At 38.9% G+C, this 72,089-nt stretch overlaps 1 protein-coding gene across 1 annotated transcript; it reads left to right on the top strand.

The window, feature by feature from the left end:
• The first annotated feature begins 6,260 nt into the window (after window positions 1-6,260).
• DPY19L1 (dpy-19 like C-mannosyltransferase 1) lies at window positions 6,261-55,362 on the top strand. Its single transcript, XM_059818824.1, has 23 exons — window positions 6,261-6,555; window positions 7,526-7,594; window positions 13,324-13,348; window positions 14,649-14,736; window positions 15,379-15,516; window positions 20,476-20,596; window positions 22,194-22,287; window positions 26,230-26,287; window positions 29,946-30,037; window positions 32,077-32,176; window positions 33,438-33,515; window positions 35,208-35,294; window positions 36,819-36,878; window positions 39,406-39,486; window positions 40,247-40,348; window positions 41,102-41,173; window positions 42,614-42,663; window positions 43,775-43,799; window positions 44,925-45,044; window positions 51,530-51,704; window positions 52,517-52,616; window positions 54,015-54,140; window positions 55,197-55,362. The coding sequence occupies exons 1-23, from the start codon at window positions 6,261-6,263 to the stop codon at window positions 55,351-55,353; spliced, it is 2,313 nt and encodes a 770-aa protein (XP_059674807.1). The 3' UTR covers window positions 55,354-55,362.
• Window positions 55,363-72,089: the final 16,727 nt, after the last annotated feature.

Consider the following 72,089-nt stretch of genomic DNA (forward strand, 5'->3'; position numbering starts at 1 on the left):
GCTTAGTTTGCCAAAGGTACTTTCTGTCACTGTCTGTGGGTAATTAATCTGCCTCTTCCCTGCCTTCATTAACCAGGGCAGTAAAGGATATACTGAAATCCCCACTGACATGAATATAAGGATAAGCAAAGGGTGAAACATAAATGAACTTGCTCACATCTGAATAGGCAAACTTAGACCCTGCTGCTGTTTCTGATACAGCTGTCTGTAAGTATTTCACAGTGGTCCACAAGCTTCTTTCACTCTCTTGTCAAAGTAGATTTGCCAGTAAATCTCCAGCAGTGTAGGTTTGCTGACTTCGATATGGCAACATATTTCAAGAGCCCTACTGCTTCTTACATCTGGCTGCTCTGCCAGTTGTTAATTGAAAAGCTCCTCTGTGAGCACTTCCAGATCATTGCTTTTCCCACGTTTCTGTTCTAAGTCCATTGCTGGCCTTCCAGTATTTCCACCATAAATGGTGTCCATATTCTCAATCTCGCATAGAGGGCACCCGCCATGAAATATAGTAATAGCTCAGCCCAGGTTCATATGACCCTGCTCTGCTGTTGTCACTTAGCTCCTGCTTGTCATGCAAGCTGTTTCCTCCGTCTTCTCTGATGCATCTTTTGGCAGCAGCTACTTAGAGACACATCAGATAAACACTGACTCCCCAAAGAATTAAGCAAAACCATGGTGGCTAGTAAATCAGGTTAGGGTGAGCTGGATCCATCACTTCTGCTTGTAATAGTGAGTTCTGTAGTCCTCAAATAACTTGCTCTAGAATTTGCTCCTCCAAATAGAAGCGTAACGAGATGCAGTTGCTGTGGCTGTGAATCATGGTATCTATGCCAAATTAGCATCACTACTCACTGTGGCCAAATGGCACGCAGTGAGAACGTGGAGCGTACAGCGAGACCTTCATTTTGAAAGCTGTAAGGAGATTATATCATGCAGAGGAGTTAAAAGTCCTCAGAACGGTGAAGAATTACAGAAACATTCCAGGCCCCAGTTGGGAGGAGATGATCACGCTCCATGTGATAAGAAGGGGCATTGGCAATTCTCCCACACTGGCTGCTCAACAGGGCAAGTGGACGGCTGCACTGCTTTGATTGTCTGTCTGCAGCAAGGAAGGAAGGGTAACTGGAGATATGTTAGACTTACGAGGTTCCCAGTGTAGATTAAACTTTTTTCCTGATATTCATAGTATTTCTTGTTCCTTATTCTTTAACTATTCTTTTTTTCAGAGCTGCAGGGAAGCATTTAAGGTAGCATGAAAATGGTACTGGAAACTGAGAGCCAAGAAATCAGAAAAAGTCTGGTGGAGAGTAATTGGGCTTTCTGAGTCACTAATGTTTGTCAGTGTTATTCTGGCAGCAGGCAGTCTGAGACTTACAATCATCTTTATAGAAATGAAGGAGGTAATTTCTGTGTCAAAGAAAGAAGGGTCTTCAGGACCTCTCATTCTAAAAATGTGATTTTTTTGTTGCCAAGGTAGGCAAGCTGGGTAAATTGTTCTCATTTGTTTCTAGTAGAAACACACTTTTGCTTGTATGAGAATTTGGCCATACAGCCACAGATGTTCCAGTTCTATAGTTTTATATATATGTAGTTAAAATGCAACTGCAATTTTAAAAGTGAGAGAAGATAGATGTGAACAGAGGTGTGCAAGTAGAGATCAGATTGCTGTATTATTAACTTACCAGGAGCATATTTTTCCCTCTTCAAGATACAGGCAATGCATGTTTAAAGGGGTTAACTCAAGGGCGGGTATTCATATCCTGCCGAAAGAGAACTGGCCCCACAAAACTGTTAAATAGGACAAGGTACACACTATAACTTGTTTGCCACTACATTATGTTGTTTTTTCCTGGCAGATTCCACCACGTACAAACTCCAAGGGCAATCCTGCTTCTTTACTTCTGCCTTAAGAGACTCCTTAGCCTTCTGCACCTCTATTCAGCCTGGTCTTCACAAGAAGAGGTCCCAACTATTTCTGCTCTGATAAAGTTCTTTCCTTAGGTAAGAATTTGCTCTGTGACTGAACCTCAAGCAGGATTAATAATGAGTTAAGTCAGATATGGCCATATGGTATGGAGCTCAAAATGCTCTAACTGCCTGGCTAGTTAACCGGAGGCTCTGAGCTCCACATTGCTGCAGCTATGTTGCTGTTAGCACTCAAAATGGCTAGTTTAATGCTAGGTTGAGTACATCTAATCAGGCAGCAGCCACACAATTGTTTGCTGAAGAGACATATTTTCCAGGTTATGCCTTCATTACGTGCTAACCTTGGATTAAATAAACCAGGGAAAGGGAGCCTGAAGTTCCCTAACTTGCTACAATGCTATTATTAAGTCTGCTGCTGAATGTGTGAAAATGTGGGGGATCAACACAAACTTCACAGAAGCAAAGCCCTGTGGTAGGTGGCAACAGCAGCCTTGCCACAAAATCTGCAAAATATGCTCTCAGGCAGTGCCACTGGAACAAAGCAGAGCAGTACAAGAAACATTACTACAGATATAAAAAGGGAATTCTCTACAGGCACTCTTATTCAGACCACGTTGGGAGAGAAAAGGGGTTGGTATTGGTAATAAACTGCAAAGGTCTCACTTGAGGCAAGAGGAAGAGTGAGAGAACTGGTGGTAAGGAACAGTACAGAAGATGAGAATGAGTGGAGGAAAAGAAGGCAAGCTCTGGACTATTTGGTGACAAGGTGTGCCAGTCCAGCGTCCTGAGGAATTAATACTGCTAGAGAATATACAGGAACTGCCAAGGTAATGTTTTACTTTGCAAGGCCCGATACCTGAGGACTGTGAGTTGTCTCCATTGACAGTGTGTCACAACCACCATCCAACTCAGCATCCTGAGGTTGCTGGTATCTGGCAGAGTAATTTGGAAATATGAAGAGACAGCCCAGTGATCACGGAAAATGTGTGGTCAGAGAGATAGGGAAAACCTAGCAGAAACAGGAATGTTGTCTTCCAGGATGCGTTTTGTCCTGGGACAGCAGAAAACTGTGGAGGAACATCTGATGGATTTTGCTGTCCCTGGACAAAAGAAGTTAGGATAAGCTGATTAAGATGATGTCTCTCCTGTGGCCTAGCATATATCCTTCAGCACCCTCAAGAGCTGAGAGAAATCAAAGTTACTTTCAGAGTTATCACATTTCCTCCCCCCCTGCTTTTTGTTATAAACAGTGAGGTATGTGCTGGCTTACTGGGATCACTCCTTTCGCTGTGATGTGCAGGATTAGTAATGAGCTACTCTGTATGACACATGATGTTGGAAATAAACATAGCACTTCTGGAAAAATATGCAACTCCTGTGATGATATAAACCCAAGGTTTATTTCTTACTACTTGTGTCTCTTACAGATTGAAGCAAGCGTCACTTTATTTTTAGAGGTGTACTGCTCTACTGCAGCTCTCTTGAAGTAGTGTTGTCAGTTTTCTTTAGCAATTTATAGTTGCTGAATATAAGCACCTTTACATTTAAGAATGTGATATTCTGTCTTTGCATTCTTATAATAACTTTTAAAATCTTTAGAGTTGTTTAGTTTAGTAGTACGTGCCTTTGTAATCAGGTTCTGTGGGTGGTGCCTTTTGAAATAAATTGCCTGAAGAGTTCTAATAATAGAAAACAGCCTGAAGTTAATTGATTTGCTGCAGGCTGGAGCAGGCCCAGTTAATCTCAGTGGTCGAGCCATCCCACAGCAATCATTTGAACCTTAATAATCTCAACCCTTCGAGTTCATAAGTGTTCCATGACTCTATTGATTTTGGCAAAAATTGAAAATAGGTTTCATGAGTTAAACAATCAGCAGAACATATCATATTACTCTTTTTCTATGCCAGTTACATGCAGAACTCCTTAACTATCTGGAGCCTGCACATTTCAATCACTTAGCCAGCAACAATAGACTCTTTTGGTTACTAAATTTATGACAAGGCTGCATGATTAAAATCAAATATGAGCAGATTGTGGAACTTTTTCTCTTGGAAAGCAGGTGGAAGAATAGTATGGAGTCTTCAAACATTCAAATAGTGTTCCTTTCATGCTTTCATTTATGTTTAGTATATAATAAGCACAGATAAATGTTTCTTGAAATATTAAACTGCTGCAGGTAATTCATGTTGGAAGAAGGGCCTATGTGCTCAGGAGACTGGCTGTTTTATATAACTATATAAGCTGGTCAAAGGAAAACCCCTATTTTTTGAGATCAGTGTAACACATACATACCCTTTGCAATTATCTCCCCAAAGCAGCTGGGGGTAGGACAATTTTCCCTCAACAAGCAAAGAAATGTGGAGCCAAGAGTACTTGGGAACACACAGGCCCTCTGTCAGTCCCACAGACTTGTTGGTTTTATCCAACTGTACCAGCTTGTACCCTTATACCCTTATTGTGATAACAACCTTCCTACTGCCACAAAGACAGCCAAGGCCGTCCTCTTCTCATACGTTCATTACCTCAGTAGCTGAATCTGGACCAAAATTACCTTCCTGTGCTAATGATATGCTGACTAGGTATTTATTAAACATACTTTTGAAGTACTATTTTAGTATGGTATTTTCTGCATAAGGCTCAAAACATGTGTTTCGCAGGACAGGATTCATAAAAATAATTAGGAAAAGAGGTGAAAATAAAGAACGGAAGTTGTAAACATTTTAGAAAGAGCCGCACGTCTGTTATGCCAGAGGAAAGGGGTGGAAAGGCCAGGAAAAATAAGCAGAGTTGAGTGGAAAGACGATGCCAGGAAAACTCAAACACGTAGAACGCTTGGGAGCAGAAATATGTATAGAGAAACGAAGAGAGAGCAGGGTCAAAGAAAAGCCTCAACACAGCAACGATGAGCACCTGGGAGGCAAGGAATATGAACGGTCAAGGAAGAACTTCCGGGGTAAAAAATTACAAGGGATCAGAAAGGAAAGAGTGAAATGGATCAGTTCGGGGAGGCTGCAGTTAAGGAAGAGGTTATACTCTGCTGTATCTAACTGACATTATAAAAAAGCGGTAATTACACTAATATTTCACTGTTGGAGGAGTCACTGTCTGACCACTGTTGTGCTGAGCAGAAAAGCACAAGTAGGAGGAGGAAAGGGTTTTGCTGTAGCTGGGACTTGTCGGACAGTTGTGCTGTATATTCACCGCTCTCAAAAGAATTCCAGCAGTTCCAGTCGTTGGTGTAGGAGCTACAGCGATCGCTGCTGTGAGGCACTGAAGACAACTGCTCTAGAAAGTCCTGAAGCCACATTTGGGGTCTCGAGGGTCCGTGTTACACGGGACCTTGTGTAGCAGGACCTCTTAACCTCTGAGCCCAGAGAAACGTTTGGGCTGAGCCGGACACGGCCTGGCTGCACCGGGCACGGCCTGGCTGCACCGGGCACGGCCTGGCTGCACCGGGACCCCGGGGCTGCAGGCAGCCGGGCCCGGCTCTCCTGCCTGTGGCAGAGACCACAGGGGTGTTGCTGGCACACGGTAAGGCGAAGGGAAGCCACGTTTAAACTCCCAAACAAGGAGGAGGAAGAGGAGAAGGGGGGGTTTTCTGCGGCCGGGAGGGCGCTGGGACACCTTCCGGCAGTATCTGGGGAATTTGAGGGTGGGAGCACTCCAGAGAGATCTCCTGTCTTTCTGGGGTGGGCTTGATTTCACTGAGGCGACGCTTACAAAGCTAAACGGCTTAGGAACAGGCAAGGGAAAGGCAACGGCGAGAAACACCAGAGGGGGGGACACAGGAGGGGGAGGCGGTGGCGATGGCAGCCCCGCCCGCACGGCGGGGAGAAGCGCGGCCATCCCTGAGGGGGAGGTGAGCGGGAAGAGCCCGGCTCCGGCTCCCGCGCCCGCCGCCTCTGAGAGCGGGCCCTGCGGCAGGCCGCGGGGCCGGCGGGAGCCCCGCGCGCGGGGCAGGCAGCACGTGCGGCGCAGGGAGGGAGGGAGGGAGGAACGGCTGCCGGCCGCCGCTGGGCCCCGGGGCGGCGCGTGCGTGAGCGGCGGGGCGGAGCGGGGCGCTGGGAGCCGTTACCCGCCCCGCCGGGGAGCGCCGCCCCCGCCCCCACGTGGCCAACCGGGCGGAGCAGGCGGCGGCGGCGGCAGTGGCGGCGCAGCCCAGCGGAGTAGTCACCGGCCGCCCCCTCGCCCCGTTACTACCAGCCCGCCGGCTTCGTCTCCGCCCCGTGGCCTCCGGGCCCTGCCCGGGGGTGGGGGAGCCTCCTCGCTGAGGACCGCCCCCCTCGCCTCCCCTCCGGCGCGGCACCCCCGGCCCCGGCGGGGACTATGCGGAGATGGTCGTCCCGACCCGAGGCAGGAACAAAGAGTCGCCGCCGCTCAAGCCCGGGCAACAGCAGCACCAGTCGCCGGGCGCCAGCCCCAGGAGCGGCCGCGGGCGCCCTCCGCACTCTCCCGGCAGGCAGGTCCCCGGCGGGCCCCGCGCCATGCGGAAGGGAGGCGGCGGCCGGCGGGGAGCCAGGAGCGACCCCCAGAGACCCTGCAGGGAGGGGCCCGCGGCTGAGGGGGAGCGGGACGCGCTGGGCCGCGGCCCCCTGAGGCTCCTGCGCGTCTGCAGAGACCGGCTGCGAGGTGAGGTGGGGGTGAGGGGAGGGAGCCGCCCCCCTCCCCCAAACCCTGCCCCCCTCCCGCTCCCTCTGCCCCGCTGGGCTGGGGGCCGGCCCTTCCGCCCGGGGGAAGCGGGATGGGGCTCGCTCTCGCCTCCCTCCCCTCTTTCCGGGTGCCGGCAGACTGGCCCGGCACGGCAAGCACCCCTGGCACGGGGTGGCTTTTCACTCCCGCCCGGGAAGGGAAGGGGAGCGCCGGGACGGCCTTCCTCGGGAGGGCGGTCCGGGGGCGGGGGAGCCTTGGCCGGGAAGCGGGCACCCCTCTGCCCCCACGGCGGCTGCCCGCGGGAGGGTTGCGTGTGGCACTGCCCGGGGCAGCGGCTGGCTGCCGGTTGCTCTCCCGCTCTCCCCCTGCCCGTCTTACAGCCTGTCGCAACGGGGGGAGGTTAAAAAAAGAAAGCTGACAAGACCCACGCTGCTGTCGGGGAGAATCGGGGGCGAGGGGGAGGGAGAGGGCTCTTTACTACTTCAGCACCCTTTGGGGGAGAAATGGGAAAACGTGCTGTTTGTGTCACTAACTCTCGTTAAAGCAGTCCCTCTAATCGTGTTGACTAGCTCTGCTTACAGCGTCGGTATGACCAGCTCATTTCTTGCTTTGTTGAAAGGATGGAGGGTTGCTTATTCTTTTAAAGTCTGACTTTCTGTTTGAGCCAATTTGTCGACAGCATGTCTATGAACAGATCCTCTTTTGACAAGTTATTTCGTAAAAGTTATTTCAGGAATTAAAAACCTGATGATTTGTGTAGTCACCTTATTAGTCTATCTGTGATGTTTAATGCTTTTATGTGTAGTTACCAACTTGCTGCATGAAATTTCTTTCAGCAGTTTTGAAGTCAAGATTTTTGCAGAAAACTAATGCTGCGGAGTTCAAACAGACTTCCTTTTACAGCGGCTGTTCTTAACTGATGCTTAAAATACTTGTTTTCTCTTGACAGTGTTTGTTGATGACAGAAAGGCCTTCATCGTAAAAGCTGATAGCAAGATATGGCTTACTTTCCTTCTGGGTAAGTAGAAGGAATACATTGGGGAAAAATACTGTTCTTTTTACCTTTCTTCCTCTGGAATTGTAAACTGTATCAAAATATATTTGGAAATATTACTTGGAAAAACAAACAAGCATAGCTTATGTTGAAAAGGAACAGCAAATAACTTCCTACCTTGTAACTTTTGTAAAGCTGTTATTGTAGCAGTTGATGTAGTATCAGAACATTTGTAGGAAAATAATTGCTCAGGTATTTAGGGATCTCTCCTATCCAGTCATTAATTTTTAGGGGGGGGGGGGAAGCGCAACTTTTATTAAGTAATGTAATCAAAAGAGCTTGTTTTGGAAGAATTTTGGGTGGAAGAACATACAACTGTAGGGGGATGTAAATTCAGACGTTATTATCTTTGGGAATATTTTGGGGTAAATAATAAAATGTTAATGGCCAAGGTCTTGGAAAAAGCATGTAAAGCATTTGCAAAATTAAATAAGAAGTGTATTCCCAAAGTTAAAAAACGTTAAATAATAGCATATTTGTCAGATGCGCAATTAGATGTACTCTTAAAGGTTTTATATTAAAAGACTGTCAGGGTATTCCAAAGATGCTGGTACTATTAATCACACCACCAGTAGTCCTTGTTGCCAAAGGGACTTTCTTCAGTTTGATGAATTATGTTGCAAAGTAGCAGCAGGGAAACGACCCTTAGCTTACAAACTAATTGATAAATAAACTGTTACTGAATTGCTTTGCTTACCTCTGTTTATTCAGCATTTCCTGGACTAGTAGTTACTTAAATGATATAGAAACGTTAAACTGATGGTCAAAACTGAAAAATGCTTTCGTTTGTTTGAAATTTGAGAGCAGATTAGGGAGAAAGCTTTATAATTTCTGGAGTTTGAATTTGGCTGTGAAACCCAGATAACCAATTAAATGCTTCAGGGAGCTATTTATATTTTTTAATAGGAGTAAACCCTGAATAGCAAAGTGTGTAATGGCATACAATATTTGTAGCAGCAAAGAATGTACATACACTAAATAGGAAATAGTGGGTTTTGGTTAGTTTTAGTGGTATTTGAGTTTTTGTTACTGTTTTGCTTAAGCTTTAAGGTCCAGATTTTAAAAGCAGAGGCTCCCACAGTTGGAGCTAGTTTTGTTATAGGATGTGGATTTTTTCTCTTAAGAATTATCTCCAATTTACGTGCAACAATAAAGTTGTCAGATTTTCAAGGACATTCTTATACAACACTTTGCCCTATTGTGTTGGGTTTTTAAAAAATTACTGTTGAATTGAGGCCTTATTCTTGAAGACATCCTTTCTAGATTGCACAGAATATCACAATGAGCCATCTTGACTAAGCTGCAGAAGTAGTCAATGCATGCACATTCCTCATTGTTCCCAGTTCTGCTGTATTCCTACCTGGTCACTTTGGGGATACTTGGAAAGTGTTAGTCAGTGTCTAGTACGTTTCACATCCTGTTGCATTACAGTATCTCAGTGTTTGTTGTAATCTTGGTGAATGAGTTCTGTATATTATGGCTTTATTCTTCAGTATTTAATTTCCAGAATTAGAATGCTTTTTATATGCCATTCACATTGCTTTTCTTAGAACAGAACACAGGCAAAAATAGGAAATCTGAAGAATAAACGATCAGATTTTACGTAATGGCCCTAGTCTGCAAAAATCTGATCACATGCTTTGCTTTTTAGGGATTCTTAGGTTGGGTGAGAAAATGGCATCTGCAAGTTCAAGTACATAGAAGCTGTGCAAGTCTTAGTAGCGTTAGGACTTTAGTATTCCTCTCCTGTCCTCTCCTTCATTCCCTCCCCAGTAAGGACATTAATGGGATCAAAGGATGGTAATTTAGGAGAGCTGATCTGCATGTTTTCCATCAGAAACTAGCTTAATGTAAGTCTGGATGCAGTCTGTTGAAAAATGTCGATTTGGACTCATAGTGTAAGTCTATGAATTAAGTGCATTGTCTCTTTAAATGTGGGTAATTACATGAATTGCTGTGTGATTATGAAAGGTCTTCATTTTATACTTATAATAGAGTGATATTGTGAGGTTTTGTAAAAATGTACATGAAATTCTCCAAAATAACTGTGAATGTATTTATACTTAATGTATTGACTTTAAATAAAACATTTACTGAAGGAAAGAATCAGATTGAAATATATTGTTTTCTCTATGAAATAAGTGGTGTGTTTGAATCTGAAATGTAATTTCCGTATTAATAGATAGTTTATTTGCAACAATGAAATACGGCATATTTGGCTTATTTGGAACCACATGAATTTGAGATCATGAACAGTACTGGTAGCTAATGTGCATTTATTTTGACTTTATTGTGTATTCTTACCCAACATATAACCTGTCTTAAAATTGACATTTTTTTTTTATAGTTGGGGTGCGTGATATGTAAATGTATTTCAGCATCTAATCTTAATGGGAATCTTAAAAATGTTGCTGAGAAATGAAAAAATGCCTTATGCAAATGTGAGACTCAATAAGTAATAACTAAGAAAGGTATGGACTGCTCTGTTTCTTTCCATACAATTACTGCAAAATGTGTTTGTTTATGGAATAAACAAACTGTATTGCTGATATAGCTAATGTACTTACCTGGAATTCCATATCATAGCCGTATCTGCCTTTCTGAAAAAGGAATTTGCAGCTCTCCATGAGAACTACGGTAAATGTCCTCAGTATAAAAAAACCCTGTAGTTCCTGAAACTTTCCTAAGACATTAAATTCCACTTAATGTGAACTACACTGAGCAATCCTTCGCTGAATTTTTTTTCTAGGAAGTTGTCATGGTTTAACCTCAGCCAGCAATTAAGCACCACACAGCCGCTCGCTCACTCCCCCCTGGTGGGATGGAGGAGAGGATCAGAAGAGTAAAAGTGAGAAAACCTGTGGGTTGACATAAAGACAGTTTAATAGGTAAAGCAAAAGCTGTGTGCACAAGCAAAGCAAAACAAGGAATTCATTCACTACTTCCCATCGACAGGCAGGTGTTCAGCCATCTCCAGGAAAGCAGGTGCTCCATCATGCCTAACAGTTACTTGGGAAGACAAACGCCATAACTCCGAATGTCTCCCCCTTCCTTCTTCCCCCAGCTTTATATGCTGAGCATGACATCATACAGTATGGAATATCCCTTTGGTCAGTTGGGGTCAGCTGTCCCGGCTGTGTCTCCTCCAAACATATTTTTGCATCCCCAGCCCACTTGCTGGCGAAGGGGTTTGAGGAGCAGAAAAGGCCTTGACTCTGTGTAAGCACTGCTCAGCAGCAACTGAAACATCCCTGTATTATCAACACTGTTTTCGGCATAAATCCAAAACACAGCCCCATACTAGCTACTATGAAGAAAATTAACTCTATCCCAGCCAAAACCAGCACAAAAGTATATGTAAAAATGTAAAGTTTTAGATGAAAGCTTGTGGTATTCCTTGTCTAACTGAAATCCAGGCTTCTCTTTGAGAAAACTACTTCAGTGACTGAAGTGGAGTTGAAAAACTCTTAAGGAAGTTTCAGTGTGGTATTGTACAACCTCAACTACTATGTGAAGCCTGTAACTTGAGGTAAATGTTAAATTGCACAGGCAGGTGGTTTAGATTTTTTTTTTTTTCGCCCTTAGGTAATTTTTTTCTTTTTTTTCTGTCTACCTAGTTTCACCTCACATATCTTTGTATACAAAACTTTAATATTAAAATCAGGGTTCATAAATGTAGTTTGTTGTGTTATGAGCTGTGGTGACAATGACAGCAAGTACTGCCAGCAGCAGTGTTGTGGTGACACTGATAACAAGTACTGCTAGCAGCAGCATTTCCAGACTCTGTGTTGGAGGAACATGTGGTTTGGGAATATATACTAGGGCATGAAGTGTACATTCAGTCTGCTCAGCTTCCATATAAATTTAGTGGTTTTGCAAAGGTGTTTTTCTTTCTCTTGTCCCTGCTTGTTTTCCAGAAACAGACCACCATATGCATGTAACATGCAGTCTGAACACGTGCGCATTCACTAACTCTCCAACAATATTCTACATCCGCGTGCAGGCATTTGATGTATGTTTCACCTCTGTGGGAGCAGCTTGCCCCACTCCCTGTGGTCACAGGGGCGAGGGCCGTGCCCGGGTGCCTGTGGGCTGCAGGAGGTGTGTGCAGATCAGCACCCTGGAGAGGGACACGGTGCTCAGCACCTGTCTGGCTCCAGCCGGCTGTAAGCAGGGAGGGTGGTTGACCTCTCCTCTTTCTCTCTGCTCCGTATAGCCTATGTGGATAAGATGTCTCTTCATTAACCATAAAGAATTTCTTGGATTGAAGGCAACCAGTCTACCTGACCTTTCTGTGGCAGAGAGCCACTGTATGCCTAGAGGGCAACCAAGACACCTTCAGTCTAGAAGGTCTCTCAAAATGCCCCACCCTTTATCCCTCACTCATGCTGGCTTTGCTTCCATGGTGAGCTCTGGATATGTTGTGAATGCTGCCCGAGCAAAATGCAGTGGCTTCTGCTCTCTGTGGATCTTGTCATGCTCAAGAAATTAGAGACCTAGACTGTTTACCCACCATTTTATCATCATTTGTCTTTTCCTTTTGTCCCTCAGATTGCCTCCCTTGTTCTGTACCTACGTGACAAGAGTGCAGATAGTCCCTGAATGGACAAATGGAATGTTATTGCATGCAGGGTCTACCTTTTTTAGCAGTTGTAGTCTCAATTAGATTTGTTGTTGGTTGTCACGGTCCATTTGGATCTCTCAAATTTGCAGGACGATGTACTCTGTAAATTAAACTTTACTTTATGAGCTCATTAGGAAAGAAGACAAATAAATATGACAAACAAGGACTCAGTCCACTTTGTACAGACTAGTCTAACATGGGAATTCACTAATTCATCACTTAAAAGTATGAGGTTTCTAACTCACAAGGTCTGTAATTCACAACTTGTAAATTGTAACTCCTAACTTGTGCACCTATGAGCAAAATAGTTACCTAGCCAACGGTGGGAGTGCTCATCCTTCCCCTTCCATAATGGCGCAGGTGTCCCCTGTATCACACCAGGAAGCACAAAAGCCTCAGCAGTCCAGCTGCTGCTGGATCTGCTTCAAAAACTTTTTGGGTAAGCTGATGTATTTGTACCTTCCAGCTTAGAAGTTTGGTCTGTACCATTTCCATGAGTTAGCAGATTCTGAGGAAACTGCCAGACAATCAATACGTAAGGATTATGGCTGCAGGAGACAACAAGCTGCAGGTGATAATGGCTGCCTAATGACCTCTAGCCCTTTCTGGCCACCAGATCCTGCTTATGTGTTGCCCTTGCTTTGACCGAAGAGCACTGCTCCTAGCATACATCAAGCCTTAGCATGAGCTGTGTGTTAGCAGTTGAGTGAACAGTCACAGCAGGTATCCTAGAACGTTAGAAATATTTATGCTTATTTAAAAAAGTGCTTCTAATTCAGTTTTGTTATTGACAGCTGAAATGGGTGCAGTAGATTCTGATGGATCAACTTGAGTGATGTAGGATATAGGTGGGAACATTGCCTATTGCTGAATGCCATCAGCATAATTTCAGATTTTCAAAGAGTTGGCCATAAAAGTTAATTCAGATGTTCCTTTCCTTGTGTTCCTCTGGAGGCTGAGTACCTTCTGTGTACCTCTGAAGTAGTACTGTAATTACTTTAAAGAACATTATTTCATGTTCAGTGATATAAATATTTGAGTAACTTGACACCTTTTGTTTCCTTTACAGCCGCTTTTGCAGGAGTCCTACACTGGTAAGGTTAAATTTATTGCTTGAGAGTAATACGATATTTTAAAGTGGTAAAAATATAATTTTGACATATTTAGACAAGCTATTTGGATAATTTATTCTTAGATCTTTCCTCTCAAAACCAAATTGTTGTCTCTAAGATGAATAATTCCGTTCTTGTGAAGCTGATGTGACAGGTTTCTTAAGCCTGTTCAGCGAAGAGCAAAGCCTCCTTTCCAGATGGAAAATTGTTGCTTAGCTATACAAATTCAGGTGCATTTCCACTAACAGACCTTTTTACCCTCAGTGGGTTTTGAAAGTCTAGGTAAATCCTTTCAACTTTCTCCTATGTTCTGCTTATTTAGATTCTGCTTTAATTTCTTAGTTTTACATCACATATTCTCTAACCTCTTCAGACAAGTCTGGTCAGTGTTTTCTTTGTGTACAGAAGAATGGCCTTTCGATTACTCTTTGTCAATATAATCCTTGTGTTTCAGGTTCCATCCTAATCCTCAACCTTCCTTTTTGTAGTAAAGACTTGAAATAGAATGGCTTCTGTAGTGATTTTCACCAGCTGCTTTTGCAGAGATAAAAAGTAACAGCTTCTGCCAGTCTGTTTTTGTTTTCTAGCTCAAAAAGAACTATTGATTTTTAGTAGTTTGTTTCTTGCAAATTCCTATTCAAAAACAGAGTCATGTCTACTGCTCCGATTCTTTCTTTTTCCATCCTTTCTGGAGATGAAGCTCCTCTTGGAAATGGCAAGTTTTGCCTCCGATATTGTTTGCATTTTTCCTGGCTTGTTTTTTCCCCCCTGTCGTTGCACCTTTATTTAAATACGCTTTTGATGGTAAGCGCATCTATATATAATGGCAGATAGTTGCATTAAAATACAAGTCAGGGAAGATTTTTCTGGAAAAAACATACACTACTTGTATATGCACCATTATTTTTACCAGTTTTTAATCTGCAATTCTTTTCATTTGTCAGATACTTGAATTTTCTTTCCCAATATGTAGACTTGATAGTTTTAATAGCATTAAACTTTTGATCCTTAAGTGTCTGCACTTAAGTTAAAATGCATTAGAGTATTGTAACTAACTCCATAATACAATTTAATAAATGCTCCATGGGTTCATATTTTTTCCATTTGAAATAGTCTGAATAGAGGAGAATGTTGGTGTACTATATGAGTAAATTAAAATAACAGTTTGTAAGTAAACTCTCTGTCTTCGCTGAGTGTTTTGCTAGTTATTCCTTGGTATATATGACTTAGTACTGGTTCTAAAACTCTTTATTCAGTTTTAATTATTATTATTTTTTAACAGGTATCACATAACAACTCTTTTTGAAAATGACCGTCATTTTTCTCACCTGTCAACGCTAGAAAGAGAAATGGCTTTTCGCACGGAAATGGTTAGATTATATTTCAATAAAATTTCAGTGATTGGAAAATGTCTGTCTGTAATCTTGTGATTGTGGGCTTTCCAAAATTTCTTAATACCTTCTGGATAAGTAAATTTATTGATATCTTGCAGCTAACATGCATTACACTTTACATGCAGAGCATTTGTGTGTCTTGCAGCTGATCACTATGAATGTATCTCTTCACAGTTCACTTAAAATATAATTTAAAAATGTGATTCTAGAGGACCTAAAATACAAAACTACAAGAACCTCGTAGCATACTTTCAATTATAGTCTTGTTGTGCAGCTTTTTTTTTTTTAAAGAATTTTTTAAAATTAATAAATGTTTGCATATGTATACACCTTTTGGCTGCTTTTATTTTGAGAGTTGTGAAATACTATGCTAGTGAGTAATTACCAGCCCAAATGAGAGATTTCCAGATGTCCTATGAAACAAGGTGGAAGGAAACCCACATTGCTTGTTTCAGTGGCACTAAAAGAAGAGATTTGAAAAACTGGATAGTAATATTGAATAATTTTGTCCTATTTGTTATATTACAAAATTTTGTTTAAAAACAAAGCTTGTATATGGCGGTTCATGAAGCAGAAGTGACCTCTTCAATCATAAATAATGATTCTGCTCTCCTGTAGGGTCTTTATTATTCCTACTTCAAGATCATTATTGAGGCACCGTCGTTTTGGAATGGAGTATGGGCAATTATGAATGACAGACTAACTGAATATCCTGTAGTGATTAACACCTTACAAAGGTTCAATCTTTACCCAGAGGTGAGCTATGTTTTAAAAATAATACCTTCTGATAAATCTTTGGTTTCTTTAGATTTGACTGCAAATTTGTAAGAAATGTTACTCTGGAAAATGTGGTTGTAAAGATATAGTGACTAATGAAGTGTTGCTTAAATACCTTATTTTAGTTCCGGATTTAGAATGAGAAAGTTACTTCATACATTGTGATCAATTCTCAGACTTCAAGTATGTTCGATTGAATGTGAATACTCTATAGATCTTAGTATTTCATCCCCTGAAATTGCAATCCAATTCTATACTTCTTGTCATCTTTTTTTCCTTTCACTGAAAGCAAGTAAGTCACTGACGTTGTGTACTTCAGGAAATACGACATACGAGGTATCAATAGTATGTGACAATAATGTCTACAGTGATACAGCTACTGAGAGGTTATTCTGGCTTGCATTTTGTGTAGGACAATGTACTAACGACTCATCACAGGTCACCGTGGCCCTAAAAATCTATGAATGGTAATAGTTTACTTACATGTTGCAGAAGGAATTCCTTTGTAGAAGACTGACTGCTGTTGTTTTGTACATACTTGATGTTAGCCTTGTTATCTGGTTAGATTACGTTCATACTCTGCTTTTTTTTTCACTAAAAAGAACATGTCTTTAAGTACAGAAATGTTTGGGTTTCTCTTATGGTTTTGCCAGTGTGTCTCAAACGTTTTGCAAAAGGAAAATCCCTTTGGTTAATGTACATTTCTGTAACTCCATGTGTCAGCAACAGCTTATTTTTTGGAAAATCAAGGACTAATAATGGCTGTAATTGTTGGATACTAGCATTTATACTCGTTCTCCTGCTCTGTCGGAGCAGAGCTGCTTTCAGGAACTATATGTGTAAGAGTTCTTGCTATGCATGTGTTTATACAAGTTGCATGTAGTGGTTTCATTTGCTTCTTAAGTCCTTGCTCTGGAAGAACTAAATGCTATAGAGGAGTGCTTCTTGTTACCCTCTCACTGCTTTTGGTTTTTTTGGTGGTTTTGTTTTGTTTTTTTAACTCTAAAGGGATTGCAGTTTAGTTCTAGAAATGCAACGTTAGGAACATGTGCTTTATTTGGATACTATAAAACATTATTTTCTTTAGCTGAGAAAGAGTTACTGACTTCAGCTGTAGTCTGACTTGCAAAAATCAAAGGTAACTGGTCAAATGAACTTGCTCTTAGAGAATAATCAGTATCACCATGAAAGGTGACTAAGTAAATTGGATGATGAAATCAAAACAAGAGCAATCAGATATAGTGGCTGACATTCTCTAAGAAGGTTAGGTAGATTACTCTGCAAAATGCATAGGCTTGTCTGTTCATTCAGAGTTTTCTAGGATCTTACTGGCTTATAGAACTTGGTGATAAGGTATGAATTCATTCATCTTTTCTGTGCCTGTGTGGGCATGCAAAGCACACAAATAGTCTCCTCTGCTCCTTTCAGTCATTTACTGCTTGGTGTCTAGCCTTCCTGTAAATAGTTTTTCTTGAGTACTCTTGTTTCCACATAACTACATCATTAAAACTGTCAATAGGTGCAACTTGACATTTGAAGTATGTTCTCCAAATTTATCTAATTTTACTTATGATAATAACGGGGCTGGGTGGTGGGAAGACGCTTGTGGATTTATTTGTTGGCAGTGAAATTTTTCCTTCTGATACTCAGTATCAAGTCGTGTTTTCTGAAAGTGTTTCATTTCCTGTTTGATATTTTAGGATCTTTCTAGCTCTTTCAGCCCAATAGTAACATTAAGGCTGAATTTTAGTAACATTTTTGTTTGTTTAGCGGATTTCAAAATTAATTGCATCAAAAATAGCCTTGAAATCTAGTTACTAAACAGGATGTTAAACCCATTAAGAAAAGTAGAACAATTCACCTGCATGTACAGCTGGTACTAGCCATGAAAACTTCAAAAAAAGGAGAAAAAAAAGGTAAAGTGAATCCACAGCAGTCACTACATCATCTGTGTAAATAGTAAATATAAGCAGTAAAAAAAAAATCTGTCAAAAGCAACAAGTCAGTCTTTGTAGTTGTGCAATATTATAGTCCCAATAAAGTCTTGATTTTCTAGGTGTTTGCTGCATAGTCAGGTTTTTTACACTAGTTGTGGTGTTGTTTTCATCTGTGATCCCTGATGCAAAATGGCAGAGATGATGTGTTAATTTCTGTGGTGGAGAGATAATGTGTTAAGTTTACTGTCTGGCTGTTCATCGTTACAGAACAGTTGATATTTCTGTGTATGGCAGTGATGATGAAAATTTCAGTTGGAGTGATGAGTGTTGTGTTAGTTGGCGTTAAAGTGCTTACTCAAAGGCAACTAGTAAAAGGGATTGACTTTTCTACATATTCTTTTACAGCAGAGGACTGGCCCGGCCCACAGAGATATCCTGGGTCTGGGAGCCAGTCTTTTGTTTTCAGAGTTTTGCATTTACTGTCTCATCTGATATGGGACAGTAGAAATTCCAAAAATGCCATTGTGCTCTAATTGACCTAGGAATTTTATACTATTGATTTGCTTCCATTTTTATGCTCATGTTAACTGTTTCATGTAAAGTAGCTTTGGCAAAAAATGTTTCTGTGTTTTGCATGAAGTATCTAACCTGGTACCTTTTTAGGGAGTATTCACGTGTGATAACGTCTGCAGGAGCCACAAGCACTTGTGACATAAAAAGGTTAAGTTGATAAATTAATAATTTTTTTTGGTGCAGTGTTGGTGCAGCAAGAATGTTTTATGTGCTTAGGGTAATGTCAACTTCAGGGCTGGTGATGCAAGTATGCTAGGCGGATGTCTCTAAGCTGCCAATTGCATTCTGTTGGCAGTGTACAAACCACATAGAGGTGATCAGAGGAAAGATCTGGAGTTGGTTCCCCAGTCCTGTTGTTGCCTGTCTGGAGATGGGCAAGTGTCTGGTTCATGTATGCACACGTGCACAATCAGAAGTGCCAGGGCACAGATGTTCAGAAAGCCTCCAGGAATTCAGTATAATGTACTTTGCAGGATGCAATATTGAGGCAGGGAGTCTTGGTCTAGAAAGATGTAGTTGTATTTTAAATATGCAAGATTTACATTGTGAGAGTGTAAAGGCCACAGATGAAGTGAGTCATGATGATTGGAGCCTTGGTATTAAAAATTAATGAATTATAGAATCCCAGAACAGTTGAGGTTGGAAGGGATGTCTGAAGATCATCTAGTCTCAACACTCTGCTCGAAGCAGGGGGAAGTAGAGCAGGTTGCTCAGGGCCATCTCCAGTTTTGTTTTGAATATCTCCACCTCAGGGCAACTGTTCCAGTGTTTGACCACCCTCAAAGTAAAAAAGTTTTTTCTTATACATAAGTGGAATTTCCTGTATTTCAGTTTGTGCTCATTGGCTCTTGTCTTGTCAACTGAAAACAGTCGGTCTCAGTTATCTTCACTCTATGTCCTTCTTGTCTTGGGCAGCCCAGAACTGGACTCAGCACTGGAGATATGGTCTTAGCAGTGCTGAGGGGAAGGATCGCCTCTCTTGTCCTGGTGACATACAGCCGAGGATACATTTGGCTTTCTTTGCAACAAGGGCTTATTGCTGGCCCAAGTACAACTTGTCCACCAGGACTCACAGGTCCTTTTCTGCAAAACTGCTTTCTAGCTGGTCAACTCCAGTCTGTACCGGTGCATGGTGTTGTTCCTCCCTGGTGCAGAACTTTGCATTTACCTTTCATGAGATTCCTGTTGACCCATTTCTCTAGCTTGTTGAGGTTCCTCCGAATGGCAACAAAAGCATCAGCCACTCCTTCCGATTTTGTATCATGTGCAAACTTGCTGAGGATGTTCTCTTGTGCCATGATCTAGTCTTAATATAAGATGTAGAACAGAATTGGCACCAGATTAAAAAAAAAGCCACATCCATAGCTGTCCCCTCATCTACCAAGACAGTCATCCCAGAAGGTTATAAAGTTGGGTGGGCATGATTTCCCCTTTGTAAATCCATGCTGACTGCTTCCAATCACTTTTTTGTCCTTAGTATGTTTGGAAGTGGTTTCCAGGAGGATTTACTCCATCACATTCTCAGAGATCAAGGTGCAAGTCCCTGTGTTTCCTTCTTGCCCTTCTTGAAGATAGAAGTGACATAAAGAGTTTTATTAATTGTATGGGGAGAGAAAAGAGGGAATCGTCCTTCTTGTACATGTTTTCTGTGACACAGGGCTGAGACAGCTAATATTGCAGTGGTGAAATATATTTTCAGTCTGGGAACCCCTGGGTTACAACTTTTGAAGCAACTCAATCGGAATGGCCACATTACTCATTTATGGACTCTATAAAGTCAGTTATGTCCTGACAGAATAGCTTGGTAAGGTTAACCAGTGACTTTAGTGTGAGATGATTCATCATTTTTCTCTGTGTAAAATACTGATGTTTTCTGTGTCGTGTTAGGATTTAATTTGGTTGTTGTTATAAGAACATGATGACCTTTGCATGGAAAATAGAAATGCTGTCTTACATTGAATCTGGAAGCCCTTTCTAATGCATGTTTAAATTTAACCTATCAAAGTTTATCTGAGTGAAAACGCTAAAGATTTGGTCCATTAATATTCTTGCCAGGTAGAAAGAAAATTAATTGGTTTTAATGGATTTAATTCAGCTAACTGTCCTCTGTCAACAAAATCTGGGATTTTAATATCTGATAAACAAAAATAGTTAAATGGCGAATCTTTCAGACAATATTGAACTGTAAATTTTTTTCAGATATTTCAGTTTGATACGTGAAGTTATTTTTGTTCTAAAGCAGGCATCATTTTAGTCTATTAATGAACACTTGGTAGGAAATTATGGTCAAAAATGCTAAGTAGTTGAGATAAATTCTGAGTTTAAAAGAAATCCTGGATGAGGGCCAGTTGTCATGAGAGGTTACCTTGGGCATTGAGCTAATCTCAAAGTTCCTTTTCAGAAACTTCAAATCCTGTTTTCCACCTAGGTGGTCCTCGCCAGCTGGTACCGCATATATACTACTGTTATGGATTTCTTTGGTGTACCGACAAAGACATGTTGGACTGTAAACCGAGGAAAAGGGCTTAGTCCTGTTGAAAGCTGCGAGGGTGAGTTGTGTTTTATTCTGGTTTCTTCCTGGAAGCATTTAATTATGGCTTTACGTAATTCAGAAGTAATAAATATTCCTGTGTCTTTATCACTGACATGCTTTCATTTGGCTAAGCCTGTGTTTTTGGCAGGTTCACAACATATGTGAGAAGCATGAACAAAGGATACTTTTAAAAACACCAGGGGTGAGAATGTGGGCTTTACTTATTAGATAGCTCCTCCTACGTAGGTTGAACTCCTATACTGCACTTCAAAACTTCACAGTTGTAGTCTGAGCCTTCATAATGTTGGACCGTTATAAAGAATAAGATGTTCTAAATGTAATTGGAGGCCATTGTACATGTATTAAATTTTTGTAGCTTCTGTAGAATCCCCAATACGTTCCAAGTTCCTACATTTCAAAAACTTACCCTCTGTATTTCCTCCCCTAACTGCAGCTTGAGGAGGTGGGGGGGAAGGGGAAAAAGGTAACCACAAGGCTCCCTTTTTGAGAGATCTTGTGTAGTGATTCTGCTGGGAAGAATCCTCTTCCTCTTGTGACCTACTATTCAGCATAAGAATTTCAATCTTATACCTTGATTTTGATACCAAAGCTTGAACACTTGGGATTTTTTCTGCATTTAAAGTATTGGCTTGTCAAGTAAGTTTTATGCAGTAAAAGTACCTTGCCGAGAAATGCTTTTGAGATGTTCTACAGTCAGTTAAAGCTGAATGATAGATGGTAGCTTGTGAAGTTGTTTTGTTTTATCATTTAAAATGTCTTTGTGTGGTGACAAGTTAGTATTTTTCCTTTGCACAAAGGCTATAAGAACTTTCTTCAGAGCTTGAATGGTTCGCTTTCTCTAATTTTGTCAGAAGCAATAAACAGTGAATAAATGTATAACTTTTCATTCCTGTTTTTGGTAAAAACAAAACCAAATCAACAAAACCACCAAGTATTGAGACTACCATGTTTGGTGAGCATATTGTTATCTTACTTTAGAGAACTGTCTTGATGTATTTTCAGCAATGGTGAATAGTCATTTTTGCATACAAAACTATGAAATTTTGCTACCTTCTCTATAATGAATACGGCTTTTTATGCTGTACTGCTGAAATGTTTAGAGCCAGAAGTGTTTGTCAATGAATAAACTGAAAGATTTGCCTTATTGAAAAATCTCTTGGCTTCCAGTAAAACAAAGCAAGCAAAGCGCATTGTATGTGATATTTTTAAAGAGGAATATACTCCTGCAAGAGATGGGAAGTGAGAGTATAGGGAGTCAAAACGTAGTCTGTAGAGAATGTTCTTAGTTATGCTTGTGCCTTCTATAGGTTTTTTCTTTACGGTTAATGCTTCCCTCCTGGCTTGTTCTGTTGCTGACTGCTCCAATGCTGTGTCCACCCCTCTTTTTTTTTTTTTTTTTCCCCCCCAGAAGTGTAGTCTTCAGATTGAATCTCCACAGTAATCTTGGTGACATTAACTTTTTTTTGTCGTCTTTTTCTGTAGGTATATTAAGGTAGTATGCTGTGTGCTGTATTATACTGATTGTATGGTGGTTTATAAGCAATATGATCTTTCTTCTATATTTGACAACATGTTAACTGTTTGTTTGTTAGGGTTGGGAGACCCTGCTTCCTTTTATGTTGCTGTGATTTTTCTTTTGAATGGATTAATGATGTCACTGTTCTTCATATACGGTACATACCTCAGGTAAGGCAGTTGAGATTGAGCTATTTAGTTGGTACTAGCTGTCAGTTTTTATACCAAATTTGAAAAAGTGAATGCTGAAGTATCTTTATGGGATATTGCTTATTTGTTTGTACAATAGTAGTGCTTTTTATTATACATACATTGTCACTAAAAATTACTGGGACAGAGAAGCTTGTTGCTTAAAATAAATGACAATGCTGGAAAAAGTTGTGGAAGTTTTCAGTGAAGTAATTTTTAAACAAAGTTTGAATGACAGTATACTGTTAACCAAGATTGCAATTTCACAATGCTTTACCTTAAGTCATATTGCATTTCTTTCAATTTTAATTTATCTGAGAAGGTAATTTTTTTTTTTTTTTTTTTTTTTTTTTAAGATAATGCATTCTTTTGGAGACATGTATACACTTCCCTTTTTCTATGAATTTCTGTTCTCAGTATCTGCCCTTAAATTTCAGGAACTGTAGTACACTTTCATGCAAAACCAGACTCACATTCAGCAGAAAAACAGAAGTGGAAATATTTTTCTGTTTACCTCTATTTTTGTTTGTTGGTTTTGCAAAAAAGCAAAAGGCTGCTACATTTTCCTCTGAGAGATTTGATTGTTTTTCCCTCTTATTCCCTGCTTTCACTGTCTTTTGTTTTCTTCCTGCTCTCTCTGAAGCATGTGCTGATAGTTCAAATAAAGAATAGTGCAGGGCAGGAGCTGACAGTGGGGGTAAAGTGTATATGCTTGTATTCCTTAACATAGGAAATTAATGTCTCATGTTATCAGGAAGTAGATAAACGTTGAGTATTAGTATCATTAACTTGTCATTTTTCTCTTAAGGGAGGTGTATGGAAACCCACATTTTATATGTTAATGTTATTGAAAAATCAGTAAGGTCTTAATTTCTCAGTACTTTCCTTAGACTTGGGCTGTGTTGAATATAAGTAACTATCAAGTATTGATAGTAATTCAGTTTTTAATATAAATGATCTGCAATGTTGGTAGTCAAGATGACTAGAATATAAATGCAGTTCTTTCAAGGTGTAAGCCACTAGCTATCTTGGGTTATGAAAAATAGCAAGTGACTACAAAGTTTTCTGCAGGTAGGATTTTGATCTTATTTATTTATTCTGAAGAATATTCATAGTTGGATACGAGATCTAGATGAGTATTTAGCCATTAGGGCTGTTCCAAGGTTCCTCTTAGTCAAAGCAAGCCAGAATATTTAGGCTTTTCCTTAAGGTGTGAAAAACAAAAGAATTGAATCTGGAGTAATGCAATTCTAATACACTGAAGTAGGTAATCTTACGAATCAGCATAAGTCTCCTTCATAAAGCTGATTTGTTTCTGCTGTGCATTTTGAAAGGTTTTTTCATAGCTTGACTCATTTGATGGTGGGAAACCATCCTCTAATATTTTCTTTATCTTTTCATTCCTGGATTTGTTAGCAGTAATCACCTCAAGCTTCCATAATTGTTTTTTCTAGTTTTTTTTTTTTCTCCTATGTGTTCATAGAATGTGTAATCTTTTTATTTTAACCTTTATTTGCTTTTAGTCTCTTTGCAACTTTGACTAGTGATGGAAAGTGATAGCAGAGTGGAAGACCACTTTCTTACCATTATTTTCCAAGCGAGCATGTGTTCTCACATCTGTGCTCGCTGTACTCTATAATGAGCTTGTTCAAAGAGTTAAGCTAGAAGAAAGCTAGTTGCTTTTGTAGGACTAGTTTTTGCTGTTTAGTTCCCATGACCAATTTCCCCACAAGGTTAGAAGATTGCGAGACATAGCATGTCCCTGCTGTAGCACTCTGTGTATGGTCTCTGGTTATGCAAATGCACTTGGGAATGTTCTTATATGATGCAAGTTAGTCTCAAGCTCTGGAGCATTCTCTGTTAAGATTACTGAAGCAATATGGTGAGAACTCATGCCGTTTTTTTTTTTTATGGACAAAGGAATGGCATTTGGATGAGAAGTACTTTATGCAATTGTAAGATTCTGCCTCCCCTCTACCTTCCCTGCCTCTCTATTCTTGTAGTCAAGGGACAGAATACTTAAGCTGATTGTCAAATACTGCATTTTGAGGAACTACCAGTAAATTTCCCATATCTCCTTCTGACAGTACTTTTTCAGTATTTTGTTTCTTGTGTGTTAATCAACAATGAATTACAGCAGTTCTCCAGATGACTTTAAGCTTCAGCTTATTGTATCCAGGGAGTCAAAAGACTAGTTCTTTCGTTCTTCCAGAGCTGACTCTACCAGACAAAGTATAACTGTTCAGGTCATCTGCAGTTCTTTAAAAATTACCAATTATTTATTAAATTTAGTTATTCTATATTAAACATGGGGAAAGTAGGTTCCAACTGAAGGGCATGTACTTCACCAATTGTAGCTTGGTATGGGAGTTTCAGTGGAAAGAGTTATCCTTTATCTTTTATATTGGCGTAGAAAGGCTTAACTACTGTACTTCCTACATAATAGCATTGCACTGTTAGGAGATAACCAGTCCAGTTCAACACTATACATAACCCTCTGTGAAATAGGCTCTGTTCACTTGCTTTTCTGGAAAAGATACTGACAAGGTGCGTTTCCCTATTCTGTGCTACAGATTTACCGATCTTTTCTCATGTGGTAAAATAGTGATCCCTTATAGAGGCTAATAGCTCTAAAGTATTCATAATACAATTAAGACCTTTGTATTATAGACTTTAAGGTTTTATCATAATGTTAACTTTTAGCATAGACCTTGAATTTTGTTTCTGGTTTTGGGTGTTTTTTTGCAAATTTTTAGTTTGCTTTGTTTCTAAGACTAACATTTTTTAATATTAAGCACATTCTTTTAGTCATTTTGGGTTTCAGTGTTGATGCTTTTAGAATTTGTGGAATGAAAGGTTGAGTTCTATGTGCAAGAATGCGCAATTCCTGGAGATTGTTTTAGCACTCAGTTGGTATCTTTAATCCTCAATGTGCCCGGAACTCGCTGATTCTGTTTGACTTGTATATTAGTGATGGGTGAAGGATCTGAGAGGATCTGAGGTTTGTTTAGTTTTTTTAAAGAATCTTAACAGCTCGCTGATACTTTTGTTTAGTAGCAAAAATTGGATATTCTGTCATTCATAGTAGTAGTGCACTTGTGTGCACAAAAACATTCTTTACTTTATGTCACAGGACATGAGTAATTACAAATCTAGTCAAACAAGTAGGAACCTTATCTATTGCTCTTTTGAGCTGGGATAAATTTAAGCAATATCTTTGGCTTTAGTGTTGACTCCATGGTGCTAATTGTTCAACAGGTGAATTTGATTTACAAACATATAAAAATCCTGAAGTCAAGGGCTAAAAAAACTTTCTCATGTTAACATCACAGTATTTCACATAAGAATTAAATTGTATCTTGCATTGACCACGTTGTGAATTCATTTCTAAATATGTTTTTTAAATGTGCTTGATTTGATTATCCTAACATAGTCTTAGATTCAGACCAAAATTCATGAAGATCCCTGTTGGGTGATTGAGCATGCAAATGCTAAACTATTCTGCTCAACATCTTAGAAAATACTCCATTTATATTGCCTGCTGTCTAAAAAAAAAAAAAAAAAGTTTGTCACTTTTCAAGACCAAGCTCTGGGTACAGCAGATGAAGCACCAGATGTAATGATCCCAATGAAAGTTTGTGAGGAGTGGAATAACTGTTTTCCAAGTTATTTACGTTAAAATTGGTGTTCTGCAGAAGAGGGCTGATATATGAAGAGTGGCTTGCTCCGAAATAAACATTAGCTGACTAACTAGTATTTTAATTATTGTATGTGTGCTGTAGATTGCTTTCTCTTGATGCTTGAAAGTATCCCCACACCCCCTCAATAAACTTATCTGTATAGAAGTGCTGCTTCACTTTTTTTTTAAGCAGCGCTGACCATTATGAGATTCTTTTGAACCTATTTTTCATGTTCTTTTCACAGTGGGAGCCGTCTAGGAGGCCTCGTTACCGTGATGTGTTTCTTTTTCAACCATGGAGAGGTACGTCTCCCTCCCCTACCCCTGTCCTCCTTGGTTTTTTGTTTTGTGGGGTTTTTTTTATTTATCACTAAGCTAATTCTCATTTCATTGAAGATAGTGATGTTGCTTATCTATTAGGGGATGAATTTAAAGGGAGTAAGACATTATTGAAAGCAAAATAGGCTACGACTAAAAAACGTGTAGCATAGTTCAATGTGTCACCTTAGAAGTTAAAGAAAAAAATTCAGGAAGGAAATATATTGTAAAGTGGTCCTGAGATTGAAATCTTAGTAGCACAATGACTTCAAGTTTCAAAACATCAAAATATTCTGGTTTTGTGCCCATTCCAGACATAACTGGGCTAGATGTACCACGTGAACAAGCTTCAGAAATGGAGGAGGTTTTCTCTAAATTGCTATGTGTTGTACTGGAAATTCATGAATACACACACACACACACAAAAACAAAACAAAGAAACCTCCGTAGTACTGGTATACTATAGCCAGGATACACTGAATTTAGAAACTGATACCCAGAATTTAGAAACTGTACATGTGTATAGAGAATTCCAATGTTAAACTTCTTTAGTAAGCTGCATTAAAGAAAAAAAAAAAAAGAAACTGTCACTTAAAACATCTCCCTGTGTCCCCAGCTAATGCTGTTCATGTAATAGTTTCATATTTTGTATGAAAACTCATGGCTTTTATTCTGATACGCTTAGGCAGCATTTCTAGGGTTTTTTAATGTTAATTTTATGTATATAAATTTATATAAATATTTGTTTTATTTTACTTAAATTGCAGCTGTATTGTAAAGATTTTCTAGATGGAAAATAGCTACCTTATGATTTTGTTACAGGTTAAAGTTATGTTTTGTTTTCTTATTTTACTGAGCTAAACTTGATGAAAAACTCTTGAGTAGTAAGAATGTGTAGTCGCACATAGTAGAATCAAAGATGCTTCCACTTGTAGTGAGCTTTGACAGTTTTTTTTGTAAAACAAGAATCTGTGTGATGAAACAGCCATTTTATTTTTAAGTTTCATTTGAAATGTTTTTCTCTAAATGTCCTTCATGAAGAATTTTAATCCATGGATGTTAACTGCCTGGTCCTGACCAGGTAAACAGTACAGAGTTTCCAAACTCTTTTTTGGTGCTATAAGAGGGTAAATACAAAGTTCTGTATGGGTTTCCATTCTTCTTCATGGCATTCGGAAGTGAAGTGAATATTTTATCCTTTGCTAGGAAATACTGATAGACTGTGGACTGTTTTTCCAAGTCTGTGAAGGTGACAAAATGTAACTTCAGAAAGGATATGGTTGAAAACTTCAAAGGTAGTGGTAGCAATAATGAAAAGAAGCATTTATTTCACTATGGCACGGGCAGTTCTCCTGTCCATAGGAGGCTCTGTAGGAGAGCCCATCTCTCTCTATGGATGTCTTGACTTGGGGGAAAAACACAGATAATGTGTGTATTTTGGAGAATGGCATGAGATTAGGTCTGCATAGCTCTACACAGATGTAGTCTCAGCTTAGGTAGAGCTTAAATAGGGTGACCCTGATTCAGGCTCAGCTGTATGGATTTCTGGAGAGCAATAGGACTTACTTGCAGAGGTGCAGTGTTAGATCCCAGCTGGCTCTTTGCATTTGTACTCCACTTAATGAAATAACTCAGACTTGTTTGATATTGTTGTGTATATAGAGTTATGGTTATATATCTAAGTTATATATGTAGTTATACGTATGTAGGTGGTCTAGCTTCACTGTGCGTACTGTTGAATCACGTGCAATGGGTGTGCATGTGTGGTTGTGTGGATAAAAAACTATTTTATTTAACTCTTCGATATGCATTTGGTTCTGTGGAAATCATCTTGCATGTGGTTCAACAGTACGTACTGAGGACCTAAACCAGTTGCTAAAAATTTGCTTTCTGGAAAGATAGGACTGAGCTACATGAGTAAGCCTGATCTGCAAGTCTTGGTAGCTCAGATCTAATGCTGTGTAAAAGTGGTTAGCCTTCTTGCACTGAGCTGATGATCCTAAGGCAGTATGTTTTTATTTGTGCTGTGCTTGTGCTACTGTGTTAATGATTTCAAGCTTAGACAGAACTGATGTATTTATACCTGCAGCAAAGTTAGTTTACAGCCTTGATAAATCATCCACAGATGATTGACTTCAGTATTACATTCCAAATAAAAAAAAATAGCATGGGCTACATTAGTCAACCCACTTTTAAGGTAATGTTTCCTTCTTATGGTTGTATATGCTCATTATTTTTTTTCCTATCTTTATCTCCTCCAGTATCAAAAGCTTTGCTAAAGCAAATGTTGCTGTAGACTTGAAAAATAATCAAAAAGACTACACTGCTTTAGAATAATCATGATTATATTTATTGCTAATAAAAATAATTTTAACTAATCACATCTCTGCAGTCAGCTGTAGACAACATGTTAGTGTGTATATGTATTTATGAAAGGTTTATTTTAATGGTAGTCAGGGTGCAGCTTTTACAGAGAGTGCTTTTAGACAACAAGGACTGTGTTTGATTAACGTGATGGGCTTCTGTACTTTGCATTTATTTTATACTATTTCTACACATTTATTTTACACTATTAATTTAATGTATTTGTGAAATAGCAAGGCAATAAGCAAAGAAATGTATAATGTTGATTCTATTGACTTCTTTGGTAAAACAGTATTTTAAAAAATGGTTTTAAGATTATAGGAAGTGAAGGAGAAGGAACATCCTGGCATCAACATCCTATAAGCTTTCATAGATTCATTATGGTCCATATTAAGATGAACCACATTTTTGTCCTGTAGTTGTAAAGAACCTACTTCTAATTTTTAGTGCGAATCTATTGAGAGCCATTTTGAACCCATTCGTTTGTATGTCAAAAGTTGTCCTGTAAAGTTGTAATTATTTTTTTGATGGTCAGTGCCATCTGCAAGCACTTTATAAAGAGCTGAATCTAAACAATGGAGATGACAGTTATAGCTGATCCATTTGCCATGAACCCCAAGAAATGAATGAAAAAGCTATTCAGTTGACTTCATTGTATTATGCTTTGCTTTATTAGGATTAAAGAGCGAAGTATGTAAGTTAATATAAGCTCTGTAAGAGTTTAATTTCATGTGTTCAATTTTACTGGCCTGTTTTGGAGGGCAGCTTTGGATTTTATACTTTCTGTGCTGTTGCTAGTAGAAATGTGAAGTGTTTATAACCTAGAGAACTCTAGCATAATGAAGAGTATGTTGGTTTATCCTTCAGATCCTCTCCCTACACACTTTCTCTGTCTAAGTGTGGCAAGTCCAACTGCCTGAATTTGAGAATGGTTTTAGTTACCCAAATGAGTTGTTAATTTCAGCAAAAGCAGGGACAAGCAGCTGCTGTCCTGGCTTTTTTCTTGGATGTTCTCTAGCTGCCACATTTAATTTTGGAAAAGCAGCGATCTATTTTAATTAAACAGTGCATCATAGACCTCAAGTCTGGAAGCCATTCGCTTTTTCCTTTTCTTTTCTGCTTCCTGGCTTGTTCTTTTTTAAGTTTGTGAGTAAAATCTCATGTAGTTTGGTTTTTGCTTTATTGAAGTATCTGTGGTCATTCATTTTGAAATACAAATGCATTTTTTTATGGAAATGTAGCAGCAAATGTTATCAGCTAACCCAGTTCTTATTTTTAGTGCACTCGTGTCATGTGGACTCCACCTCTTCGAGAAAGTTTCTCATACCCATTCCTTGTGCTTCAGATGTTGCTTTTGACCTATATTCTCAGGTACCTCTCAATTTATACTTAGCTCTTTACAATGATTTAAAAAATTGAATGTCACAGGACATTATTTAAATATGTATTTAAGTGCCTCTGTGTGCTGTAGCAACGATATCATTAACATAGAAACTTTCCTGTGGCTGTTACATTGCAGACGCTGCACCAGTAGAACTGCAGTCATATTACTCACTTATTAAAAGGAAAAACTTTGCAACTTGAAGACATGATTAAAATAAAAATCAGAATTACTGTGTTGGCAAATACGTATCTAAACTAAAAATGAGAATTTTTGGTTGATGTCACTTCCTTCCCATGAGAAACAAGCTGATACTGCATCAATTGGTTTTGTGCCTCTTGGAGAGTGGTATGTTGGTTGCACTTAGAATAAGCCTATGCTATGCAACGGAGAATGCTATAGGCACCCATAAGCTAGTATGTTCTTGCAGTTTTCTATGACTAATTAACTAGTCTAATTAACTAGTTCAGTGATTTAGAGCAATCTAATTACATTAACGCAGGGATGCTCTTGAGTTCATTAGCCCTGCTTTTCAGTGGTTGTTTCTGGCTTGCAGCATGATTGTGTTACTGTCTTGCCTTTGTTTTGAAAAATAAGCATGATCGTTAATACTTGAGGGCTTTTCCACCAACTACATTGCATCACATTTGCAGTGTATTTATGATTTTAGCTGAACTTTGTACTTGTAACCTCAGATTTTCCTTTATTAGGTCATACTGATTTGTAGTTATTGATTAAACAAAAAATATTTTGTGCTCATCTGTCACTAACTTGTGGGTTTTAGGCAAGGAAAAGATATGTGCTGTCTAGAAAAATATTTTGAGGAATAGTTGGTAGGGTAATTGCTAGATTTCATACTATAAGACACCAGTTCACTTAATGCTAAGCTGTGAGGTCAAACAACAAACCAAGGAAATTACACTTTAAGTTAGGGTGATCAGAGCACATATATTCTGTACCTATAATTATGACACTTCTTGATTAGATAGATTCTCTCCTGTTCTTCAAATCTGGGTGCATAAAATAGTACCTGGGCTTGCTTACTGATGAGAAGTATGTATCTAAGCATTTCAGAGCAAGGTTCTAAAACGGAGATAAACATTTTAACTTTCTATTTCTCGTTGTAAGTCCTGCTTCAAGAGCAGTTCTGTTTTATGTATAGCAGTATTCCAGTGACACATAGGAACTATCTTTGAAACAGAGACTAGAACTTAAATTTTACATTATTTGTATCACAATGTATTACTTAATACATTAGACTCATGCTCAGCATGACTTCCAAGAGAGGTTAATCTTGAGGCTTTGTAAAAGAAGCTGAAGAAAATTTTACAGAATTTGGTGAGACTGCTGTAATCTGTTGGGTTTGGGTTTTGCAGCAGAATATTTATGGTGTCTTCATCTGTTGGAGGCTGCTTAGTGACATTTGAAACATGACATGTTTCTGAAGTGAACGCAGAGCTAACGCAGGATTAAATAAATAAGACTTATAGCAGGACGTGGAGAATGGGCTGTTTTCAGTTAAAAGATGAGTTTCATATATTTGTCATTGTCTCCTGCACTGAAACCTGAGTCAGGATTGCTGGCAGAAAGATGCAGAAAGTAAATATGGAAGAAATGTGAGAGAGAGGAGTGAAATCACTTTCAAATGCAGACAGTTCTGAGAACAGTTGTGATCCCAGCTGAGATGGAAATGGCTGTGACCTGACTGTAGAGTTGTTACAGGAAGGTGGACCACTGCAAGTGACATAGGTTGGCCTCCTATATTACATGCTGCCAGGAGGACTTGTTTGGTAATGAGTGATGCACCAAATAGTTAGGAAACATTAAGCATCAGAACTATTGTTTTTGGAAACTGATGGAAAATGGATATTAAATTTACTTGAGCAGTGTTATTTGTAGTTGATCAATATCGATAGCTAACTTCCAAGGTAACCTTGGTTTTATTGCATTCTCTATTGTACTTTTCAATAATATGCAAATACCTGTGTAATTTTACTTACTGATGCCTATTCTGTCTCTTTTTCCCAAGGATTCCGAATATTAATACAGGAAGCTTGATTGCACTGTGTGTTTCTAATATCTTTTTCATGCTTCCCTGGCAGTTTGCTCAGTTTGTTCTTCTAACACAGGTAAGACCATATTCACCTCTAAATAGCCTCTTTGTCTTAGCTAGGCAAACTGACTGCTTTGTATAGACAGCCATTGAATTCACAACTATACCAGTGCTTTCCTTTTAGCCAGATTTCACTCTTGCTCTGAGGAAAGATTCACACCATTTATCACATCAGTATTTTTCTAGTATTAAATTTAAAAATCGACCATTTACACTACTCAGTCTTCTGTTTCCAGGACTAAAAGATGTACTTTTCTCTTAAAAGCAGCCTTCAGCCTCAGATCAGTACATTAGAACAAGTGCAGAACACGAAAAAAACTTTGTATACTGAAGTACAAAAATAAAAAAGGCATTGATCTTGCATCTCTTTAGGCTATTCCAAATTTTTAAATGGAGCAATGTTTGCATGGCATGTAATATCTGGCATGATTTTGCATGATTTCCTATTTAATTTTGATGAGCCTGTGAGTAGTGGCATAATCTTACTGTCTGAGAGTTCGGACAGTTGAGGTAACTTTAGCTAGTGTTGAAACATAGTAAATGCTAATGTGAGCAATCGGATACTGTCATACAGCACACTGTCTTAGTGTTTAAATTGATTGAAATGTACCTTGTTGACTGAAATCCATCTATGTCTCCATACCTTTTCACTTGTCTGTCCTACTTGAAGCAGATGTTGCTTGGTTTGATAGTTTTGAACAATCAATATATGCTGTGGTATGCAGATTTTCTAACTGCAGAAGAGGAAGCCATTAAATTCTGTAAAATATTGTGAGAAACTCATTGCTATAACCTGTTTAAGATGCTGGGCCTGAAATTTGAAATTACAGGTTCAATTCATAATTTCATTAATTTCCCTTGTAACTTCTAGCAACCTGCCTAATCAATGACTCTCATTTTCCTCAGCAGCAAATTATGGATGTTCCCATACTTTGCTGAAAAGTTAAATAATGTTAATGAATGATTTGGTTTGGTTTTTTTTTTTAAATCTAAGTGTGAAAGATGATGTGTTAGTGCTGTGTTTTGATGACTTACATTTTTGTAAAGCTGAATACGTAAATATTCAAATATGTTCGATAATTGTTATTCAGAGCACGACAATAAGTATTTGGAAAGAAACCATTATGAAATGCCTAAGTGTTTACTTAGCAAAAAAGTAGCAATAAAAGTTTGTTTATGATTGTTTGAATAATCACTTTTTTATATGAATGTCTATTCTGCTAGAAAGAATACACCACTGCAAATTGTTTAAACTTATCTTTCACTTTCGATTCTAGATAGCTTCATTATTTGCTGTGTGTATTATGGGTTATATTGACTCCTGCAAATTACAGAAGATACTCTCTGCTCATATGGTAATACTTTTTTTAAAAAACTTAAATCCCCTCAAACGGGTCAGAGCGTCAAAAGAGGCCATTTGTCTGAAGTATTTTCCTTAGTTGCAAGATGGTTGAAAAGATGCAATAATAAGGGATGACGTGGCCTGGATTTGAATATTTGATCTTACATATATTTATATCACAGTGTCAGAAACTAGGATCCCTCTGGCGCACAGGAATTTTTGAACTCCAGAAAAATTACCAACCTAAAAGATTTGTAGAAATATTTGCCTCTCCTTTCTTGTCTCTACTCATTCCATGGACTTGAAGATACTATCTCAAATAACAGACTAGGAAACATACCAAATAATAGAGCATGAGCAATAAAAAGTTGAAAAGGTGGCATTCATCTCATGCCATAGGTTAGTAGAAATAAAAAAATGAGATGTTAGTAAGTCAAAATTTACTGTTAGTTTTGAAGAAGAAAAACCCCAACTAAAATTGGGTTTTGAAGACTATTGTAGTCTTGACCATGCAAAGATGTTGTGATTGAGCTATTTGGCGAGATATTTAGAAAGGAGGACAAAGGAAATTACTAGTCTGAGGAAAAAACTCTTTTTTCAAAAATGGGTGAGAAAGTCAGCAAAGGAAGGAGATGATAAGCAAAAGGCATATAAGTTTCTGCATAATATATCTGATTTTCATTTTTAAAGTTAAGATAATGATCAAGTTTTGCTACCAGGAGTTTTGCTCTTTGAAGGGAGATTAGAATTTTAAATATACAGGAAGATGTAAACAACTTTTTTGAAGAAATATGGTTGTCTTTAAAAATACATTTTTGCTAAAATTGTGCTATGCAAACTCAGTGGACACAAAGAGAATGTTTACCACGGGAAAGAAGCTTTGAGCTAAATTGTATTTCATGTTTTCAAACATATTTTGAAAATACTGTAAATGATAAATCAAAGACAGTATTAAGTTCTGTGCAACTGATTTCTGATACAAACCTGGGACACAAATGCTTGTTCCCAGTAGATTTACCAGGAAGAATTGCAGATAAGCATCTTGATTTAGTAATTTTTTGACAGAAGCAGGATGAAATACTTATGCCTTTTGGCTTATGTCAATAGCTATATCATAATTTTGGTGCCAAAGTCATCAAAAGCATATTTTCAGATAGATAAACGATTATGTTGTATTACAGAGAAAGCTTAATGAGGCTGGGTAAACTGCCAGTCTTTGTTTTGTGGTGTTTTCAATTTTTGCTCCCTGCTACTTTTCTGTGGAAAATATATGCTTCTCAGTTTGGAAGAAAGAAGACAACAAACATTTTATTCAACATTTTTATGTTTGTCCAGGATTCTGAAAGATAGCAAACAGGATACAGAAATAACAGAATAATTTGAAAAAAATTAATATTTTAGGAATAACTTCAAAAATGTAGCTGGTGTATCATGTAAGATGAGTTAGTTCTATGAGCAAATCTTTTTGCCTATAAGTTCTTCTAAAATATAAATTAACATAATAATCTACACTTGGCTATCTGTTGCCATGAAGTCCTTATAATCAGTGTTTTCAGAAAAATTCTGTAAGCTGAGTATCAAGCTTGCACTTGCTGTGAAGTAGGTGTCTTTAAATGTAAAGCTGGTGATACAAGCTAATTTCTATACTTGGGCAATTCTTACCTTTTCTGTTGTAAATTTAATTACTTTTATTTTCTTCTTTCAGGTATCTCTTGTAGTGTGTTTTATTCTGATGTTTGGTAATTCAATGTTACTGACATCATATTATGCTGCATCTTTAGTAGTTATCTGGGTAAGTAGTTTAAGAAAAAAATTATACAACATGCTAAGACTGTAATGCTGTACTGTTATGTATGTATCAGTGTGAAACTGATTCATTACCGGATAGCTGAGAAATCTTTCACACGACAAACAGAATTAGACCTTAAAGATATTTGGAGAATGGGTGAATACTAATTTAAAAAATCATGTTTTTACACCAAGACCTCTTCATAAGAGAAATTCAGTTAAGTCTCAGTTCTCTTCTTTTTACAGCACTCTTCTTTTTATAAAAATATAAAATTTACCACATATGTATTTTTGACCAGACTAATTGTAAAACAGGAACATGAGCAAGGAGGAGTTTGTTTTAAATGCTTCTTTATTGATTGTGAAACTGCAAATGCAGAAAAAATTTTTTAAAACGTATATAACAATTATTTAAGACTGTTTGAAGCTGCTGAGTCATACTGGCATGTCAGTGAAATTATTCACTGAAGACTCATCATCTCATCATTCACTATCTTAATTTTTCCTTAAATAGGAAAAACAACCCCCAACCTCTTTTAGTTCCATATAGTTTCTCTTAAGGGATTTATGTGCATAAAAAGTAGGAGATAGGGCTTGTGTGAACAGATCTAGTTTGGCATACTACGGATCATCTCCATTTCTGATTCTTTTTGCCTCCCCTGGAAGCTTGGGGTGAGCTGAGTGATTTTTTTTGTTGTTGTTGTTTTTTTTGCTTATATTTCGTCCATCAGCAAAAGAGTGGTCATTTCTCACTTAGGCTAAGAATAAGCTGCCTTGGCTACTGGTATTTGCTGTAGTATAATTGCTTCTTTTAAACCCACTCTAGTTTCTTGTAGCAGCTTTTGTAATTATATAGTAAGTACAGGTACATTGAGTTTCTTGCCTATTTTCTGCTTTGGAAAAAATAATTATTGTTTGTTATTTGGGTCCTTATAGTGGCCTCAGTCTTAGTGTCACATATGGACTTGGTTTCTGAAAGCTTTTAAATTCATACTCAGTTTTTCTTAATTACATTGTTCATCAAACTAGCTTAAAGGGAGTCTTCCTTGTTGTCATAAAATGAGGAACATAATGTGAAACAGAAAAATACCAGTAACTCCTCCCACCCCCCACATTCTGTTGCCTTGTTTGAAAATTGTTTGTATTATGAAGCCATAATTTATTGCTTCAGATGTCTCTTGTCATTCGTGGAAGCAGACATAATTCAGTTTCTCACTGGCTTTGATTTAAAGAAACTTAGAACTGTATAATACAGTCTTACTTTTAAGGAGAAGAGTAGTCTTCCATTAATTGTATATAAACTGCAGTAAGAGTTTTTATGTTGGTATGTTTTGCCAGTCCAGGGTGAAATCACAATATTATATATTAATTCATATTTCAGGCTGTATTAATTATGGAGGGTTTTTTAATAACTACCTTTGTGGTACAATAGGCACTTAGCAAAACAAAAAAACTCCTCATCCAGGGCACTGGAATATCTTGTTGTTAGTGTATGTTACCTGAAAATGTATATTAATTTTTTCGCTAGGGAATTCTTGAATTGAGTCCAAAAGTCTTGAAAAGCAGCAGAAGAGAAGTCTACCTATGGGTAAGGAATTTCTTACATTTTGAATTTCAGAAAAGAACTATGACTTTATTTTGTTTTAATGAAATACAGAAATAACTTCTGGTTTGGTTTCTAATAGTTGAAAATCAAGAAATATATCTGAACTACTCTCTAAGGAAATTGTTCATATTCCCAGAAATTAATCTTAAATTATTAAAGGAGGAAAAGGGGCATAAACATACATTTATATCAGAAAATTGAAATAGCCTTCAAACGGCAACAGATTTAATTTTAAATTACCCACTTCAACATGTTTACAAAACCTAAGATCTGTATGAAAATCCCTTTAAACAGCAGTGTAGAAAAGGCTAACAGTAAAAGGCTAACAGTGCTTGCAGAAATGGAGTTTAAGATACTGCATTAGATATTCACAAAAATATGTGCTATGTATTTTTTTTAAGGTATTTGTTACAACAACAGCAAGCAACTTTTAATTACATAACCAAGTAAAGGAAGCAAGTCAGAGTAAAACACTGTAGGATGTGTGGGTGGGGTTTGAAGGCAATAGAAGTCATGTCCAAACATGGAGTACACCCCCAAAACTATGACAAATGAAATATAACACTATAGAAATCATGAGAAGCAACTTGCTGCTTAAGACGTAACATTAGCTTGTAAAACCACCTGAAATGGGAGTTTACCAAGACTATGCCTGGCTTAAGATAGGCATTCTTATTAAATGAAGGGTAACCTGTTAGCAAAACTGGATAGAATTCATACAGTTATTATAAAGGAATTAGAATATAAGGAAAGTAAAAAAAATACTTAAAACTGCAGTGCATGTATAACCTGCCAATGTAGTTAGCTGTGGTACCAGGGGAAATGAGAGTGCAGGCAAATCTCATGTCAGTTTTTAAAACAGAGATCCAAGGCATTTGTGGAACTGCACACCAATAAGTCTAAAAAACTTGAACAGTGGTGAAGTTGTTAAGGCTGTATGTATATACAATAAAATGAGATAGGTCCAATACAGCCTCTGTGAGAGGAAGTCATGCCTTGCACGTGTGTTTGACGACTTTGGTGGATGTAGGTAAGGGTGTGTGGGTGAATGTAATGCACTTGGATTTCAGAAAACTTTGGGGGAAAATATCTAACTGGAACTATAAAAGAAAATAAGCTCCATGGGATAAGGTGTGAATGTTAGGAGGTAAGAAACAAAGGGTGGGATTAAATAGTAAGCTTTCAAAAGAAGACCACTACTACCCTAAGTATGTATATAAAATAATTGATCTTAAATAAGTCCTTGCCACTCAGAAGAGAAATCTTGGTATTCTTATGGAAAGTTCTCTGAACGCATCAATTCATTACTGAGCAGGCATCAAAAAGGAAAATACATGATGGAAGTCATGGAGAAGGAACTGCAAAGAAAGCAGAAAATATTTTTTTATTTTGTAAACGCATACTTAGCATCCTAAATACTGCATGCAGTCTCAGTCAGTGTGTATTACTTAAAAACAAAAGATGGAATGCCTTCCCCCAAAATGTGCTACCATCAAATTTAAGTAGAGAGAGTATGAAGATAATATTAATGTAGAATCGCTAAATAGCTGAGATTTTAAAATAGGTTAGAATTCTACATCTTGTAAAATAAAGGTAAATATGACAAAGCCAGTGAATAGAAGTAGGGTATAATTATAGTTTATGTAGTGCCCTTTATGCTAGCAGCAATAAGCTGATGAGAGAGAAGGGTACTGTGGAAGCAAAAAAAATAGAGGCATTCAGAAAAGGATTAGGTACCTCCTAGGTATTTAGGTTCATTTGCAGCCATTAAATGGGATGCTTGAATGCAACACGTCAGCACATAAAAACCCTGGTTACATTAGGGTAAAGATTAGTTTGTATTTTGTTGTTGTACTCTCTCTGACAGCATCTGCTGCTGGTCCCAGATACAAGATAATGACCCACGTTGTCCTATTCAGTTGATCTGGTTTTATAAAGAATTAGATAGATTAAGCCAGATTGCCAAGAATTGAATCTTTCTGGTACAGGGATAAACATACATAACTAAAAGTAGTAATTGTACATACTTTCTTTGTATTTCCTTCAAGTTCTAACTTGAGATTATCTTGAGGAGACACTATAAATCAGCGAATTACTCCAAAGATTTGAATTAGCAGAGTAGTACAGCCTGGTAATATGGAGAGGCTGTTGGTGGGAAATAATCACTACACACTGGTGTATGCAAAACAGATGGAATTGACAGGCTGCCCCTGTTTAAAGTTAACTTTAGTACCTCCTCTGCTACAATGTTCTGTGCAGCGGTACAGCCATAATATAAATCAGTTGCATAACATTATTTCAGCTGAAATAGAAAATACAAACAACCTTAAAAACACCCCAGTGTACTGAAATTTAGGAAGTGTAATTGGTTAGGAATTGCTGTACTGGTTGGTGATAACATAGGAGAGTTTGTAACTATAGCTAAATTTAATAAGCCTTTTAAAAAAGAAAACATTTCTTTAGAAGTTTGTTGAGATGTGTTTATTTCATTCTGAATATATTTTTTAAGGTCATTGAAGGATGTGCCTGGTTATTTGGGACGGTCACCTTGAAATACTTAACTTCTTTAGTGTTTGGAATAGCTGATGATGTAAGTTCTCTTACCTGAGTATCTGGTTGGTGTCTTTCAAAAAATTTAATTCTTAATATTTTGGTTTTGACATCTTACTGATATACTTTCCTGGAATTCCAAGATTTGTTTTGCAGAAATGGGAGAGGGATTGCATATTTGCTTTCTCATTCATTATGTATTATCACTTTGAGGTGTTATTACTGAAGTTTGTGAAAAGGCAAGTGTTTTTACTGTTGAGTTAGTAAATGCTCTGTATGTTTGTTTTTAAATGCGGATTTAGAGAGCTTTGTTTATTTTCGATATCTTCTACCTGCATCTTTTCTTTATTTACTCAATTTCTTAGTTCACTTTCCTCTGAAGCTAATTTTTAAGACAGTTTTGAAATGATTGTTTTAACTAGGACTCCTCACTTCACTTCAGCCCCTTTATTGACAGATTATACTGTTAAAAACCTATCTGCAGATGTGCATCAAGGGGCAAAAGATGGGAAGCTTATGTCTTAAATTATAAGTATGCAAAACTACACTCTTGTTCAACCCAGTTGCAATGGTAACACCCTTTTTCTGCTTTTTATTTAACACAGTCCAATCTGTGTTATACTCAAAGATGTCATTTAACATACCAGAAATAGAGATTTGGTGCTCTTATAAGGATATGGTAAATGGTATAATCTTCTGTTCTAATTAAAGATATTTCTCATATACGTTTAAACTACTTTGTTGTGGAAAACAGGACAGTTTTTGCTTACTACAGCTTTTTTTTCTGTATATCCTACCAGGCTCATATAGGAAATATATTAAAATCTAAATTTATTGGCTACAAGGATTTTGATACATTAATGTATACCTGTGCTGCAGAGTTTGACTTCATGGAAAAAGAGGTAATTTGATCAAAATAGATGATTATAGAAGAGGGAACTTTTTGTTTTATCTTAATTTATAATTTGAAACATCTAAGAGACATGAACTCCTACTGCCATCATAAGTTCAAGTGTTTACTCATGAAGTTAGAGACATTAATGAACTTAAGCTAAGTTTAACTGGGTTTATTGCTTTTAAATGAACTAAAAACAAAACAGTGTTTTGATTTTTGGATTTAAGAAATGTGCTTGCTTGAAGGAAAGAAGTGCTTGCTCAGTGATAAATTAAAGGTTACAGTTCTGCAAACTTAAGATTTTATGTGGCTGTCAGTATCTGGGTTTGAGTATATAGAAAATGTACTGAGAGCTGCAAAGGTTTTGTGTGTAGATTTATACTACAGAAGAGCATCGAGGCTTCTTAATGTGGCGTTAGACTTTTTTTAGTTCATCAGTATCTAGATCTGCATTTAGAATGTTTATAGGTTACTCAATCCATAGTACTCAAATTCAGATGAGATACAATCTACTTTCTGTCTTTGGGTGGCTTGCCAAAGAACTGGGAATACATTACTAATGACCCTAGTATTATGACCTCTAGTGTGATTGCTGGGTGGAGTTTAAATTCAAGTTTCTTTAACCTTGCTTTGTTCTTGTTGAATGTTTAAATTTACATTTTACTCGAGGAAGAACTCTTTATATTGTTTTCTTTAAAAAGACCATTGAAGTAATTATAGGTGAATGGAAAGCAATTAATGCAGTTTATTTCCATTGTAGACTCCAGTAAGATACACAAAGACTCTGCTATTACCAGTTGTTCTGGTGGTTTTTGGGGTAATCGTCAAAAGGGTGAGTGATTGATTTAGTGAATACCTTTTAGGTTTTTTAAAGGGATTACTGTTTATTTTGAGTTGGGAAGAAGTTAGTGAGGTGGGTTAACCTTGGCTGGTGGCCAGGTGCCTGCCAAGCTTTGCTCTCATTCCCTGTCCTCAGCAGGACAGGGGGAAAAAAGAGTTGAAAAATGTCATGGGTCAAGATAAGGACAGGGAGACCACTCACCAATTCACTGTCATGAGCAAAACAGACTTGAATTGGGGAAGATGAATTTAATTTATTGTCAATTAAAAATAGAGTGAGATTGTGAGAAACAAAAACAAAACTAAAAACACACTCCCTTCATCCCCAGCCCCTTCTTTCCAGGCTCAATGGGTCCTTCCCACAGGCTGCAGTTCTTTAAGAACTGCTCCAGCATGGGTCCCTTCCACAGGGTACAGTCCTTCAGGAATGGACTGCTCCAGCATAGGTCCCCCACAGGTCATCGCTCCTTCCAGGAAACTTGCTCCTCTGTGGGCTCTTCTCCACGAGCTGCAGTTCCTGCCAGGAGCTTGCTGCTGTGTGGGCTTTCCATGGGTCGCAGCTTCCTTCGGGGCACGTCCACCTGCTCTGGCGTGGGGTCCTCCGCAGGCTGCAGGGTGGATATCTGCTCCACCGTGGTCCTCCATGCGCTGTAGTGGGAAAACCTACATCACTATGGTCTTCTCCACAAACTGCAGGGTAATCTCTGTTCTGGCACCTGGAGCACCTCCTGCCCCTCCTTCACTGACCTTCGTGTCTGCAGGGTTGTTTCCCATTTTTTCTCACTGTTCTCTCTTAAAGCTGCTGCACAGTGTTTTTTACCTTTTTTTAAACATGTTATCAACAGAGGCACCACCAGCGCCACTGATGGGCTCAGCTTTGGCCAGCGGTTAGATCTGTTTTGAAGCTGGCTGCAACTGGCTCTGTCTGACATGGGGGCAGCCCCTGGTCTTTTCTCACAGAAGCCACTCTGCAGCCCCCCTGATACCAAAACCTTGCCATGTAAACCCAATATAGTTGGATAAAATACAGGTTTTCAAAAATATTTGCTTAAAATTCTGTATTCTCTTTATATAGATTTTTGCAACAGTCCAGTCCTGAGTCAGCAGTTAAACTTGCTTTGATGTTAAGCACCAAAAAAATTTCTGTCAGTACTATAACTGAAGTTTATAACTGTTTTTGTAAATTTGATTATGTATAATTTGTGTAAAAACAACTTACAGTTTACACAGGAACAGATGGGATAACTGCTAACTGCCTGGCTAATTAAACATCCTCAGAAAGAATTTTTAGCTAAAACACTGCATTTCTTTATCTTAGCATTATCTCAAAATGAGATTACCCAGGTGTAATTTAATTTAGCAAATGTTGAAAGTGCTTTAGAACACTTTTGACAGTTTATTCATACTTTCTGTTGGCTCTTGTTTTCTTCAGGCAATTAAATATCTTAGATGGGCCTTATCTCAGGCAGGCCAATATGAAAGGTAAATATTTTCTTCTTTTTTAATGTAAAACTGAATTTCCTGCTGGAAGTTTATTTGATTTGCTGTATGCTAAATAATTCAGAATTCTACATTATGTTGGTCCTTTTTGAAGGGTAAATTATGTATCGTTCAGTAACCGAATGGCTTGGATGTATTATATGTGGTATTTTTATAGGATGTCTAAAGCTAAGTTTAGCTGCGGAACTTAGTTTTAGACATCTTAACCCTCTTACCCCCAAATTTTCTATTTAATCATTTATTTTTTTGCTCTGTTCCTAAACCAATATTTATTTATGTGCCTATTTTGCTTTTCCCCTTTAAATAGTGAATACAAATTCTTTTCTCCCCATTATTTTTTTTCCAGGTTATAAAAATACCCGAGTTTCAACCTTAGGAAGGGATCCCAACTGTACTAATGTTATTTTCTAAATATCTGTGATAGGTGCTCTACCTGTCACAGCCATTTGGCATCACTTGTTGATGCTGTGCTCAAGAGCAGTGAATTTGGCCAATTGAATGTGGCCATTTCCCTGACATATCTTTTTGCTTCCTGTTTTTTTTTAATTTATCACTAATCATTTCAGTGATCTCTGCTTTCCATAGTCTAATGGCCATTATCAAAATTTCAACAGATATGAGCAGGATTCAGCATCCTGTCTTCACAGATGTTTTTGGAGAACAAGAAGTGTACATCATTTTGACTCTTTTCACATTTGTATTTCCTTCTGAGAATCCAAAACCAGTCTATGTAGTACCTGAGTAAATGACTGACTTTTTTTTTTTTGTACCAGTGCTCTGCCTCTTTTACGCTACTGAAGTTTCATTCTCTAAATAAGCTGTTCTATATATTAAATAATTCATTGAAGTAACTAAAAATCTGCTAAAATTCGTTTTCAGATTTCCAAATAGATATAGGGATTGAGGAGGATAGTTACTGATTTGTAATATAGTTCAAACCTTGTTACAGAGGGGGAAGAAAAATCTGTGCAGGTGCTGACTCATGCTTACTGGATTAGTTCAGTTATCTAGAGCTAGTATAGTTGACTTCAAAGTAAAACCAGTGCTTCTGTAGTACGTAAACAAATAATGTGATTTTCTGTTTTTAATTCAGGGAGGAACGTTTTAACCATGGTGAGGTAAGGTTCTTTTTCTGCAAGATTTTATTCGTATGTTAATGTGAATACTCAATATTGAAATACACGTTGCAGTGGTCTGATCCTGATACATGGTTTATTTGAAGGTAAGTATTTGCATCTTTTATTTCCCCATCTTAAATTGGGTCTGATACATCACCAGAATAACTCTGGAATGTTGAACAAAAAAAAATACTAGCTAATGGTGGGGTGGCAGTGCAAGAGAGGAGTCTTTTGGGCTTTTGCTGTAGCGGTACAGAAAGACACTGAAATTATGCTGGACCTTCCATTTTCCCCATACAGACTGAAGAGGAGATTGGTTCCTTTACTGTGGTTTCACATGACAGATAATGTTAAAGTTCTGATTTGAAATATGCCATAATGAGAATAATTCTACACATGGTTCTCTTAATAAAATTATGCAAAAAAAAAAATTGAATAGCAGCTTTTTTATGTGGTTTCTTTATTTGCAATTAAGTCAGCAAGGGCAGTGCAAAACTTTCTTAACAGCGGTTTATTTGTGGTTTGTGCTATGAGAGAAATCTCATGCCATTCAAAATATGATAATCAGTTAGGTAAAAGCACTGATTGCAAAAATGCCTCTATGATTTACCACAGCACTTCCTCAAGTAACGTAGATTCAGTGTTAAGAGTGGTGAGTGACATCTCTGAGGCTTTTTATCCTTTTCTCGACAATACTAAAGCCAGCTGCTTGTGGTTGTGTGAGTACCAAGGATGATTTCATTTGCTTCTTTCATTTCATACTTAGGTATTTTAGGTATTAAATAGCAAGGTCTCTTCACTTCTATAAAGAGGTTATGCAAGAAATTTTACAAATGTTATTGCCTATTTATATTTTGGGATCTTTTGCATAGCTAGCCATTGCTCCAGCTTCTTTTGGTTTTATTGTTAATGTTTATTCTTCCTGTTGTTCCATACATACACTTTAGATAAAAGGTAACAGAAGGTCCTTTGTCACTGTCTGAAATGTGAAGATCTTTACTTTGACTTGGACTTTTTTTTAGACAAGCTCGTCACTTAAGCTATACTGAAAATGAAGTTGTATGTTTAAGACAGAAATGAGAAGTATGCAAATATTATGCTTCTGTGTGTTTGTGTTTTTTTCAGCTGGTATACCATGCATTGCAGCTGTTGGCATACAGTGTCCTAGCGATCTTAATCATGAGACTAAAACTGTTTTTGACACCACATCTATGTGTTATGGCTTCCTTGGTGTGTTCGAAACAGGTAAGGTCTCTTTTTAATACTGTAGCTATCTCAGTACTTACAGTATTACCCAAATATTTGTCCTGTGTGTGTAATTGCAGAATCTGAGTATACCAGTTAAAAATAAACCAGATTATATTGCCTCTCGAAAAATATGGTTGCACAAGTTCCATTCTCCCCTCTCCCCAAATAAAGCACATGTGTTGGTTTATGCAACTTGTCCAGTTGCATAATTATATGACTTACCGTGTTGAGTATTGAGCTTGAGCATCGGGAGACATACACTGGATGTTACTGTATTTACACATTTCTATGCTATTGCAAGTTTTCTATTGACTATTAATTTTATCCAAACGGGGTTTGAATTTGTTTACACTGTGTTTTCACAGCTCTTTAGAGCTTATTGCCTTACATATTTTTTGTGTAATAATTCTTTCCAGAAGTATAGTTTTTGAAGTCTTGGGTGCTGAAAACTTTTCACCCTTAAAAATCAAGTCATATGACTAACTCGGATTTAATTTTCCTAGCTTCAAATCATCCGTAACATAAAATGTTACTAGATTTTCTCCAGATATAAAAGATACTAGAATTGGCTTTCCATGTTTCAGTATCTGTGTTTCTGAGAAGTGAACTTGATTGAATCTGTATCTAAATAGCTGTTTTAGAAGCTTTACAGTTGCAGCAAAAGTAGGGTAAGCAGTCCTTTGTCTGGGAAGCAGACAGGGAGCTAGGCTGAAAACTGGCTGAACGACTGGGCCTAGAGAAGGTTGATCAGTGGTACAAAGTCTGACTGAAGGCCAGTAACTAGCAGTGTACGCCAGGGGTCAATACTGGGTCCAGTCCTGTTCAATGTCTTTATTAATGGTCTGGATGATGGGACAGAGTGTACCCTCAGCAAGTTTGCTGATGGTACAAAACTGGGAGGAGTGGCTGGTACACCAGATGGGTGTGCTGCCATCCGAAATGACCTCAGTAGGCTGGAGAAATGGGCTGACGGGAACCTCGTGCAGTTTAACAAAGGGAAACGCCAAAGTCCTGCACCTGGGGAGGAACAACCCCAGGCACCAGTACATGCTGGGGGCTGACCAGCTGGAAAGCTGCTTTGCAGAAAAGAATGGGAGGTTCTGGCAGACACCAAGTTGAAGATGAGCCAGCAATGTACCCTTGCTGCAAAGAAGGTCAAAGGTATCCTGGGCTGCGTTAGGAGGAGTGTTACCAGCAGGTTGAGGGAGGTGGTCCTTCCCCTTTATTCAGCACTGGTGAGGCCACAGCTGGAGTGCTGGGTCCCTTTCTGGGCTTTCCAGTAGGAGACATACGGACATACTGGAGACAGTCCAGCAAAGGGCCACAAGGGTGATTAAGGGACTGGAGCATCTCTCCTATGAGGAAAGGCTGAGAGAGCTGGGACTGTTCAGTCTGGAGAAGAGAAGGCTCAGGGGGATCTCATCAGTGTATATAAATACCCCAAGGGAGGGTGCAAAGAAAGCAGAGCCGGGCTCTTTTCAGTGGTGCCCAGTGACAGGACAAGGGGCCCACACTGAAACACGGGAGGTTCCCTCTGAACATCAGGAAACACTTTTTCATGGTGAGGGTGACTGAGCATTGGCACAGGTTGCCCAGGGAGGTTGTTGAGTTTCCATCCTTGGACATATTTAAAAGCCATCTGGACATGGTCCTGGGCAACTGGCTCTAGGTGGCCCTGCTTGAGCAGGGTGTTGGACCAGATGACCTCCAGAGGTCCCTTCCAACCTCAACCACTCTGTGATTTTGTAGAAAGTGTTATTCACATCACACAAAGTATCCCACATTGAGAGAGTGGAAGATTATGATTAACAGTGAGCTGGGCTTACTAACAGGAAAACAAATTGGGAAGATGAGATGGAGGACTTGTGAAAATGTCTATATGGAGAACATCACCATGAGGATGAGTGGGAGAAAGGATCCAGTGCTAAGAACTGTTGTGGATGTAATACAGAAGAAGGAAAAGAGAAAAATACTTGACAGAGTGGGGAAACTAGCAATGGCTGGGGAAGAAAATTAGTATTTTAATAAGAAAACTGAGTCATTAGGTTTGCTGCTCTTGAAAATTGAAGAAATAAGAGAGTAACATTACAAAGTTCAGTACTCACAATCTGGCAGAACTGACAGTGTATGTACAACCTTTTTCTGGCTACCCTGTGCATTCGCAGTATGGTACAGACTATAATGCCTGATACGCATTGTTTTTCCCACAATATCTGTGGTTGGAGATGTCCTAAAGGTGAATTAGGGTTGTATGGTGAAGGCAATTACTGGCTGTGGAACATCTGACACCTGTGTCATACAACCGGAAGGTGAGTGAATGAGACAGAATTATGCAAAGAGGAGAAAGTTGTCCCATGTTAAGGCAGCTGAACAAATGGTTGTTTCCCAGAAGATTGGATTGCTTCCCTGGATGTTCTGTCAGGGAAGGACAGTTCTTGATAGTGCTGGACAGGCTACACAGTATCAGCCTGCTTAAATGTTGTGCTCATCACTTTCTTGATGCCTGATTTGTTACTTGGCTTAGGTAAAAGTGTTGAGTGTTTGCCAACATCAAATGAATCTGTACGCTGAACACACAAAATGCTAAAAACCTCTTTAAAAAGTAACTTTATTTACCACCTTGTAACTGAGTATTGGGACTTAAGAGAGATTTACTTTTCTTCTACTCTCTTGCTGTTCTGTAAGGTTCACAGGTGTTCTGTTTCTCAGCTCTTACTTGCTCTTGAAGTATTGGTGTCCTCCTAGGTGGTCTGGTTGTTTAAGTAATAGCAGTTACACTGCAGTTACATTTTTCTGAATGAACGTTCAGGAGGTGTTTCTTAGTAATTTAAAATGAAATTGCTTTTCAAAAGTCAGAAAAGCAAAAAGAAAGAAGACTGTTTTCTTCTAACATACGATTTCTAGATAACAATTACAATGTGAATTAATTCGGTCCAAAGTTAATTTGTTCTTAATTCTTCTTGTTTTAACTGTGTTCCTAGAAGAAAATCGATGGGCTTTTCTGCCCTATCATTATTGAAAGTTTTTTGTAGAATTTTCTAGTGAGGTTTAGAACTAAAAGTATTTCTATATTTTGTGCCACAGGAAAAGGCCTCTCAACCTGCTGAGAACTGAAAAACAATAAAATCTGAACTGCTCTTTTTTTGCTGTATGGAGAGAAATAATCTATGAAAGATAGGAAAAAGTACCTTGCAGCTGGTAATGACTGAAAGATGAGCTGCTAGGAATGCTTTCTATTAATATGTAGCCTCATTTGCTTTTTTCCCTATAGTAAGTTAGCCACTACGTGGCAAATTAATAAAAGCTTTCAGCTGGTGATATCTTCGTTTCTTTTTTTAAAACACCTGAGTAATGGCACTACAGTAATTCATCATGGATAGTTGTGGGGTTTTTTCAGTATTGCAACTAAGGTCATCAGGCCAGTTAATGAAAACTGGGGCTTTTGATAATCATTGCATTTTGGATCTTAGAGGATGCCATGTGTTATTACTGTGTAAATATTGGAAGAAGAACAGTTTCAGAGTATTTGATCAATATTTTCTTCTGCTTCCAACTACTTTTTGGCCCTTCGGTTGTTCCGCTGTTTCCTATGGTTGTAGAGTGAGAGTAAGCTTCTCGGGAAGCTACAAATGCAGATGATAACCTATTCTGGGAGCTGCCCCTGTTGGACCAGATGACTCAGGTCCAGTGACTTTTTTGTCCTCCTTTGCAGCATCATGGAGGCATAGTTGGCTTGCAAGAAATAGCTCTTGAATGCTAGGGAAGGTAAGTCTTTAGATTACTGCAGTTTGGATAGCTGCTTTGTGCAGAAGATGATCAATGACCAGCTGCCCCATATCATAAGGCCTGTGATTATCCTGGCCCTGGCTTGGGCCGCAGGAGAAGTACATACCTGTGTTCAGGAGTACCCCACTTCAGGCAAACAATGCAAGTGAAAATAAAATTAATTCCCTTGTGTTGTTATCAGTGAAGGTGCTTTTGCCTGTTTGGCATGTTCCCTATGTTGGTGCTGACTGATACCTGTGAAAGATAAGCAGGATTTTTTCTGGTCTGACGGGTGTATGCTTTCTTTAGTAGGGAGCTGCTGGTAATCTTCCAGGTAATACATGACTGGCTTCAGCATGAGAGAGAAATACTGGCCCGTAGGGCTGTTGAGCAGCTATCGATCAGACCGCTTCTAAGACTGCTTCTGACTTAAGCAAGCAAAGGGATAAGAAAACTTCTTTTTTTTTTTTTTGTAGCATGAGGAAAATATCAAGTGGTTTTTTTAGTGAGCTTTTTCTGTCTTACTGGCTGATGAGCAGATGTAGTATTTTGAGGTTGAAAAATCTGACGGTATGTGCAATATTGATTCAGAAGAATTGCTGCGATGGAGGGAGATGAGAAGGGGAAGATGGGACTTTTTACCAAAAGATTGATTAACACTTGGTACATTCATCATTTTGTAAAGTTTTAGATGTTTGCATAAAGGATAAGTTAATAAGCAACATTTTGTTTTTACAGATGAAAGAAAAATTTAAGCAAATTTAACATATATCATTATTTCATTGTAATTGAGGTCAACGCTATCCCTTTCTCTAGCGGACCATGAAAGTTTACCTGCAGTGGTATGTTAGTATAACTAATTTATTTTGAGGCTATAGATAGGTAACTTGTTAATCAGCTGCCTTTCAAAATACATCCTTTTATTAGTGAACAGTCAGCCTGAGATGGATATTTGTAACACAAATCAAAAACGAACAAACAGGCAAAAGATATACTAGAATTACTCTGTACATGGAAAAGGAATTTTGTGTGTTGTGTTCTTTCAGCCCATTGCATGAATCTGTGTACTTCCCATTACCTCAGTGTTGCAGTTTGTGGCCCATGATGGACAATAAAAATGGTAAATGTTTACATCCACACATTTCCTCTTTCTGTTAGGAGGAATTATACTATCCTGAGTGGAAATTTTGAAAGCAAAGAAAAATAGCTGGGAAAGATTTAACGTATTCATTTGACAAAAGCAAATAAACCCCCTTGAATCGATATAAAAACCACATGAGGAACAGCATCATGTTAAAAAAAAAAAAAGGTTCTTTTACATTGCAGATATGTTTGACTGTTCTAGGCTCTTTATGTAAACAAAATAGTGGTAAATTTAGATACTGCGACCATTAATGAGGTTTTATAAAAGCATGATAGAATGTGATTTTTCTTTTGATTTGAAAAGCCATGGAACTCAATAAAAAATTCCAAAGTTCTGACATATTCTTGAAGTGAGATTTTTTGCGACTGTTGGTAAAAAGGAGGTTTGCTCATGTAGATCAGTGTACAAATGAATTCATTTCCCTTCATCCTTCTAGACCTACATGGTGGTCACGCATATTTGGTATATTAAGTTTCCCTGGATAGTATTGCTGTACTTGCGAGAGTGTTTAGCAAGTCTTTGAGGATGAGAGTAGAGTACACTGTAGTTTTGGAGAGGTGGCTTGAGAGTTTTAATAATCTAAAGTAGTTTATGGTTAGTTTATAACAAAGATAACATACACTACCTAATTGGTGTAGTCAGCCTAGTGGGAGGTTGTACTGTGAAACTTTATTTTATCATTTCACAGAATCACTAAGGTTAGAAAAAACCTGTAAGATCATCAAGTCCAACCATCAACCAAAAAAAAACCCACCACCATGCCCATTAAGCCATGTCCCACAATGCCACATCCACACGTTCCTTGAATACCTCTAGGGAGGGTGACTCCACCACTTCCCTGGGCAGTTTATTCCAGTGTGTCACCACTCTTGGTAAAGGTGTTCTGAATGAAATGTATTTATTTAGTGCAGGTTTGATATTTTTGAAATGTAAAGCCTTACTTCTAATTAACAATAGCTTGAATAAAAAAAGTAATTCTTACTTTGTCTTATTTAAGGTTTAGGTCAGATATGTATGAGATAAAGTGTTCTTGCTCAAACTAAACTTCAACATAGCAAATTTGGTACTTCTTTCTTAACTACCCATTTCACATATTTATGAGTATTTGCTTAGAGCCTTCAGCAGACTATATTCAGGATAAAAATGCAAGGGCCATCTTTTTCAGTTCAAGAAAGGGAAGAGTAGGATATAAAGCAACATTAACCTTATATCCCCAGATACTACAGCTAGAAAGTCTTGATGTAAATAGGAGATAAAATACTGTAAAAGTGTAGTTAGAATTATTGAATCATCTTTACTTGCAGATTTTGACATTTGAACTACAACTTTAAAAGCTGCATTGATGTCAGGTTTTGTTGGGTTTTTTTTGGTAGAACTACAAATATAATGCCCTACATTCGGTAAACATGAATACTTCTTATGAGGTCTTACTGAAGTTTAATGGAGAAGCAATAGCAGAGATGTTTCATATTGTGATATATGTTAGGTTCCTTATAGAGAAATAAAAATAAATTGTGCTGCATGCAACATTACAGAATTGTTGTCTAGAAATTAATCGATTCTTGCATTTCAGTTGTTTGGATGGCTCTTCTGTAAAATCCAGCCCAAAACATTGGTCTTTGCTATTTTAGCATTGATGGCAATAGAGGGATCAGCAAACCTTCAAACTCAGTGGAACATCATGGGAGAATTTAGCAATTTGCCACAGGAGGAACTTTTAGAGTGGATAAAAGTCAATACCAGACAAGGTAAACTATTTAATAATGTATGATGTTCCCCATTTACTGTGAGATGAAACTATAGAACTTGGTATGAATCACTGCAGACGTATTGCTACTATCTGTGGCTTTGCCTTGGGATGATCCTAAAGACATGGTTTAGTCACATATACTTGTCTATATAGAAGCTATCTCAAATGAAAAAAACACCGAAAGCTTGCTTTGTTACACTCCAGGCTACTAGTCTGGAGGTTCTAGCCACTGGTGTAGTATTTCTACAACAGAAGTGTTTTTGCAAAGTCCAATTAAAATAGGGTTTTACTTAAATGACACTGGTCCTGTATTGTGGGTCCATGATCATCATTTTGCTGGAGGAGAATTCGAAGCGTGTGTGTGGTGGTTGCACCCCTCCTTTTACTAAAATGAGTAAAAGTGCCAGAAAACTAACTGGAAACAAACCTTTTTAGCAGGAAAATACTTTCAAGCCAAAGTGGACTGAGATTTTATCACTCATTTAACAGTGGTGTAAGAAGTGACAAATAAAAATGTGCTGTGATCATGACTATGTTATTTTACCCATTCAAGAAAAACAGAATGTATTAAATCTCCATTCTTAGATGTTTAGTTATCTACTGACTTATATTGAGTTCAAGGTTTTAAAAAAAAAAAAAAAAAAAGATTTTTTGCATCTCCTGTTGGTGTCATGTAAGGTCTTTCCAAAAAAAGTACCCTACCCTCTTTATGTTTTTCTACAGGATTACTGTTTAGATATTTGAAGATTGCTTCTCTGCTTTTAGTGCTTGATTCTTCATTTCAAACATGCCTTTCATTCTGTATTCCAGATGCAGTTTTTGCAGGAGCAATGCCTACAATGGCAAGTGTTAAATTGTCTACGCTTCGTCCTATTGTAAATCATCCTCACTATGAAGATGCAGGATTAAGGTAAATTTCAAAGTTGAGGATTTATTTTTGTTTGCTATTAATTCTCTTAAAGTTGGTAATATACAGTAGGAATGGTATCACGTTATATTGTAAAATTTGTTAAAACCCCATAGAACTTCATTTGTTATTTTAGTCAGCTTGAAAACACATGGAGTATTTCTTCAGGATTTGTGTTCATCAGAAAGGATATACTGTAGGATAGATATGGCTTCAAACTTATATAAAAAAAAAAATCAGAATGTATTTGTGGAACTGGCATTAACGAATACCCTTATATCCTTTCTTCATTCTAGTTATTCCTGACATTGTAGACAGCTTGATTTTTTTCTCAAATAGCCAGTTTAGTTATTCCTATTAGCTTTCAGTGATTGGTTGTCATTTTTTTCATGATAATATATCTAATTATTGAAATACTAAGACTAGTTGAAACTGAAATTTTGTAATGGAATTACTGAGTTTTGTACTTTGTTATTTTCAAAATCGGGATATTTTTCTAAATTAAAATCTATTTATCTGATAAGGTAATGTATTTCTTCCTTTAATTTTAATATTGTAGCATCATTTTTTGGTAATTCGGTAAAACTGGTTAAAAAAAAAAAAACACAACAAGAAAACAAGAAGGTAGAGAAAGATAAAGGAAAAAAGGAGAGGATTCTTTTTACATGCCTTATGTCCTTAGTTCTGTGTCTGGCATTAACTGGCTTTAACTTTTGGTCAGCCCTGAAGTGGTCAGGCAGTTGGACTAGGTGATTATTGTAGGTCCCTTCCAGCTGAAATATTCTATTCTATTCTAACTACAGAAATAAAGGACAGGGCATGTTTGGGGAAAATAAGCTAGAGATGCTACAGTATCAGAAAATGAACAGGAGTTAACAACGTCGCACTTTGCACAATCGAAGGAGGATATTACTGGGTAATATAAACAGGATCATGGTTTACAAGTGATGATTTTGCTTGATTCAGCATAGGCAGACATCAGGTCTTGCACTCTACATTTAAAAAAGTCTGAACAATGGCAATGAGTATGACCTTTTGCGGAGAGACTGGGCAGATGATTTCTTCTCATCACCTCCAGTCCGAACAAGGTCGTTTCTAGCCTTGAATATTATATGGTGAATGCATTCCTTTGACATCTTTACATTTTCTGTTCACAGTAACCATGGATCTTGTTACAAAGTTGTCTTCTGCTACAGAAAAATCAAAGGGCTGTATACATTGATCTTAGAATCATTGTATTTGTGAAGAAATAATCACATTAAAGCAAATGGCACTATTAATTTAAACTTTGTTTTAGCCTAGTTGTCTTGTGAAATAAAAAGCCTTCCTGTCCAGTCCAAAGTTAAAGCTTACATTTTCATGCTATTTTACTAGCTAACTTTTGTATTTCTCTTTTTGAAGGGCCAGAACTAAAGTAGTATATTCCATGTACAGTCGAAAACCTGCAAAAGAAGTAAAAAGAGAATTGATAAAACTGGGAGTGAATTACTATATTCTGGAAGAGTCCTTGTGTGTAAGCAGAAAAAAGTGAGTAATCTCTCTCTTTCTCACAGGAACGATATGCCACTCAAATATGTCGTCTAAGATTCATAACAAGTAGTAGTTTTGAAGTGTTGATCTGTGTTTTATTAAAAGTGTCCAAAATACATTTTTGTCCAGCGTCTCCAGATGTTAATAAGTATAATTAACTTTACCCACATTAGCAACCTTGTGGTCTTTGTGTGCACCTGAAAAGCTGTGTTGTATGTATTTTTAAACTTCACTCTAAAATACAGAAGAGATTCACAAAGGAAACAAGTCATTATTCTGTGATGGCAAGAACAGATGTATGCATATAACGAAAGCCTAGTATGAATAAAGGGTGCAGAGTAAAAGATAGTTTGAGCACCAAAATATCATGACCATTTGTGGTCACTGAAAATTTTGTCACATTTAAGCTGTCCTTAAGAAAAAGCTGTGCTTTTTTTTTTTTCCCCCTTTCAATTTATCTTTTTGACCTTTAGAACATGATTAGTTTGGATTTTTTTATTTTATTTTCTTTGAATTTAGAATAAAATTAAATTAATCTGTTCTATTTCTTTGCTGTTATCTTTTACAAATTAGGAAATTCTTGGTAACTCTAACTTCAAAAGATAACTGTAGTGATGTTGGTTATGTGCCTTAATAAAAAAGCAAGGAGGTATTACTTTTTTTTTTTTAAAGGTGTTTTATTTCCTGAGTTTTCTTTAGAAATGTTAGGAGTGTGAATATCACCCTCCATTTTATAGGAAGTTTTAAGGGCCTCTGGTAATGTATGTTGTATAATTTGTTTTATATGCTTCCTCCTAGAAATTAATTCTTACTGATTATGTAACCACAAAAGCAGGCAAATTTTACATGTTCTCAATACTGTTTTTTAAACTACTACTATATTTATTGATTTTGTAATCTGGTAAGAATTTCTAGTATAAAGACAAACTTAAAAAAAAACATAGATGGTTCAATCAAGTATTCATAGAGGGGGTTATAAAACCAACTTCAGCAAGCTGTATGGTTTTTTAGGGTATTTCTTGATTTCTCTTTTTGTATTCGTATGTTTTCTAGGCCTGGTTGCAGTATGCCTGAAATTTGGGATGTTGAAGATCCTGCTAATAGCGGCAAAATTCCTTTATGTACCCTTATGAGCAAGGATTCCAGGCCATATTTCATCACAATATTTGAAAATAGCAATTACAGAGTCTTGAAGATTCCAAAGGAGTAACATTTCAATGCAAAGAACCATCAGTCTTTCAATTTTTTAAACTAGTAACTATAAGAATTCTAAATCAGAAATACCTTTTTTACTAGACTTAAAATGGAAAAATGTGTATTTTATTTTTTACCATTTTAAGTGAATTCTGATTATAGAAATATCTTAAACCTAACAGTTTGGATTTCTATTTCAGGGTCAGTCCCTTGAGATTTGCTATGCAAATGATTATATGTTTGCACATTTTATTTAACACTGATCCAAAAAGAGTTAAGAGTAGCTATGGAAAGTAACTCCATTCTCAAAACCAATGATATTGTGAAATGGGACTGTCAGAATGTCTTAGCAAAGCAAGTTTGTTTAAAGCTTTGCTGCTAGCAGCTAGGAACAAAGGAATGGTGCTATAGCATCTGGCATCACATTTCTCATGTCACTTTCGTTACCCATCTCCCTTCTGGACAAGGTGATACTAGAAATTCTCTTAAAAGTTACGTAATTTCACTAGTCATGTCAGAGAGAAATACATTTTTTCGTTGAGAGGATTAAGAACATTCGTCATTTTGGATCACTTAACACATGCTTTTAAGCTTGCTTTTGAAACGGAAAAGTTTGTAGGCAGACTTGAAACTTCATTATTTAGGTGCATGTTCTTGGAATCTTACTGATATTAAAAAAGAAGACTAATAAGGGTAATATTTGCAGTGAGCAATAGTTTAGCTTCTCAGTGTCCAAGGATTTTTAGCATTCTTATGCATTCAGAGTAAGCTGGCATAATACACATGAAATTTTTAAGGGAAAATGCTTTATTCAGGAAAAATCTGTTATAGCCTTAGAAAGATACTAAAATAAATCCTTCACTGCCTTAACTAGACCTTCAGCGCCTAACTTGATAAGAAATTACTTTCAAAATTCATGCCCTATTTTCTTTCCCCATGTATTCGATGCTGCCTGGATTTTGTCATCAGCATTAAAGAAAAATGAAATTTAACCCAACTGTGATATGGGTGTAGTCAGTTGTGTGGGTATATTTGCTCCAAAAATATTAGACTGGTTCTGCAGTTTTTCTGTCATCTCAGTGTCACATCAACATTATAGGTTATAAAGAATTTAGAGAATATACTTTCCAAGATAACCGGTACAAGGACACCCTTTAGTCGTTTAACTGACTTGATAGAATTTTTGTATGTTTATTGCCATTGGGAAGTATCACAGTAATTGTGATTCTACAGTATAAGACTTTTAAAGTCTAATGTTTCTCTGTACATCATCCATGTTTTGGTTTTGTTTTGGCTTGGTTTTTTGTTCAGACACCAGTCTATCGATATGGCTGGTCTTTTTAGCCCTAATAGCATCTAGCAGTATTAGATGCTATAGGAATAGCATCTGTCACGCCTATACAGTATCAATTAAATTGGAACCTGTGATAAAGTAGTAGTGTAACAACTGATCAGTATTCTAAGACTTCTTATTTTTTTAAAATCTGTTTTATTGAGAGGATGAGGGAGAATGGCTGAAAATGCATTAGCTTTTTAACTTTTACAGAATAGATTTTGGAAAAATTTCTATAAGGAAACTATCATAAAAAGGGCTTTTGGGAAGTCACTTTTTAAAATGTTAACTGAATTCAAGGAAGCAGGAAAAAAGTCTTTATATAAACATTGTGACTAGTGTTACAGCACAAAAAGGTACTGTATTTTTATGAAGTTTATGCCAACTGTTGACATGTACTTATGTGGTTAAATAAAAAAGGAAAAGATGGAAATTGTTCTCATGTTTCTTATGGATGTTACATTTCTGCTCTTATGTCTATTAAACTGAAGTTTAATACAGTTGCCACAACAGATACTGTTGAAGCTGAACCCTCAACTAAACAATGCAAGGAAGTGCTTCAGATAATTAAACCAAACTCACACACCTCTTTCTGGCCTTCTTTTTATTCGGAATATCAGTGCAGGAATATGTGAAAAGACAGTGAGAAAAATGTCAAATACCTATTTACACACAAAGTGAACTTGGGAGGCAGTTCAAAATTATTCTCTTTTTCTTCTAAGTTTCTAAACTCAGGTAATCAAGAGTGAAGCCCAAATACTGGTAGAATGAAGAAACTTTTGAAAGTTAAGGTTCAAAGATGTACGTTAGTAAAAATGGTCCCCATTTGGTGGGGAGGCTGTTGTTACTGAGCACATGGCCTGGCACTGTTTGTAAATTTTCAGCTTATGTTGAGGGATATTATACTGTCCCTTTATTTGAACTGGTCTTAAACCCAAATAATTATTATCATCTAACGTTAAGATGATAAAACCTAGCTATGGAAAAAAATGCAATATATGATTGTGGGGAAGAAACATGGGTATTCCTGAATTGGGTGTATCATGTTATGAATTTCCTGTCATCTCAGTAATTTGCTCTCAATTCCAAAGGAAATAATTTGGGTTTAAATAACACAACATTTTACACTTAGGAACACTGTGTTAACATTATGCTTATCACAGCAACTTGAAGCAGAAAACAGAAGTTTGAGATTTCTTAGCTCTCACTGAAGTTGTTTTTCCCTTTGCAAGATCCTAATCAATAAATCTGTAACTCAAGTAAGTTCATTTTTAAATATGCGCTGGCCTTGACGTAATTTAGCACAGGACTAGACTACTTCAGTACCTGAAACCAGTTTCTATTGCATTCTAGTAATATTGGATCATACAAATTTATCTGTTGGAATCCGAAATATTGCTAGCTTTGAGTGCAATAAATTTCTTCAGTACAATGGTCACAATTACAATTCGGTATCAAACTTGTGATAATTGTGCGAACTGTAATATTTAGTATGGAGACCAAATGAGGCGCCTTTGTGAAACAAAGATGCTAAGTCCTATTCAGTACTGCCTTGCATTTTGTCATTCTCATGTACCATTTAAAAAAATGCCTTTGCTTTTGTATTTTTTTGCAATTCAGCTCAAACAGTGAAACTAAGTCAGTCAGTATCTCTTGGATTTTTATGATTAAGACATTGAGTTCCACAGCACAGGACTCACTCCAAGTGAAGTAAAGAAAACTCCTTTGGCAAAAGCAAATATGTGAGGAGGGTTGTCAGAAATCAGCATTGTTGAAAGAGATTACAAAATGCTAATTATGGCTTGGGACCTGTGTTTTCAGGTTGCATTGTTGTGTAGTTTCTATAAACGCTGTTGCTTCACCTAAGTTACATAATGTGAAGGACTGCAGTAAAACAATGTATTTTCAAACCCAAAAGAGTAAGGTGCTCCTCAGTTGTTTCAGCAGCTGGACAAAGGAATCCAAATCCTAACTGGTAGTAGTGCTTTTCTATGTAAGCTTTATTGTTGTACTATGAGGAAAGAGTAGGATGGCAGATGTGGTGTGAAAGGAAGACTTTACTGTTTGAGTATTAATAAAATTTAGATGTTAAGGAATGATTATACTTCGAGTGAAATTAAGACTGGGGACATAAAATGGCATACAGAACTTCTAAATCTGAGAACTGGTCAGCTGTGCAGGAATTGCTTGGGCACTGAAACCTCTCAGTGCTATCAGAAACAAATTCTCAGCTGTAGGTATATGACATAAGCACTTCTATTTCAGTACAAAGTCAAACGTTACGATAAACTGTCTGTAGCAGAGCTTTAAGCTGACCTGTTGGGTTGGAGCAGAGGAGAAGAAGGATTTACAGGGTTAGGCAGACTCTCCTTCCTTCTCAGCAAATCGGATTGTTTCTGATCTTGTGTTGTATTCTCCATTATTGATGGAATTTATATGATGTCTGAAATAGTCAGTTGTTCGAGTGGGTTCATCATGTAGCAGTTCAACAACTTTATTACTTCCTATTACAGCACGCATAGAACATTTATTGCCAATAGATCATGAGATGTGGCTAGAACACACAGGGTGAATGAGTAATACTGGTTTCATACCTGGCTGAGGACTCAGGCAGGATCCCTGTGGCCAGTCTTCCACCCTGTCAAGGTTATCAATGTATAAATTTATTCTCGAGTGCAAGCAGCACTCGTTTTGCCAGTTTGGCAGGAAGGATGAGATCTAGCTTTTAGCCTGAAGAATATGAAAACGCTTACTGGATCTCATTTAAAGGTAATCTGAGCCTGAAACAGGACAACTTCCAAAGGGAAAACCTCTGTCCTTTTGACATTCATTTGAAAGGAAACAAGTCACTAGAGTTCATTCTTCAGGCTTGACCAAGCTTATTTTCAAAGCCAGAGCACCAAATTCTTACTTCCATTACTAATTATTGCTGTGTTTAGACACCTGAGCAGTATCATCTTCATGTTACTGAGCAACTGGTTGCTCAGCTTCTCTGACTACAAGTCCCTCGAGTGTCTTAGGATGCAGTTAGCAAACATTATTTGCAAGCAGTTAGTGTTTTGCTGTAGATACCTCTGCCCGAGTTCTGCAAAAAATCCTAGCCTCTTCCAAAGTATTGGCTTTTATAATTTACATATTTCTAAAAATCCACCTTCTTTTTCCTTAGCTGAAGAAAGGTAGCAAAGGCTGAAAATACCCCAGAGTAGGGTGACTCCTATTTTTTTCCCTGAAGTAGCTTTATGATGGTGCTTGAATTACTGCCTTGCTTTTCTTTTGATTTCGGTTATGAAAATACAATGCATCTATATTTGGAGAAGTTTATCTTCCACTGCTCATAAAAAGAACCTAAAGTTAGAATCAAGCTTAGTAGCTGGGTAGAGTAGAAATTTTCGTATTCCTGAGGTATTTCAAAGGCCGTTCAACTCAAAAGCTGCATAAAAGTGCCAGGAGTAGATGTTTTCCTTCACCTTAGTTTTCTTTGTTCTAGATCCTTGCTGGATTTAGCTGCAGTTCTCATGCTACAGGCTGCTGCATACAGGATCTTTGATTTGATACTTTTTGGCCATTTTTGTGTTATTACATAATTTAAGAGGAATAAATACTTTGAGAAGAGAGAAATGGTAACAAGACGATCAAAAGTAAGTTGTATTCCACAACTTCTTTTTTCAGCACTTTAATCTTAGCGTTTACTACCCTCAATGCTTAAAATCAATCAATTGTTACTCAGCAAGTGGTGCTGTCAGAATCTGTAACTAATTTTTGAACTAATGAGGTCTTGGCTGTTTACTTGAATAGTTGCGGGTTTGTTTCATCCATTAGGTTTTTGCCTGAAATAAAAAGGGATTGTAAAGACGCCTTTGAATTAGGAGCCTGCGACATGTATTTCCTTCCTTTGAACCCTCGATGTGCAACTGATTTGGTAATTGAATTTAGAAAGAAACCTGTCAGCACTGATGGTTTGTTTTGTAAGATTGTCCTTACACATAGGAAGTAGCAAAGCAATAAAGTTCCAATGGAAACAAATTGAAAAGCATAAATATTTGCAATGTCAAGGTGCAGCAGGATTGCCGAAAAGAAACGCAGTTTCAATAAAGTCAGACTCTATTTGGAATGTGTTTTTCTGGTTTTTTTTCTGTGTTCTATTTCATCTTATTCTGTTTCACTTCGACGCTGGGAAATGGGATAAAACTGAACAGAATAGAGTGGAGCAAAATTGCATAGCTGAAACTGAGAAGGTGTTTGTGTCTTCCAAACATGACCTGTTTTTTCTAAACCTTGTCAAAATGCTTGGCTTATGCCAATGAACTAGGTGATGGAAACTGTTCATGTTAGCTGATGTTCCTGTACCAGGGTAGTCTGTCGTCATTCTCCATTGCTCTGCAATTCATTTATTAATGAGTTAAAAAGAGCCTGGGCTTAGTGCAAGGTTAAACCTGGAGTACACATCATCATCAGGACCTCACAGAAGGGGCAACAAGCACAGTTGGAGAAAAAAACCCCCACACCTGTCATTTGTGTTTTGTTTTTATGGTCTGAAAATAACTTTCTTGGCTACAAATCCCATGTGTAGCAGATCCCAACTCATTTCTGTGACACAGGTGCTGACCACAGTAAACTACCAAGAGCATGCTGTGCTGTGCTGTAATGATAGGAACCAAAGTGGATGTATTGCAGCTATGACCAGACCATGTTGTCTTCTGTGTGGCCTTGAACTAGGGATCTAGTAGGAGCTGGATTTATTTTTAGCGAGGACTAAGCGTGTTCCTGCCAACCTAATCAGTAAGTTCAGAAGTGTATTTTACTGAAGAATTGATTCAAGCTACTATGAATCAGAACAACATCTGTGTTATGTCAGAGCGGTGGTTTGACCAAGTTGCCCGTACTTTGGCTGCAACTTAAGAGCCCTTTGGACAAATGTCATATACTGTATCATGGTGTAATCCTTCGAAAGGAGTGTGATCTGATCTGTCTCGTACTTCACCAAGTAGAAGAGCGGAGAGGAGGCACACTGGAGATCAAGGAAGTTCCTGCCACAGCTGCTGTGTTCAAAATACTCTGATTTATTACCAATTTTATAGAAGACTGTTTAGAATTAGGATGCTTCTTGAGGTTGCAGCAGAAAAATGAGGGTTTATTGGGATTGTTAATCACTGGGAACATAATGAACAAACTTTAGCACAAAAGAGGCGAAGGACTGACTTTTCAAAAGTCATGAATGCGTTTGTGTGCCTTCATTCAAGGGTGTGCAGTCGTCGCCCAACTTCCAGAAAGAAACATTGGTCAGGTCAGTCACTCAGAATTGGCTACTTAAAGCAAAACTTTAACCCCCAGATCTTGTTTAAACGAAAGGGAGAGAAACTGATATCCTACTAGTAGTTTACTCCAGGATATCTGTATAACAGTGGTTACAGTAAATCTTGGAAGTGTTTCAAGAAAGAAATTCTTAGTTTTAAAAAGATCATCTGATTCTCAATAAGCACTTTTTCAAGCTGCTCTTCTGCTTTGAATGTCGGACTAGAGCTTGCTCATTGTTTTTTGCTGCCACATGAAGAATTACACGATCCTTCTGCTCTGAGGCTCCTTTTTTTCTTTTGAAGGCTGATGTTACAGCACATTGAGACAAGTCACTGAAGAAGAAACAGGAGGATGTTGTTCTGTTTTGCTAAGTAGCTCAGTTGGAAAGCTTTCGTGAAGAGCTACGCTTAATGAATGTGTAACCTGTGCAATCACCCTTTCTGGTCTCAGAGCTTTTGAAACAGGAGATGATGCATCTGGGGTGTTTAAAACCACAAAACTTGAGTTATTTGTGTTTGGCGATGTTATTTCATGGCATTGTTGTTTGCTGGCTTAACTGTTTTGTTTATCTTTGTACTGGTGTGCTTTCTGAATTGTTTCAAATCATTTAGACCCTCCTAGGCAGCAATGGGTACTGTCATCTTTGCTGTCAGCGTGGTGAGGCATAGGACCTCGGTGTTCCCCGTTGCATCACCCTGTGTTCCACCCCTTTTTTTCATTTCCTTATTACTATCATGCTTCATCCAATGCCTTTGTGTTACAGGTTACACTCCACTCTGTGTGAGTAAGGGGATTTAAACACCATCTGTGCAGAGCAAGCAACTATGATTTACCTTTCACAAATAGATAACAACGGTGATGTACTCTCTGATACTGCTGCCACGCTGTGAATGTCTGCATTTCCTTCTGGAACTTACTCCTGCAAACCTATGACAAGCAAATACAGAAAAGATACATGCAAGTTTTACTGAAAGCTTCACAAATCGAGGCAATTTACTCTGATAAAATGGCCAAAAAGCCAAACGATGTTTTCTGACAATGTTACAGAATCACACTGATCTGTTATTGTGTGGGTCAGATTACACTCGGTAAGAACCAGGGATGAGGGAAGTGCACCGTTTGGAAATGCAACTGAGGGTGAGCAGTAGACACTCTTCATCTGTTTCTGGTCTCTTGATACCCTTTGTCCTGGTTTCGGCTAAGACGGAGTTAATTTTCTTCCTAGTAACCGGTGTAGTACTGTGTTTTGGATTTAGGATGAGAATAATGTTGATACACTAATGTCTTAGTTGTTGCTGAGCAGTGCTTACACTAAGTCAAGGACTTTTCAGCTTCTCGCACTGCCCTGCCAGGTGCACAAGAAGCTGGAGGGGACACAGCCAGGACAGCTCACCCGAACTGGCCGCAGGGATATTCCATACCGTATGACGACATGCTGAACAAAAACGGGGGGGCACGGCCGCTGCTCGGGAACGGGCTGGGCATTGGACAGCGGGTGGTGAGCAATTGCACTGTGCATCACTTGTTCTGTATATTCTTTTATCATTATTACTATTTTTTTTTCTTTTTTCCTCTCTTATTAAAACTGTTTTTCATCTCAACCCACGATTTTTACTTTTTTTTCTCCAATTCTCTTCCCCATCCCACTCGGGGTGGGGGGGCGTGAGCAGGCAGCGGTGTGGCACTTAATTGCTGGCTGGGGTTAAATCACGACACCTTTCATATTTTCTTCCTTATGGCACAGCGTGACTGCAGGCCGCCCTTCACTATTGCCATCTGCAGAGAATAAGTGAGCAGTGGGACCATTTTAAGGTAAAAGGCGAAGGAGCCAAACTGTCTTGCTGGTTCACACTTATTGAATTCGCTGTAGCTATTATTTCTGCACAGTCGGTGGCGGATGTCCATTGCAGCAAATCCTTCTGAACGTTACTCGTTTTCTTGGAAGCAGACCCTGTAAACGAACTTCATTGATTCCTGCGTGACTACCTGATTCACAACTGTGAGAAAAAGGTGGGTGGCAGCGAGCAACCCCAAAAGACACACTCAGAGCTGGGAAGATCACATCCTATGCTGTGGGCAGTTACCATGGAGCATGCTGACCTGCATAGCTGACGTGCCAGTGTTCAGATTTCATCTATAGCAGGCGTCACTGCCAGGTCAACTGCCATTCATGTGCCACTCCAGTGATTTTGGGGAGGTTGCCCTTGGGTTTAGTCCACTTTTCCAGAACCCAAGAGCCCATTTTCCTCAGGCTTTGTTTCGTTAGCAGTTGGATTCAGTCTCATCACTGGATGAAACTGTGTTTGATTTTGGAAGAATTTAGAGGAGCATAAACTAAACTTTCACTGAGATTTTCTACTTCCTCAGGACTACTGAAGCCTAAACCCCATAATTTGTACAAGCTGTAATACCACCTGCTAGAACTATTCTCTGACTGAGAAAGATTGGAAGACTGAGGGAAAGACAGTGATAACAGTCACTTAGAGAAAAACATTACTAAATTATTATTTTTCATTGAGTTGATAAAAAAGAAATTAAATTAAAAATAAAATGAATGGTGAACATTTGAAGAAAAAGAAGTTAATTTAACTCCAAGAGAACGGCTAATGCAAACTACAGGTATAGGAATGTTAAATACAATCTTCTTCTAAAGGCTTTCCCAGCTCAGTGATTTTAAAACAGTGGAAGGATTTAGTTTGGCTAAAACTGTAATTCCACATATGTGTCAGACTAGACTAGAGTGCCACTGAAGAAGTCATTCTACCCCAGCCAGCTCACATGCTAGCATGAATTTTCATGCAGTCAGTGCAGTAAGTCAGATCAGGAATTGCTCCAGATGAAACTCACCTGGCAAAAGAAGTTGGTTTTTACATCAGCTGAGTTATGTAATCTCATTCATCACACAGCTACAGGAAACCTTGGAACAACCAAGGAGAAAAGGCATTGTGGAAGATGCCACCGTCAACACCAGCTTTTTTCAGTGGCTGGGTCACTCTACACTGGTTGAAATTGTCCGTGATGCTGGACCTTCAGGAGGGCCCCTCTCTGTCAGTCCCTACCAAAAAACTTTTGAGCTCCTGCCTAAGTTCAATGACTTTTGATGGGGAGGCAGAGCTCTCAAAGAGAATTTTTTACAGGCTTCGATGAAACTGGTAGACAGGAGGAGGAAGGCAAGAGAGATCAGCATGACCTCCCCCACTGCAAAACCAGCAGAACCTATCTGCCCGGGTACCGCTGCCCCCACCGCAACGCTATTGTCTCTCACCTGTGCAGATGTAGCGAGAATATAGGGAAAAGGGGGTTATTGTGGTAAAGGAAAGCTAAGGAGAACAGGCTTCACTATTCGTAGGGCTACCAGTTTTTTCCTTTGCAAAGTGCTCGTATTTCAGAGCTTTTTTCCCACAGCTCTGCGCATAAGAGGAAGAAAGAGACCTTTCGTCGGAAAGGATCAAGGTGCCTACAAGGTATCCATAAGGCATGATGGTTGCACCAGCCTAAATTTGAGATATTATCCCCACCTGCCCTCTCCAGAAAAAAAGCCCTTCTCCTGCTTTATATCCACAGGCCGTGCTCAAGGGGTGGATGGATCTCCCTGCCCTTTTCATGGCACCCACCGTGCCTCGAGGGCTGGGAGGTGATTGCTGCAGCTGCAGCCTTTGCAGAGCACACCCCGCCCCTTGCTGAGCAGTGCTGAGTCAGCACAGATGGGAGGAACTCCTGCTGCAGGGAGGTCCAAGACAGTGGTATTGTTTGTTACTGGAAGGGCTGTGGAAACTCTTCGAGTCATCATCTGGGCTGTGGGGACTGCAGCTCTCCCTCCAAGGGCACACCAGAAAGCCATGGGGAGCTGCAGGTAGGTCCAGCCCCAGGTCCTGCAGTCAGGTTCTTGCCTGGGCTGGTTGAGGGTGAGGGCCAAGACTGGGCAAGGGGGTAGGAGGCACTGGGAAGGAGCTGCTGGGGGGCTGTGGGGTTTGCAGCCATGTGCCAAGCCATAGACCTTGGTGCGGGATTGAAAGGCAAGCCATGGAGCTGAGGGGTTTCTGTGGGTCTCGCGTGGTGCGCAGGTTCAAGGAGACTGGGCTGGGGACAGTGAGGATGCCAAGTGTAGGGCTGTGTCTGCATTTGTGTCTCCATTTGACCTGGAGAGTCCCACAGCTCTGGGGAGACAGTGATGTGTGCTTCTGTAACGTAGCAGGTTATTTCCTAAGATGCGGTTGAGCCATATTGTACCCCCTTTATTATCTGCTGATAGTTTGTCAAAGTCAAAGTCAAAGCAAGGCTTCTCCAGCCTTGGGCCCCTTCACTGATGCAAGTGGAGTCTGCTCTAAAGAGTGCTGAGCACTCACAGCTGCCCATGATGCCATTAGGAGGTTTGGTTTGAAAAACACAAATTTAAACCAGGTAATGCAAAACTCCTCTTCTGTGTCTGTAGGACTGAGAAGACGGGCTTCCTCACAAGGGTGTCAGGGAGATAATGTTATGGATGTGTCTAATGCAAGCTCATGGTGTGGTCATGGGTACAAAATAAATACCGAAGGCAGCACATCTGAGAAGCATGGAGTTAAGAAGGTGTATGGCCATACACTGAATGCTTGGGGTAAGGTTAAATAAGGAAAAAGAATTAATCAGGGCAGTCTATTCTGTATACTATATAAACCAAATGTACTTTGTGGTAGTAATTCTGTTCTATATCGTGTTACATCCACATGCAGGAAAAAAGAGTGAATTAACTGTCATACACAACCTTATTTTTGGCTTGTGCTAGTTTTGGAGGGATTAACTTTGACACATTTGTGGGTTTTCTGGTGTCTGGACATGCATACAACTGCATTCGTGTGCTGTCCAGTCAGAGGACACGTGTGTATCTGAATAGTGGGTCACTGCCAGATGTAATGCTGGCTCAGACTTTTCATCCACGGTACCCTAACGTGCTTTATCCTCAGAGTACATTTTACAAGATGATTATTTTGGAAAGCTTTGACCATTTGAAAGGCTGCCTGGTCTCTGGTAAAAAGCCAATGTCAGGGGTCCACAAGCTGCTGTTGTAGCCAGAAAGCATGGTCCGAATGGCTCTCCCCCTCTACCATCCTCTCCTTGGGTTAGTTGAGGTGTTCATGCAGCCACACTGGGAACTGGATATAGAATCACAGAATCACTAAGGTTGGAAAAGACCTGTAAGATCATCAAGTCCAACCATCAACCCAACACCACCATGCCCACTAAACCATGTCCCACAATGCCACATCTACATGTTTTTTGAATACCTCCGTGGATGGTGACTCCACCACCTCCCTGAGCCGGTTGAGATGATACTCACCATGTTGCTGAAATTAAAGCTAACTTAAAGTGCTTGTGCAACATAAGCATAGGAGGGGGCACATGCAGCCAACATCTGAGAGCTGAAGGTGAGGGAAACATGCATGCTGGAAACCCTTAGCAAGCCCTCTAATGAACTTGTTGTGCATTAGAGTGACACCCTAAAGCTTGACGTGTTAGACTTTTTCGTTGTGAAAAGTGAGGTCTGGTTTTGATATGGAAGTTGAGCATCTGTGAGACTAAGCAGTGTGAGGTTCTGAATGTGTCCTGGGTAGAGAACCAGCCACGGCTGAATACTTCCCCCTCCCCCAGCAGCTGAGAGGTGTCCTATTGCAGAGGGAGAAATTCCACCTTAAAGCTGCAGAAATATTTTTCCAACACTTTAAAAATGATGAATGTTTCATCAGGGTTGTTCAAGCTTATATTCAGATTTTTTTGATTAAGGGGGGAAGGGGAAGTGCATCATAAACATGATAAATAAGGCACATGATAAATATAGGTCACCACCTGAGCAATCTCCAGCTTTGTGTGTGCGTGCACAGGGGGAGGGAAGTGTATGATGTGAGCTTGTTTTGTAGAGTGAAGCTATAATCGTGTCTGAGACACCCTGTATGCTGTAAAAGTTTTGTTAGTTTTATTTAGCCTCCTCCCACACTCTTCCTCAGATACGAAGAGAATATAACAATTGTAGGATATGTTAAGGAAAACCTCAGAGTGCACAAATGGCTCAAAAGAGTGAGAATAAAGGTATCCCATCTCGTGTTGCCAACAGTTAGTGCTGACACAGCTCTGAAAACCCAGGGAGAAAAAAAGCAAAGTGGTTGGACTGTGCCAAATACAAGAGAACCAAAGTTCTCTTCTTGGGATTGCTCATCTTCAGCTTAAGCAGCCAGAGATTTGGAGAGAGTTCAGGATAAAATTGTTGGGAAGCATGAGAAAAAGTCTCTTGATTCCAGTACCTGGTTGTATTGGACTGCGGTAGCAAGCACTGCTGTAGGTAGGTGCCACCTTTGTGACACAAGAACAGGTACTGGATCCAGACTGTCATCCCTGGCACTGGTCAGCAATGTCTATCGTGGGAAAAGAGTGTTTTATCTCAATCCCAGAGCTGTAGGCTTTTAGCAGTTGTCCCAGGCATTGAAGTGCTGAAAAAATAATGACTGACGTCTTGAACGTGATCCAGTAGCAGCCCATATTGAGTGGGCCAGATCCAGTACCCTCCTGTTTCACTGGAGGGACACACAGGGGCCTGAAGGAGCCTTGCACATCCAGGAGAAGTGGCACCTAGAAATCCTGAATTACAGTGGACTGGCTGAAAGAGCATGCAGATGCTGACTGAGATCAGTTTGCTGTCTGGCAGCACAGCGTAGTATCTGCTATTCGATCGGGAATGCAGCTTGGCCCAAGGAGGAATTTGGAAATACTGAATTGACTGAAGGCACATCATCAGCTTCAATCAAAGGGCAATCAGTCGCGGTCCAAAATGGCTGGGGTTTGCTCTCAGTTCGATGTTTGATATGCTGTTATCTCTACAAATGGTGCATGCTGGAGCTCTAGAAAATTATGCTCAACTTCTCTTGCCTTTCCATATTCTCTACATGGTTTTTCCTCAGGTAACTTCAGGAACTTAGCTCATTTCAGTGTAAAAGTTCCTATGTCAAAATACTGTCCTCTCTATGCTGTATAACTAAATGAGATGCTAGTACATAACCCAGAAAAGAATTCTCACTTTAAATGGAAATGCAAAAATAATGGAATTTTACATTCTGGAAATAGTCGTCTTTAGTTTTCTTTGGATTTATGCTCATTTTAAACCCCCTCTTTTCTCAAGTGCTGGCTTACATCTAGGGACAAGGGGGTGCTTCAGGGGTAAGCCTGAAACCTGCAGCACTGTGATGGTCCTTGGCGTGATGTTGCTGCCTGCGTACAAATGAGGATGGGGCGGTTAAAGGGTTGAGAGCGTATCGACTCTGCAGTCAGGGATTTGAAGATTGTAGCTGGCATAAAAGCAGAGGTGCAAAGCTTTTATCTCAATAGCTTGGATGAAAAAAGTGAAGTAGCTGCAGCAGCGCTGGTCCTGAATGTTTAGGCAGATATGCCTCTGAATTGGGGTGGTCTTGGGATCCTGCCCTGTCAGATGAAAAGCCACCTTGCGTGCATCTGCACAGCCACGCTTGCATCCAAAATATTTCTCCGCACAGCTGTATTTGCATCCATAGTATTGCACGGTCAGTGCACTGGAGAGCAGACAGAGGCCCGGGCATGGCTAAGCTGTGCTGTGACCTCCTGCAGCCCGGAGAATGGCTGGGGACATTGCGGGACCACATGGCTCTTGTTTGAATTGTGAGGGGGCTGGAAGCGCAGCCCTGATTCCTACCTGCAGACAAATTCATTTCAAAGAAGGTAAAGAAAGTCTCAGAGCCCTGCAGCAAGCCCAATGCAGTGTGAAGTCTTGAAGCAATGCAATTGAAGAGGAATTTAAAGTGTAGGCAAAAGTTATACACTTTGCTTTCAGTACTACGGTAAAATAGCATTAAAAAGAGGCATATAAATAAAAAATATGTGTGCCTGGATGAATATAATGGCATTTTGAAAAGGACAAAGGATTCCTCTGAATAATATTTAAAATTTAGTATTGCAAATTGTTTGAATGAATGAAAATGACATTTTTAAAAGGTCAGAAATTGCTTCAGAAAGGTATCTAATATTTAAAGTTGAGTAAAGGAATCTGCTTCTTACAGCCATGCTTCTGCCTGTGTTGCCTGGGACTCGCTTCCAGCTGAGGTCAGGGCGGTGGAACCGACCCTCTTGCTCTGTATGCTAAGGTGCACCAACCCGGATGATGGCCCTTTCTGCCCCCTTTTCATTAACGCAAGTGACTGTGTGAGCTACTCAGTGAGCTCAACACGCCTCTGGGAAAATCCATCACTGCCCCAAGGAAAGGTGAGGGGGGGAAACCTGAGCATCCCATGTGAATCACAGTCTATGCGGCAAAACAAAAAACGTGCTGTGGCTGGCGGAGGTGGTTGATAGCATCTTCTGCAGATGTCTGGTTGGCACCCTTTTCCTTCAGCCCTGCACAGAGCCTCTTAGTGAGGTGCCTGGAGTCTCGCTGCCCTTGCTTTTATGCTTGTGGACTCAGATGAGGGTTTTCCCTTGCTTTCTGGGGGCTGTTTTGCATGGGCGCAGGGCATGCTGCAGCTGTGGGGCTGGCAGGGTGCAGGAGAAGCAGCGGCTGTCCCGGCGCAGGCGGCTCCGTATCCTGTACCTGGAGCTGGTGGGCTGAACTGTCGTCTCAGCACTCAGCCTGACCCCATTCAAATACTCACACACTTTTTGGTGTCGACGGTGTTACAGACAGCTCAGTTAATCGCATGCCACCACGTTAAGGTAGCTTCCCTGCACGCCTGCTCTTAAACCTCCCTGAAGCAAATGTCCCAGGGAGTGCAGGAGGATGGGGTCCCAGAGATGGTAACATGACCTTTTGTAGAAAGGGTAATTGGTGGGATAAGGTCATATTTTGAAGTACCCCTCTGAATTAGAGCCGTGATGGTGGTGGAGATCGACCTGATGCGTGGAGGGGCAGTGTCTGGCTTGCTTCGAAAAATGCAGCCAGCGAGAAGCAATGTGGTCCTCTTGGGAACGTGCTCACGCTCCTTCCTCTTCTCTCTTCTTGCCTGGCAGCCAAGGAGAGCAGGCGAGCTGAGGATAAACCACGTTGCCATCATTTGTACCAAGTTAAACAAGGGCCATGGGAGTTCTGAGTTGCCAAACTCAAATTCGGAGTTTCCCACCCAGGAGAGGAGCAGTTGAGTGGTTGTGGCACAGACCTACGTCCTCTGGGGTCCAACCTCCCCATGGCAAATTCTCAATTTTTCTTGGCCCACCTTATTAGTCTTTTGCATGGTAAGGGCCTACGTTGTGTAGAAACTGCATATGTTGCAATGACCCTTTATTTGGTGTTTCCTTTTTATCAATTTTGTGAAATTCCAAAGCACAGTTGCAGTGAGGGCTGAATAATTATGTTGCTGCTTTAAATGCCTATTAAGTAATTATAGTTACAGAGACCATATCAGCCTCTTTTCCTCTAAAGCTATTATCCTGGCTGTTTTATCGCTATCATATTTTTGTTAAACATATTTGGTTGTCTTAGATTAGCACTGACTTAAAAAAAAAAAAAGGTTTTTTTTCTACGCTATCACAAGAGCGGAGCAGGCATCATCTGCATGCTTGTCATTGGGTGGAGGGTCCCCGGGGAACACGGGTGGATGGCACAAGCTACAGTGATATGTGTGGTTAGCACTAGACCAAGGAACTGAGCAAACAGGAAGGCTTTGCCTGAGCTCATCAGCAAATTAGATAAAATAGTCTTTGCAGGATGATTGAAACGCTAGTTGGTCACAGTGTCAATGAACCCTCGTTCGTGAGCTGATTGGAAAATTGCAGTTTTCCTTCTGGTAACTTTGAATGCCTTCCCTCCCTTCCTCCCACCTCCTGCTATTGTTTCACTCTGCTATTTCAGAGCTTGCTCATTGTGGCTGGTATTTCCAAATAAAACAAAGTCACGTTCAGCAACAAAAGAAATATTGTTTGGAAATTTGCTGTGGGAAGAGTTGTCAGAATCGAGTTTTTACAGTGAATGTGTAAATAACTGAAACTTGGAGTTTGACTGACTGTCCTCATCTGTTTCAGGCGGGCTGACTTGGGTATGGCCTTGGATGGATGCTGACAACGTGTCAGGGAGGTGACTCCGTTTCACTCTTCTCCCCACTCCGTGCTGACTGAGGAAGAAGTCAGCTCAAGGTCAC

This window comes from Gavia stellata, chromosome 6 (genome assembly GCF_030936135.1).
Source record: "Gavia stellata isolate bGavSte3 chromosome 6, bGavSte3.hap2, whole genome shotgun sequence".
Lineage (NCBI taxonomy): Eukaryota > Metazoa > Chordata > Aves > Gaviiformes > Gaviidae > Gavia > Gavia stellata.

What these genes read in the sequence shown, in the direction of transcription:
- DPY19L1 (XM_059818824.1), top strand. Translation starts at nt 6,261, where the DNA reads ATGGTCGTCCCGACCCGAGGCAGGAACAAAGAGTCGCCGCCGCTCAAG. An exon ending in AGTTTGTTCTTCTAACACAG is followed by an intron (nt 32,177 to 33,437) that starts GTAAGACCATAT and finishes TTTCGATTCTAG; the next exon opens with ATAGCTTCATTATTTGCTGT. An exon ending in CATCTTTAGTAGTTATCTGG is followed by an intron (nt 35,295 to 36,818) that starts GTAAGTAGTTTA and finishes TTTTTTCGCTAG; the next exon opens with GGAATTCTTGAATTGAGTCC.